Genomic DNA, 72,089 nt, shown 5'->3' with positions numbered 1-72,089 from the left:
AAATGACCAAAAAGGGCGAAGGGTCGAATTTATAGTTTCTGACCCAACAAAACCGCACCTGCGGTTAAATGGTCGCACCTGCATTCCCAGGTGTGCACCTATGAAATTCACTTAAAACTCCAAGGCTGCATCTGCGTAAAGAAATCCGCACCTGCACAAATCACAGGTGCGACCAGGACCTCGCTTCTGCGGTCCTAGCCTGCCCCTCTCCAGGCCGCTTCTGCGGCTCCAAAATCCATTTCTGTTAGTCCGCACCTGCGGTCCCCTAGCCGCAGGTGCGGTTATGACAGCAACAGAAAACTTCAGTTGCTAAACCCAACTCAAAATCACCCGTTAACCACCCGAAATCATCTCGAGGCCCCGAGACCTCAACCAACAGCATGAATAAGTCATATACCACTATCCAAACTTATGTCAATCTTCAAGACACCTCAAAACAACATCGAATCAACCAAATAACATCGGATTTAAGCCTAAGGTTCCAAGAATCTTTCGAATTTCGCTTTTGATCAACAAGTCTACCAAACCTCGTCCGAATGACCTGAAATTTTGCACACACATCACATTTGACACAACGAACCTACTACAACTTCCAGAATTCCATTCCGACCTTTACATCAAAATCTCCCCAATCAACCAGAAAATACCGAAATTCCAATTTCGCTAATTCAAGCTTAAATCTACTTCGGACCTCCAAAACGCATTCCGATCATGCTTCTAAGTTTCATATCACCTAACGGAGCTAACCAAATCATAAAAATTCAAATCCGAGATCATATACTAACAAGTCAAAACTTGGTCCAACCTTACAAATTTTAAGCTTCAAACTGAGAACTGTACTTCCAAATCCATTTCGATTACCCTGAAAACCAAAATCAACGATTTGCATAAGTCATAATACATTACATGGGGCTAGTCATGCCCGAGAACTGGCGAGCGAAGTACAAAAGTTCAAAACGACCAGTCGAGTTGTTACATCCTCCCCCCACTTAAACATACGTTCGTCCTCGAACGTGCCCAGAGTTGTTCCGAAAACCATCAATCCCTGAGTAACCTTACCATGCACATACCCGAGGGTGATCCCACATCACCCTATCTCATATAGGTCTGATACACAATGTAACTGTAATTTCACAATCCAACCTAGTCCATAAACCTTATAACCACATTCCCACTTCTGAAATCATCCACAAGATCAGAATCTCATATCTATACTCTGAATAAACCCGAACAAGCTGTAACAAACCATATCTGCAACCTTAGATGCCATTACATGATATACCACATAACTCAAACACTCGTAGCGATAACTTCTAATTATAGCAGTTGCTCAAAATAACTAAATGTCGATAATAAGTCTCTTATCAAATAAAGCCTCATTCCAACACTTCCGTATACTGCCAATGATAAATGAAACACGTAGAAAGTCATAACCATTTCTCAGACCAACCATTCGTGAAGCCACTCCTCCTTTGGCAAGGACCATAGTAAATTTCTAAGCCTAACATCGATATTATCCTTCCAACACGCAGAAATTGAATTCGTTCGTATTCATTCTAGATCCCAACGATCTCATTTAATCCAACACAGCTACTCTGATGACATGGCACATCAATACCATCTAAAGCCACAACTCGTGCAATCCGCACACCAATAAGCTACAATCTGAACGTACTCAAATCATGAAAAATGACTCAAATGAAAGAGTTGTACCGCAGCTCACTAGTACCACAACAACACAATGTTGAGAACCCATCATACGTCGTAGAAATAGAACACACGAATCCAACCCAAAGGGTCATACCTCCACATAACTTCACTACAATGCGCGACCCTATCCAAATACTGGTCCACATGCGCTATGCTCAAATTGACAACCACGCGCAATTTGATGTCTAGTACCCAAGAAAATCATCATAACTACGATGAAGTAACTGACATAACATTACACAAACCCGAAAGGACACAGCCGATATGTCATCCGCCGAGCAATACCCAATACTCTTCCCGCTCAAATTCCACTAAGAGACCCCAATAGAACCGGACCACATGTTCCTATAACCAACAAATCCCAACGCCTCACAATACGAAATGGTAACTCATAGATCTCCACAGATCACCAATAAGGTCAATAACAATCGAATCAACATATCCCTCAAAAATACGACTCGGAGTCAACCAAGCCAACTCGAGTCAGAGCACACATCCATATTGGCCTACCAATGAACCCCTTATTAAGGAGTTCTTGAAGCTGCACCTTCAATTCCTATAACTCCGCTGGTGCCATACGATACAATGCCCGGCACTAAATCAATACCGAAATCAACAACCCTATACGACGACATGCCCGGCAACAGGAAACACATCCCGAAAATCCCTCACCACCGGAACTGAATCAATGGTAGGAGTCTATGCACTTCCATCCACCACGAAGGCCAAATAAGAAGGACAACCCTTCCCAACCATCTGATGGGTCTTCAAAAATAAAATCACCCTACTGGAAACATAATCCGTCGAACCTCGCCACTCACTCTATGGCATTCCTGGCATAGCCAACGTCGTCGTTCTAGCGCAATAGCCCAGAATAACACAACACTGAGACAACCAGTCTATACCCATTATCACATCCAAAATCTAACATACCAAGCAACAAAGGATCCACTCAGGTCTCCAAACCACCAATAGTTACCACACAAGACAGATATGCGCGGTCCACAACCACGACCTAACCTGTTTATGAGAACTCCCAATCTCCAAATCCATACAGTACACGAATCACCATACCCGACCACCACTCCACCGTCTGAATATACAATGCACCTCTAATACCAAATTATTCCACGAGAGGTACTCCTATAATTCTTTTGTGCCACCAAGCAAACTCGAATATCAGCAGTCGATCCAATAAGAGAGTGCTGCAATACTAATGAAGTATCATCAACTCAAACACATTGCCTTTTTCAGAAATGTATACCATCATCAAGCCACACCAATTAGTAATATTATTTTCCTAATCATCTAAAGCTGCCCATGCTGCTAAAAAATTTCATGGCCTTCCTTTTAGAACTGAATTGTGACCTTACACATGCAAATCTCAATCATACACAACATACCGCATATAACATACCATTCTAGGATAAAAATGAGAACTTCATATCCCTTCCGAGCCACAAGCAACTACGTTCTCACTAGCCAAGAACTTTCCATTGATCCCGTCCAGAAGAAAATCACTATACATCCCATTCTCCCCACGCTCGTACAAAATATACATCTCTAACCGTGGTAGGAACCATCAAGAACTCTACGAATTCCATTTGCACAAAACTAAACCATCAGTACTGAATCCTTCTAACTCAACCAAGCTACGCAGGCTACTAAAACCTAAGAGCATTGCCGCGAGACACCAGTAGAAACTTATTACCTCAGAAGCACCCAAAGAACTAGTCATATCCATACCATGCCGATCCGACCTACTACCAGGCTATCCCATTTATCCCAGTTCCGTCTGATTTACTTTCAACTTGATACTTCTCCTCGCTATAATACCACGATCCTCAACCCAAACACACCACATGAAACCCAAGCATAAAACCATACCGTCTAAGGCTCATAAGTCGCTGGATACTCTCTTAAATATTCCCAAACGCACCACATTCAAAATACCTACCCTGAAGTGACTTCCTGCGAACCTAAAGCCATTACCTCCACCTTCTTGATACTGATATATAGAATCCCATCATGATATAGAAATACTACGAGTCTTGATACCCTTCAATGCAAACCTCGGTTTCTAGCCAATTATACAACTTGAAAATCTCCAAATATTACATGTAAAATCTTGAACCCACTTGAACCATTCTCGAGAGTCGTCCACTCTACTCAAACTGCAATTAGATCGATCAAACGAACCGGACAACCTGTGTTCCATTAGCATTCCGACACCGCAGAATGTAACCTCACCCTAATGCAACCAAGCAACTTCCTGTTCTACGCACCATACACCCTTTACCAATAACAACTCAAGTCATTCCATAATTCTCATACACCCATAAAGCATATCATAACCTTTATTAAAATTTCCTTTGCTCGAGCCATCTTCGATCTCAACCTCCGTAAGCCATAACTGATTCACCACTATGCCTCAAACTGGAACAAACATAGCATATAACCGTGCAATTAACTAATCAATAGCAGACTCCCCCACTTGGATCAAGGTCGTATATCAAACACACAATAACTCATAATGCATATACTCTATTACTGCCATAATACCATAGTACGATTAAACTCAATCCTTCATAAGCTCGTGCAACACAGACCATCTAGTACTTCAAATCCTCTGCAAATCTCGCGTTCACCCACGTAACACTCAAACCCACTCTCTTAAGTGACCCCAAATTTAAATTGCAACACATATATTTCACTGGTAAAGGAGATCTTCCAACAACAACATAAGGATCACACAAACTTCAGAACACTCCGCAGGAGATAACCCACCTGCTTCGCCTCAAACTAATATCTCTTTATACCCTTCTACCATCATAAACATTACGCAATCACTTAATCTTCCTGAGTTTGAACTCATATCACAACGTGAAATCAACTTTACTTCCCAACTAGGAAACATGAAAAGGTCTTTCAACACGCCTACAACTCCGGCCATACATCAAATCACGATGCAAATCAAGCACCGATAGTTCTTACTACCGCCAAGAAGAGCCTTTTTATCTCGTTCAAATCTCACAGTCACATCATACTCATCACATAGCTATCCAGTCATCACTTCCCTTATTCGGAACATTATCAAACATATAAATCCAGAAACACACGATCATGCAATCAATAGATCAGGGCTTAAGCTACAGGCAAAACCAGGCCTCAAGTCCCCCAGACTGGCCCAATATCAACACACAGGGATCACACCTTGCCCCTCGATTAGGGAATCAAAAGACAAGCCATCGATGCATATCTGATACTGAGTGCTCATGCGCGCATACGAATGCGTAGAAGGAATTCAAAGAGTTATATTTCAAGCTGAATCAAGGACGCACGATAAGAATTCAGGAATGTGAAGTTTTTCTTAAAGGCTCTACAGCCTCCCAAGGATAAGTACAGATATCTCCGTACCGATCTGCGAGACTATACTAAACCTGCTCATGACTCGTGAGACATATGTAACCTAGGCTCTGATACCAACTTGTCACGACCTTAAAACCGATCCGGTCGTGATGGCGCTTATCGTGAAACTAGGCAAGCCGACAAAACTCCCGAATTAACCATTTAATCAATAACAATCATTTTAAGCCTTTAATTAATCAGATTTCTCAAAATGTAAGTCTAAATGAAAAGCAGTGTTGCGAATGTCGGGCAGCTACCTTGCTAACTCCGATGACTCTACCACTAAGCAATCAACACCCGCTATCGAGTTCAGAAATACCTAGATCTGCACACAAGGTGCAGGGATTAATGTGAATACGCCAACTCGGTAAGTTATAAAAGTAAATGAAAGCTTAGTAGTAAGAAAACACGTAAGCCATGTCATAACACTACAACAAATGTAGATCATTTCCAAAGCAGTACACAAATCATTTACTTCGTAAATCAAGCTCGGTTTCAGTAAAAATCCTTTAAAACAACTTTCAATAGTTTCAAACGAGTGATAAAACAGTGAGTATAAATGATACAAAACGTAAACAGCCCCTCGGGCAAGACATGTGTCTAGCATGTGCGCCACCTCAAACAGGGAGTATACCATCATCTAGCATGTGTGCCACCTCAAAGTAGCACAACGATGTGAAATTCGGGGTTTTATACCCTCACGACAAGCATTTACAATCATTACTTACATCAATCCGGTCCAAACTCTAGCCCGCGATGCCCTTGCCTCTCGACTCGGTCTCCAAATGCTCCAAATCTAACCAAATATAGATTTATACCATCAAAATATGCTAAGGGAACAAAGCCCACTCGAAAATAACCAATTTACATCAAAAATCCTGAAATTGGCCAAACCCGACCCCCGGGTCCACGTCTCAGAATTTGATAAAAATCACATCAATAAAATCCTTATTCCACCACGAGTTCATTCATACAAAAAGTACCAAAATCGGACCTCAAATGGCCCCTCAAATCACCACTCAAAGCTCTCTAATTACCAAGCCCTAACCCCCAATTCATCACTGATTTTTCCCTTAAAGTTTCATGCTAACAACGATAAAAAATCACCATAATAACGAGCTTATGAACCAAGGACCTTACCTCAATGAATCCCTCTAAAAATCTCTCTTGAAAATGCTCCTAAAAGCTTCTTCCCGAATGAAATATTGAGAAAAATGGCCAAAAATCGCGAAGGGTGGAATTTATAGTTTCTGACCTAGCAAAACCGCACCTGCGGTTAAATGGTCACACCTGTGGACCCGCACTTGTGGTCCCAAGTGCGCACCTGCGAAATTCACTTAAAACTCCAAGGTCGCATCTGCGCAAAGAAATCTGCACCTCCGCAAATCGCAGGTGCGACCAGGACCTCGCTTTTGCGGTCCCAGTCTGCCCCTCTCCTGGTCGCTTCAGCGGCTCAATAATCCGCTCTGCGAGTCCACACCTGCGGTCCCCTAGCCTCAGGTGTGGTTATGATAGCAACAGAAAACTTCAGGTGCCAAACCCAACTCAAAATCACCCATTAACCACCCGAAATTAAACCGAGGCCCCCGGGAACTCAACTAAAAGCACGAACAAGTCATATACCACTATCAAAACTTATGCCAATCTTCAAGACACCTCAAAACAACATCGAATCAACCAAATAACCTCGGATACAAGCTTAAGGTTCCAAGAATCTTTCGAATTTCTCTATTGATCAACAATCTACCAAACCTCGTCCGAATAACCTGAAATTTTGCATACACGTCACATTTGACACAACGAACCTACTGCAACTTCCGGAATTCCATTCTGACCTCTATATAAAAATCTCCCCTATCAACCGGAAAACACCAAAATTCCAATTTCGCTAATTCAAACATAAATCTACTCTGAAGCTCCAAAATGCATTCCGATCACGCTCCTAAGTTTCAAATCACCTAAAGGAGTTAACCAAATCATAAAAATTCAAATCCGAGATCATATACTAACAAGTCAAAACTTGGTCAAACCTTTCAAATTTTAAGCTTCAAACTAAGAACTGTCCTTCCAAATCCATTCTGATTACCTTAAAAACCAAAATCGATGATTTGCATAAGTCATAATACATCACTCGGAGCTAGTCATACCCGAGAACTGGCGAGCGAAGTACAAAATCTCAAAATGACCAGTCGGGTCGTTACATCCTCCCCCACTTAAACATACGTTCGTCCTCGAACGTGCCCAGAGTTGTTCTGAAAACCATCAATCGCTGAGTAACCTTACCATGCACATACCTGGGGGTGATCCCACGTCACCCTATCTCATATAGGTCCGATACACAATGTAACTGTAATTTCACAATCTAACCTAGCCCAAAAACCTTAGAACCACATTCCCACTTCTGAAATCATCCACACGATCAAAATCTCACATCTATACTCTGAATAAACCCGAACAAGCTATAACAAACCATATCTGCAACCTCAGATGCCATTACATGATATACCACATAACTCAAATACTCGTAGCGATAACTTCTAATCTCAGCAATTGCTCAAAACAACCGAATGTCGATAATAAGTCTCTTATCAAATAAAGCCTCATTCCAACACTTCCGTATACTGCCAATGATAAATGAAACACGTAGAAAGTCATAACCATTTCTCAGATCAACCATTCGTGAAGCCACTCCTCCTTTGGTAAGGACCATAGCAAATTTCTAAGCCGAACATCGATATTATCCTTCGAACACACAGAAATCGAATCCATTCGTATTCATTCTAGATCCCAACGGTCTCATCTAATTCAATACAGCTACTCTAGTGACATGACACATCAACACCATCTAAAACCACAATTCGTGCAATCCGCACACCAATAAGCCACAATCCGAATGTACTCAAATCATGAAAAACGACTCAAATGAAAGAGTTGTATCACAGCTCACCAGTACCACCACAACATAATGTTGAGAACCCATAACACGTCATAGAAATAGAACACACGAATCCAACCCGAAGGGTCATACCTCCACATAACTTCGTTGCAATGCGCGACCCTATCCAAATACTGGTCCACATGAAAAACCTCCAATCAATATGCTCAAATCGACAACAACACGCAATTTGATGTCTAGTACGCAAGCAAATCATCATAACCATGGCAAAGCAATTGACATAACATTACACAAACCCGAAAGGACACAACTGTTACGCCATCCGCCGAGCAATACCCAATACTCTTCCCGCTCGAATTCCACTGAGAGACCCCAATAGAACCGCACCATATGTGCCTATAACCAACAAATCCCAATACCTCGCAACACGAAAAGGTAACTCATAGATCTTCCCAGATCACCAATAAGCTTAATAACAATTGAATCAACACATCCCTCAACAATACGACTCGGAGTCAACCAAGCCAACTCGAGTTAGAGCACACATCCATATTGGCCTAACAATGAACCCCTTATCAAGGAGTTCTTGAAGCTGCTCCTTCAATTCCTATAACTCCGCCAGTGCCATACGATACGGTGCCCGGCACCAAATCAATACCGAAATCAATAACCCTATCCGGTGACATGCCCTGTAGAAGGAAATACATCCGAAAAATCCCTCACCACCGGAACTGAATCAATGGTAGGAGTATCTGCACTACCATCCACCACGAAGGCCAAATAAGAAGGACAACCCTTCCCAGCCATCCGCTGGGTCTTCAAAAATAAAACCACCCTACTAGGAACATAATCCGTTGAACCTCGTCACTCACTCTGTCGCATTCCCAGCATAGCCAACGTCGCAATCCTAGCGCAACAGCCCGGGATAACACAACACTAAGACAACTAGTTCATACCCATTATCACATCCAAAATCTAACATACCAAGCACCAAAGGATCCACTCAGGTCTCCAAACCTCCAATACTTACCACACAAGACCGATATGTGCAGTCCACAACCACGACCTAACCTGTTTATGAGAACTTCCAGTCTCCAAATCCATACAGCACGTGAATCACCATACCCGACCCTCACTCCACCGTCCGAATATACAACGCACATCTAATACCCAATCATTCCACTAAAGGTACTCCTATAAATCTTCTGTGCCACCAAGCAAACTTGAATATCAGCAGTCGATCTAATAAGAAAGTGTCGCAATACTAATGAAGTATCATCAACTCCAACATATTGCCTTTTTCTGAAACATATACCCTCATCAAGCCACACCAATTAGTAATATCATTTCCCTAATCATCTGAAGCTGCTCATGCTACCCAAAAATTTTCATGGCCTTCCTTTCACAACTGAACCGTAACCTTACACATGCAAATCTCAATCCTACACAACATACTACATATACCATACCATCCTAGGATAAACATGAGAACTTTATATCCCTTCCGAGCCACAAGCAACTAAGTTCTCACTAGCCAAGATTTTTCGATTGATCCCGTCTAGAAGAAAATCACTATACATCCCATGCTCCTCATGCTCGTAGAAAATATACATCTCTAACTGTGGTAGGAACCATCAAGAACTCTTCGAATTCCATTTGCACAAAACTAAACCGTCAGGACTGAATCCTTATAACTCAACCAAGCTACGCAGGCTACTAAAACCTAAGAGCATTGCCGTGAGACACCTGTAGAAACTCATTACCTCGTAAGAACCCAAAGAACTAGTCATATCCATACCATGCTGATCCGGCTTACTACCAGGCTATCCCATCTATCTCAGTTCGTTCTGATTTACCTTCAACTTGATACTTCTCCTCGCTATAACACCACGATCCTCAACCCAGATTTACCACACGAGACCCAAGCATAAAACTATACCATCTAAGGCTCATAAGCCACTGGATACTCTCTTAAATATTGCCAAACGCACCACATTCAAAATACCTACGCTGAAGTGACTCCCTGCGAACCCAAAGCCATTACCTCCACCTTCGTGATACTGATATATAGAATCCCATTATGATATAGAAATACCATGAGTCTTGATACCTCCCAACTCAAACCTCAGTTTCTAGCCAATTATACAACTTGAAAATCTCCAAATATTACATGTAAAATCTTGAACGCACTTGAACCATTCTCGAGAGTCATCCACTCTACTCAAACCGTAATTAGACCGATCAAACGAACCGGATGACCTGTGTGCCATTAGCATTCCGACATCGCAAAATGTAACCTCACCCTAATGCAACCAAGCAACTTCAAGTTCTTTGCACCGTACATCCTTTACCAATAACAACTCAAGTCATTCCATGATTCTCATACACCCATAAAGTATATCATAACCTTTATTAAAATTTCCTTTGCTCAAGTCATCTTCGGTCTCAACCTCCGTAAGCCATAACTAATTCACCAGTACGCCTCAAACTGGAACCAACATAGCACATAACCGTGCAATCAACTAATCAATAGCAGACTCCCCCACTTGGCTCAAGGCCATATATCAGAACACACAATAACTCATAATGCATATATTCTATTACTGGCATAATACCATAGTGAGATTAAACTCAATCCGTCATAAGCTCGTGCAACACAGACCATCTAGTACTTCAAATCCTCTGCAAATCTCGTGTTCACCCTCGTAACAGTCAAAACCCACTCTCTTAAGCGACACCAAATTTAAATTGCAACACATATATTTCACTGGTAAAGGAGATCTTCCAACAACAATATAAAGATCGTACAAACTTCAGAACACTCCGCAGGAGATAACCCATCTGCTTCGCCTCAAACTAACATCTCTTTATACCCTTCCACCGTCATAAACATTACACAGTCACTTAATCTTTCTGAGTCTGAACTCATATTACAACGTGATTCCCAACTAGGCAACATGAAAAGGTCCTTTAACACGCCCACAACTCGGGTCATACATCAAATCACGATGGAAATCGAGCACCGGATAGTTCTTACTATCCCCAACCAGACCCTTCTTATCTCATTCAAATCATATGTACACATGTCGCAGTCACATCATACTCATCACGTAGCTATCTAGTCATCACTTCCCTTAATCGAAACACTATCGAACATATAAATCTAGAAACACGCGCTCTCGCAATCAACAGCTCAGGGCTCAAGATACAGGCAAAACCCGGCCCCAAGTCCTCCAGACTGGCCCAACATCAACACACAGGGATCACACATTGCCCCTCAATCAGGTAAACACAAGTCATTGATGCATATCTGATACTGAGCGCTCATGCGCGCATACGAATGAGTGGAAGGAATTCAAAGAGTTACGTTTCAAGCTGAATCAAGGACGCACGATAAGAATTCAAGAATGTGAAGTTTTTCCTAAAGGTTTTGCAGCCTCCCTAGGATAAGTACAAACGTCTCCGTACTGATCCACGAGACTCTACTAAACCTGCTCATGACTCGTAAGACCTATGTAACCTAGGCTCTAATACCAACTTGTCACGACCTTAAAACCGACCCGGTCGTGATGACGTCTATCGTGAAACAAGGCCAGCCGACACAACTCCCGAATTAACCATTTAATCAATAACAATCATTTTAAGCATTTAATTAATCAAATTTCTCATAATTTAAGTCTAAATGAAAAGTGTGAAATAAATAGACAATCCCGACATCGGGGTGTCACAAGTGACGAGTATCTACTAAGCTCTGAATACAATGAAGAGTTTAAAAATATACTAAATACAGTCTAAGGAAGACAAGAGGGAGAAAATCAATGTTATGAATGTCGGGCAGCTACTTTGCTAACTCTGATGACTCTGCCACTGAGCAATCAACACCCGCTACCAGGTTCAGAAACACCTAGATCTTCACACTAGGTGCAGGGAGTAATGTGAGTACGCCAACTCAGTAAGTAATAAAAGTAAATGAAAGCTGAGCAGTAAGAGAACACGTAAGCCATGTCATAATATTACAACAAATGTAGATCATTTCCAAAGCTGTACACAAATCATTTACTTCGTAAATCAAGTTCAGTTTCAGTAAAAATCCTTTAAAACAACTTTCAATAGTTTCAAATGAGTAATAAAACAGTGAGTATATGATAGAAAATGTAAACAGCCCCTCGGGCAAGACATGTATCATAAACCGCCCCTCGGGCATAATATTAATAGAACTAGCCCCTCGGGCTACCTCACAATCACTCGTAATCGGCCCCTCGGGCATATCATGAATCAAGAACCGCCCCTCGGGCAAACATGGATCAACATTAGCCCCTTGGGAAACAACGAGAATCAACCGCAGCCCCTCGGGCTACATCACATCACTCACACTGGGTACCCACGCTCCTTGGGGGTATAGACTCTAGGAGGGGCCCGTTACGGCCCAAGAGCAATAACAAGCCATCTCATGGCATAATCAAACAAGCTCTCTGCCTCATATCAAGCCACCTCGTGGCGTAACAAATCAGGCCCCCGGCCTCATAATCATGAATCAGTACAACACTTCTGCAGCGTGTAGCCCGATACTACAGTATCCTCACAATACAGGCCCTCGGCCTCACTCAGTCAGAAATCTCTCAAGCCACTCGGGCAAAAGTAAAACATGATGCTCAGCCCAAAATATCATTTAAAATATCAAAACATAGCAAATATGGCTGGGTTATGAAAATAGTAGAATACAACATGACTGAGTACAAATATGAAGTCAAAATAGTGAGGAATAGTGGTAAAAATCCCTTTAGGGTCCAAAACAGTTGGCACGAAGCCCAAATAAGGCATTCAGCCCAAAACATGGTAATAATTTCTAAAACACAATGATATCAAACAGTTTTCAATCAAATACACGACTTAAAAGTCATACGGAATGGACTAAGTCACAATCCCCAACGGTGCACGACCCCATGCTCGTCATCTAGCGTGTGCACCACCTCAAAGTAGCACAACAATATGAAATCCGAGGTTTCATACCCTCAGGACAAACATTTACAATCATTACTTACCTCAATCCAGTCCAAACTCTAGCCCGCGATGCCCTAGCCTCTTGACTCAATCTCCAAATGCTCCAAATCTAACCAAATACAGATTTATACTATCAAAATATGCTAAGGGAACAAAGACCACTCGAAAATAACCAATTTACATCAAAAATCCTGAAATTGGCCAAACCCGACCCCGGGCCCACGTTTCAGAATTTGATAAAAATCACATCAATAGAATCCTTATTCCGCCACGAGTTCATTCATACAAAAAGTACCAAAATCGGACCTCAAACGGCCCCTCAAATCACCACTCAAAGCTCTACAATTACCAAGCCCTAACCCCCAATTAACCACTGATTTTTCCCTTAAAGTTTCATGCTAACAACGATAAAAATAACCATAATAACGAGCTTAGGAACCAAGGACCTTACCTCAATGAATCCCTCTGAAAATCTCCCTTGAAATTGCTCCTAAAAGCTTCTTCCCGAATAAAATATTGAGAAAAATGGACAAAAATCACGAAGGGTGGAATTTATAGTTTCTGACCCAGCAAAACCGCACTTGCGGTTAAATGGTCACACCTGCGGACCCGCACCTAAGGTCCCAGATGCGCACCTGCGAAATTCACTTAAAACTCCAAGGTCGCATCTGCGCAAAGAAATCTGTACCTGCGCAAATTGCAGGTGCGACCAGGATCTCGCTTTTGCGATCCCAGTTTGCCCATCTCCTAGCCGCTTCTACGGTTCCAAAATCCGCTTCTGCGAGTCTGCACCTGCGGTCCCCTATCCGCAGGTGTGGTTATGATAGCAACAGAAAACTTTAGCTGCCAAACCTAACTCAAAATCACCTGTTAACCACCTGAAATCATCCTGAGGCCCCTGGGACCTCAACCAATAGCACGAACAAGTCATATACCACTATCCAAACTTATTCCAATCTTCAAGACACCTCAAAACAACATCGAATCAACCAAATAACATCGGATTCAAGCCTAAGGTTCCAAGAATTTTCTGAATTCCAGTTTTGATCAACAAGTCTACCAAAACTCGTCTGAATGACCTGAAATTTTGCACACACGTCACATTTGACACAACGAACCTATTGCAACTTCCAGAATTTCATTCCGACCTCTATATCAAAATCTCCCCTATCAATCGGAAAACACCAAAATTCTAATTTCGCTAATGCAAGCCTAAATCTACTCCGGACCTCCAAAATGCATTTCGATCACGCTACTAAGTTTCAAATCACCTAACGGAGTTAACCAAATCATAAAAATTCAAATCCGAGATCATATACTAACAAGTCAAAAATTGGTCAAACCTTTCAAATTTTAAGCTTCAAACTGAGAACTGTCCTTCCAAATCCATTTCGATTACCCTAAAAACCAAAACCGACAATTTGCATAAGTCATAATATATCACACGGGGCTATTCAATGCCCGAGAACTGGCGTGCGAAGTATAAAAGCTCAAAACGACCAGTCGGGTCGTTACATAATATTTTCTTTTTTAATACCGGCCACACACCCAACCAGAACAAACCATTCTCAAGATTTTCTACAATTTTAGAACCAAACTCAAAGGTGAGAAATGTAGAGGTTACATGTTCAGTTTCAGAAGAAACTGGTTCTTCCCCCTCAGTCTTAGATCAGATCATCAGAATTCTATGGTTCTTCTGGCTTGACTGGCTTGTAGCATCTCACTCAATTTCTTAGCTTATTCTCTACTGGTCATTGTGTTCCATGCAATCATTTTGATATGCTTTTTCTTGGGGGTTTGGGTGGTTGAAAGTGTGGGTGAAGGTTCTTTGGGTGGTGAGGAAGGGTTTTCAGAGTTTTTGGAATTCTCATGGGTGTTTACCATGATCAATTCAGAAACTTGAGAGAAATAGAGAGCCTTTTGAGGTTTTGGAGATTCTAATCTTTCGAAAAAATTTGAGATAAGAGGGTAAGGTCAGATCAATTTAAAGATGAAAAGGTTGAGTGTGTAACAATAACTTTTTGGAGGTTAGAAGTCTTTTCATCTTGGGAGTTTTATTTTGAAGAGGCGTCAAACTCTTCTCCAAATATTTCGACAATTATGGTGCATGTGACTCTTGATGAAACTAGTTCATTTGTAGCTAATTGGTTCAAAAGTAGTTTGGGATAAGGTGGGACTTTTTCAGTTCATGATGCATATGCAGTTATTTCAAATTATGCGAAGTGTAGAATACATACGTTATAAGCTCGATGAACCAGGTTCTTCACTGAAAGTTCTCTTATGTAGGACTGGCTTTTTCTAAGAAAATAAGGATAACATCATTAGATATCAGTGAGACATTTTAGCACATGGCACAAGAGTATACTAATAAAAGTATGAGACTGAGCAATATCTAATCTGATTATTTACAAAATTTATAAATTATCTAACCAATCATTGGGATAGAACTGGTTCCCTTAGGTGATCTTAATCATCCCTAATTCTAATCTATTCATTTCAAAGTGATCTCTACTTAGAGCTTTTGTGAAAATGTCAGCTATTTTCTTGTCAGTAGCACAAAATTTCACAGTGATCAAACTCTTTTCATAGTTGTCCCTGAAAAAGTGATGCTTAACATATATGTGTTTAGTTCTCTTGTGATGAACCGGGTTCTTGGTCATACTAATTGCACTAGTGTTATCAAAAAAGATGAGGCTACAACCAACATCAATTCCAAAATCCATTATTTATTATTTGATCCACAACAATTGAGCACAACATGATGTGGCAATAATATACTCCGCTTCAGCAGTAGAGAAAGCTATATAATTTTGTTTTTTGGTAGCCCAAGACACAAGACACGAGCCAAGAAAGTGTGTCATACCTGATATGTTCTTTCTATCCACAAGAAAACCTGCATAATCAGCATCAGCATAATCCACTAAGTTGAAACTACTGCCTTTTTAATACCATAGGCAGAGATCATTGGTGTCTTTTAGGTATCTCAAGATCCTCTTGACAGCAGCCAAGTGAGACTTCTTTGGACTTACCTGAAATTTAGCACAAAGGCCTATACTAAAAACAATATCAGCTCTACTAGCCGTAAGATATAATAAAGACCCAATCATGCCCTTATAGATCTTCTGATCAACAGATGAACCGAGTTCATCCATATCCAAATTTGTGTATGTTGCTATAGGAGTGTCAATTTCTTCGGATGTTCCTTTCCTCGAGGTTTGAGGATCAATTCATCTCTGTTCAATTCCCCCTATCAGGTTGCCCTGGGTGGAAGGACCTGTTCCATCACCTATTCCTTCCTCTGGTGCATCTTCAGTCTAGGCTGTGGTTTCATTTGAGTTTCTTACCAGCCCAATTGCTTCATCATCATGTTCCTGCCTCTCAAAAAAATATTAGTTTCATCAAAAACCACATGTACACTTTCTTCTACACATACAGTTCTTTTGTTATAAATCTTATAAGCTTTACTATGTGAAGAATATTTCAAGAATAATCCCTCATCACTTGTGGGATCAAACTTACCTAGGGAATCCTTTTCATTATTGTACATAAAGCACTGGTAGGATATTTGACTTTCTCCTTTTAAGTAACTCATAGGGAGTCTTCTCAACAAGAGGTCTAGTCATGCACCTATTTATGATATAGCATGCAATGTTCACAACTTCAGCCCAGAAGTTATGGGCAATTTACTAGCAAGTAGCATAGTCCTAGCCATTTCCTCCAATGCCCTATTCTTTGTTTCAACTACTCTATTTTGTTGTGGAGTCATAGAAGCAAAAAAATTATGATATATTTCATGCTCATCATAAAATTCAGCAAATTTAGCATTTTCAAATTCAGTACCATGATCAGACTTAATTGATGCAAGTTAATTACCTAGTTGTTTATGAGTTTTTCTAACAAATGAAGTGAACATGTCAAATGCTTCATCTTTAAATGTTAAAACAGTGTCCAAGTAAATCTAGAGTAATCAACAAGCACCATAACATATCTCTTACCACCTTAGCTTATTGCCCTCATTGATCCACACATATCCTTATGGACCAGTTCCATCGACCTGGTAGTACTCACCATTTTCTTACTTTTGAAAAAAGATCTTACCTGATTTCCCCTTGCACAGGCCTCACAAACTTTATCTTCCTTGAACTTAATGTTAGGCAGCCCTACCACCAAGTCCTTGGAGACTAGTTTGTTGAGTTGATTTAGACTAGTATGTCCAAGTCTCGTATGCCAAAGGAGGGGATCACTGCCCATGACACTCAAGTAAGTGAGTTCATTATCAGAAAGCGTGGACAGATCCACTACATATATATTGTTCACTCTTCTTCCCTGCAAGACTTTTCGACTCCAGTGATTTTACCTTTCTTTACTTTTTCAAAGGAGACATTACCTCCTTTAAAGGCCACAAGTGAAAGGAACATTTTCTTATTTCCTGTCATGTGTTTTTAGCAACCTTTTACCATATATCATTTTTGGCTGCTCTCTCTCACTTGGACCTGCAAAATAAAATCAGAGTTTAACTTGGCAGCCTATTTTTTCCTTGAACAAATTCTTTGTTATTTTGACTTGCCTTTTATTTTGCAGTGCATTCACTTTTATAGTGACTTGTTTTACCACAGTATGTATAAATCTTGTTCTCAGGAAGTGTGAGGTATTTGCTTTTGGAATCCCACTTAGATAGAGGGTTCCCAAAGCCAAGTCCTTTTCTTTTGCTACTATGGTGTTTTTGTAGCCAAGAAAGTGCATTGGAGGACTTGTTCCATTTACATGTTCAATCTAACTCATGCTTAACCTTAGTCAATTCCTCATTCAGGGTCCTTACCAGTTCATCCCTTTTATAAAGTTCATTTTTTACCTTTCCTAGATCATTTTCTAGTGAGAGTTGTGTGTCACTAGCTATTTCTTTACTTGTTCGTAACTTCAGTTTCAGATTTTCAGATCTAAGTTATAAGACAGATGTATCAAGTGCATGAACCTAGTTCTTCAAAGCAGTATTTTCCTTTTCAGTTTTACAAATGTTTATTTCTAGGTTTTTGCATTTTGCTTTTAAAAAGTTACACTCTTTTGACAACTGTTCTTTTTCAGAACTTATATTCTTAGATTCATCTATTAAAGTTAGCAACAACTATGATAGTCTATCTTTAGAAAGGAGTTTAATTTTATCCTTAAGGTCCAAAAACTTATCTCATATTCTTCATCAGGTTCATCTTCAGATTCTCGAATTGCTATGAGACCTCATTCAGCATTATCATCAGTGTCCGCATCTGAACTATCTTTCCAAGTAGCAACCATTTATTTGGATGTCCTTTTGTTGTAGTTCTTCTTGTCATGAACATGTTCCTTCTTTCGGTTCCTTCTTTCATATTTCTACTTTTTCCGCTCGACTTTTCACATAGGACAGTTCTTGATCATGTGATTCTTTTTACCACATTTGAAGAATCCATCAGTCATTTGCAAGTGATCTATTCTCATATTCTTCCACAAAGAATAATAGTGATCATTGAATAGTGGTAACCTAGTGATGGATTGCTTTTTACAGTTTTCAGGTAGTGTACTCATCTTGATATTTTCCTAAGGTGTTAGCCTCTTCAAGGATAACCCGCTCTGATAGAGGGGGGAGGGGTGATTTGTGTGGTGTCCAATTTTTCGCGTGCACAGATTATAGAAGGATCTGGTTCTTCTATGTGTTCCTTATACTACTGTTGCGGAATAATAAATGCAGAAAGTATAGAACACAAGAATTTTTACGTGGAAAACACCCGGCTCAAAAGGTGAAAAAACCAAGACCTATTACCCAGTAAGATTTTCTCCAAACACTTCACTACAACTCTTAGCCAACAACAAAGTTTACAAACTCTTCCAAACCTAAGGATTAACTCTAACCCTTATAGCAACCAGCCACGGGCTGTTGCGACTGCTTCAAGTTAACTCTAACTTGAACAATACAACTTGAGTTTACAACCTCTTGCACACCTAAGGATTAACTTTAACCCTTATAGCAACACGCCACAGGCTATTGCGACTACGTCAAGTTAACTCTAACTTGAATAATACAACTCAGGTACCTAGTGCAATTTGCTTCTAAGAAAGCTGAACGGTACAACTCAAAACGCCTACTACACTTTGAACTAGAAATAAAGAAAGACATATAAAACTCTTTATGGAATTGGTTTCAATCTGGTTCGTGTAGCTTCATAATTGCACTCTTAAATCTCACAGGAATTTCTCTCAAAATGCCTTGCTATTTTGCTCTTAATTCGTGCTTAACTTTAGTATGTGTGCATCACCTGTAAAAGAGAACACAACGTGTATATATAGAGTTAGTAAATAAATATTAACTAGAGTTCTAATGCTTTACTCTTCCTTGGTGGAAGAGTTCGAGTTAACTTCAACTTCTAACTCTTCCCTTATTATCACGACCTAGATTTTCACCCTCGGAGTCGTGATGACGCCTACTAATGAAAGCTAGGCAAGCCAACTGTTTGGACAATTTATCTTTTTCCCATTTTTAAAATCCTTTAACAATTATGAAACTAGCTTATAAACAACGGAGTATTAAACAAGCGGAAGAAACAATAAAACCATTTAAATATATAAACCCAATACAACATCTTAAACAAAGTCTACCTAGGGGTGTGCATTCGAATCGATTTATCGATAAATCGAATCGATTATTTGTTATCGGTTTATCGATCAGTTATCGATTTATTGATTTCAATTCAAAATTATCCTTATCGAGTTATCGATTTCGATTTCGATTTTGTCCTCTTCGGTTATTGATTTATTGATAAACCGATAAGATATACTAAAAAGACAAAAAAAATAATTAATTAATTATTATTATTTTTACCCTTATTCTATAATACCCTTCCCTTTACCCTAAGTCCCTAACCCTATTATTTCTTCTACCAAATTAAGGAATGATCATATTTAAATCTCAAGGGAATGAAGTTCAGTTAATGGAAAACAGAATTAGCTGTGATGATGTATTTTGTTTTTTTATACCGTTGGAGTGTTGGTGGCATATATTTGATCCCTTACTTTAGTTTCATTGCATGTGCTTGTTGACACAATTTTTATGTTATAAACGGTGTTCGTCTTATTTTAGCTTCTTTTTGTCCATATTAGTTAGGCGTGTTTATAGCGATATACTTTCTGTGGAATCCCGCAAATTTTCTTATTGGTGTAATCGATAAGCCTCAAAAATTGATAAATCGAAACCAAAAAAATCGAAACCTTATTGAAATGATAACGATAAGCATATGTACAAATCGATAATCAATAAGTAATTATCGATAAGTGTCAAAATCGAATCGATAAATTGAATGCACACCCCTAAGTCTACCCAGAACTGGTGTCACACTTCACAGACGGTCTAGAATTACTACAAACAAGGTCTGAAAATAAATAATACATTGTTTCTGAAATATGTAAATGAAACAGGATGAAGGGACAGAGGGAGATGCCAGGGCTTGTGGACGCTTGCAGGACTACCTCAGAATCACCGACTGGATTGAAGGCAGCCACCAAAGCTAAGGTTCGAATGTTATTGCTCTGAGATCTACACACAGTGCAGAGTGTAGTATCAGCACAATCGACCCCATGTGTTGGTAAGTGCCTAGCCTAACCTCGGCGAAGTAGTGATGAGGCTAGGACCAGAATACCAAATAAACCTGTGCAGTTATATCATATACACCAAAAAATAAAATAGAAATATACAATTAAGGATGGGAGGGGGCATGCTGCGGGGAAATATCATTTACCAACAGTAACTCAGGAGAAAAGCATAAAGAACAATCTAAAATTTGCGGCAGAAAGAATAAGGAAACTGTAACCAATCAATAACCACTTTTATCATTTATTGTTGCGGCGCGCAACCCAATCCAAATCATAAAAATACTGTTGCGGCGTGCAACCCGATCCATATCATTTATCACTGTTGCAGCATGCAACCCGATCCAATTACAATATTGTTGTGGCGTGCAACCCGATACAAATATAATGTTGTTGTAACGTGCAACCCGATCCCAATATATAATTCAACACCAATCACAAGAAAAGGGTCCCGGCAAGGGAATAATAAGGAAACAACACTATCCCGGCAAGGGAATCGACAATATGAGTAACTACGTCCCGGCAAGGGAGTCAGCTATACCCAAACTTGTTCCAACATTTAACTTCACAAAAGAAACCTCAACTAGCACCAGTACTCAACCATAAGCAACTTCCACGAGAATAATCATAATTCTTGCCCAACATAGAAAATCAACAACTTAGCATTCGTAGTACTTATTAAGAACATAACGATTTCAATTTAAGACTCACAGGCATGCTTGACACCAACGTATAGATACTCATCACCATGCCTATACGTTGTACTCAACAAATAACACATAGCAAATATGACACAACTCCTAATCCCTCAAGCTAAGGTTAGACCAAACACTTACCCTGATGCCACGAATACAATTCAAGTCTCAACTATCGCTTTACTTATTGATTCCACCACCGATTCGCTCGTATCTAGCCACGAATTACTTAATTACATCAATAAATGCTAAATGAATCAATTCTAATGCATGAAAATAAATTTTCTAAAGTTTTTCCCAAAAAGTCAAAAATTGCCACCGGGCTAACATGGTCAAAAATCGAGGTTAGAACCAAACCCCGATTACCTACTCCCCCACGAACACAAATATATAATTTGTTTTGAAATCGGACCTCAAATCGAGGTCCAAATCCCCCAAATTTGAAAAAATCTAGGTTCTACCCAAAACACCTAATTTCCCCCATGAAAACCTTTGATTTTGAGTTGAAATCATGTGAAAAGATGTTAAAGATTGAAGAAAATGAGTTAGAAATGACTTACAATCGATTAGGAAGAGAAGTTGTCTTTGAAAAATCGCCCAAGAGTATTTTGGTTTTGAAAGAGTGTGAAAAATAGTTGAAATGCGTCTAAGTTATGAATTTACAGGTTTCAGGTATCGCAATTGCAACCAGGGTTCGCAAGTCTGCTATTCTCGCATTTGCGACAAAAGTTCACATTTGCAAACTTACTTTTGCGACAAACTCGTCTCATTTGCGACGACTGGGGAGTTCAGGGCATCTTCGCATTTGCGAAGTTGCTTTTTCAATAAAGTTGTCGCATTTGCGACCCAAGGCAGCACAGGTCGTCTTCGCATTTGCGAGCCAGGCTTCGCATGCAAACCTGATCATACCAGCTGAAAAATGTGCAATTTCCTAAGTGCAAATTTCACTCCATGGCCTATCCAAAACTCACCCGCGCCCTCAGGGCTCCAAACCAAACATGCACACCAACCTAAAAACATCATACGGATTTGCTCGTGCATTCAAATCACCATAATAACATCAAAAACTACAAATGTAGCATCAAAATCATGAAATCACTTAAGAACATCATTTTTTTTCAATTTTCTCAAATAAGGTCCGATTCACGTCATTTCAAGTTCGTTTCTTACCAAACTTCACAGACTCAACTTAAATCACATATAAGACTTGTACCGGGATCAGGAACCAGAATACGGGCCCGATACCATCAAATTTCAAACACATTTCATTTCTAAAAACTTATAAATATTCCAGAAAATAATTTTCTTTAAAAATTTATTTCTCAGCCTTGGGACCTTGGAATTCGATTCCGGGCATACGCCCAAGTCCCATATTTTCCTACGGACCCTCCGGGACCGTCAAATTGGGGGTCCATGTCTGTTTACCCAAAATATTGATCGAAGTCAACTTAAATTCATTTTAAAGGCAAAATTCATCATTTTTCACAGATTTTCACATAATAGCTTTTCGGCGACGCGCTCGGACTGCGCACGCAAATCGAGGTAATACAAAAAGAGGTTTTTAAGCCCTTGGAATACAGAATTCATCTCTAAGACAAGTGATGACCTTTTGGGTCATCACATTCTCCACCTCTAAAACAACCGTTCGTCCTCGAACGGACATAAGAAGGAAGTACCTGAGTCGGGAAAAAGATGGGGATAACGGTTCCGCATATTGGACTCGGACTCCCAGGTCGATGCCACAGCAGGTTGACCTCTCCACTGAACACAAACAGAAGGGAAACTCATCGATATCAACTGACGAACCTGCCAGTTTAGAATAGCTACCGGCTCCTCCTCATAGGTCAAGTCCTTGTCCAACTGGACAGTGCTAAAATCTAACATGTGGGATGGATTGCCGTGATACTTCCGAAGCATGGACACATGAAACATTGGATGCACGGCTGATATACTCGGTGGCAACGCAAGTCTGTAAGCCACCTCTCCCACTCGATCAAGAATCTCAAACGGGCCAATGAACCTAGGGCTAATCTTGCCCTTTTTTCCAAACCACGTTACGCCCTTCATGGGCGACACCCGAAGCAATACCCGTTCACCGACCATAAATGCCAAATCTCTAACCTTACGGTCGGCATAACTCTTTTGCCTGGACTGAGTTGTACGAAGCTTATCTTGAATGATCCTGACCTTGTCCAAGGCATCCTGCACTAGATCCGTACCCAACAATCGAGCCTCTCCCGGCTCAAATCATCCAACCGGCGACCGACACCACCTACCATACAAAGCCTCATAAGGAGCCATCTGGATACTCGACTGGTAGCTATTTTTGTAGGCAAACTCTACTAAAGGCAAAAATTGGTCCCACGAGCCTCCAAAGCCAATGAGACAAGCTCGGAGCATATCCTTCAAAATCTAAATAGTCCGCTCGGACTGCCCGTCCGTCTGAAGATGAAATGTTGTGCTCAACTCAACCCATGTGCCCAACTCTCGTTGAACTGCTCTCCAGAAATATGAGGTAAACTGCGCACTTCGATTTGAAATGATAGACACGGGCACACCATGAAGACGAACAATTTCACGGATATAGATCTCAGCTAACCTCTCGGAAGAATTGGAGACTGTCATAGGAATGAAATGTGTTGACTTGGTCAGCCTATCAACAATAACCCACACTACATCGAACTTCCTCTGAGTCCGTGGGAGTCCAACAACGAAGTCCATAGTGATATGCTCCCACTTCCACTCAAGAATCTCAATTTTCTGGAACAAACCATCGGGCCTCTGATGCTCGTACTTAACCTGCTGACAGTTCAAACACTGAGCCACATATGCAACAATGTCCTTTTTCATTCTCCTCCACCAATAATGTTGTCGCAAATCCTGATACATCTTTGCGGCGCCCGGATGAATAGAATACCGGGAACTATGGGCCTTCTCTAAAATCAACTCCCGGAGCCCATCCACATTTGGCACACAAACTCGACCCTGCGGCCTCAAAACTCCATCATCTCCTAAGGTAACCTGCTTGATACCTCTATGTTGCACCGTGTCTCTAAGGATACACAAATGAGGATCATCATACAGTCGATCTCGAATACACTCCAATAATGAAGAACGAGCGATTGTGCAAGCTGTGAGCACGTGATTTTTGCCTCACGAAAACTACTCCAAAATAAATCAAAAATAAAATAAATTTCTTTTACTGTGCAATTTTTTGAATTTGCGTGGTGTTTGTTAAATATTTGTCTTATATCCGTAAATGTTTACGTTGTCATAATAAAATGAAAAATAAAATAAAATACATGTTGCATGCATATAGGATTTAATTATGCATTTAAAAGATAATTTAAATAAAATCACAAAAAAATATGCATTCGTTCTATTTTTAAATATGTCACTGTGTGATTAATGTTTTGACTATGTGTTAAATAGTTGTTATAAAGTAATTAATATTTTGTGTAAGGTTAAAAATTGTTTTATAATTTTTATTAGGATTTTTTATAATTAAAAATAAAATTAGAAAAAATATATAAGTTGTAAAATGAAACTCGGAACTGGATTAAAATCCAGGCCCAAATCAAGTTACCCCCCCCCCCCACAGCCCAATCCAAACGACCCCAGGTCCGGTCCGTCTCAAAGATACCCCAAACGATGCCGTTTTGGGAAACTTTGATGAAGGCCGTTGATTTCAAATTGATCAACGATCCGAAAGCATTACTTTCCACCCGACCCGTTTCCCGTCAGAGACCGATCCGGTCAACCAAGATAATTAAGCCAATAAAAAAAAACAGTTGAGCGACCGTGCTAGAACCACGGAATTCGGAAATGCCTAATACCTTCTTCCGGATTAACAGAATTCCTTACTCAGGATTTCTGGTTCGCTGAATAACAAACAGAGTCATATTCTCCTCGATCCAGGGATTAAAATCGGTGACTTGGGACGCCTTAAAAATCCCAGGTGGCGACTCTGAAATAATTAAATAAATCCCGTTTCGACTGTCCTTTAATTGGAGAAAACTCCCTTGTACCCTCTCGGGTATGTAAAAAGGAGGTGCGACACAAGCTAACACATGGCTGGGCTCAGAAACATCCAACCTCAAGAACTGATTGGCCAAAGCCTGAACATCCAAAACAAGCAGTCTCTCACCGACCGGAATATAAGCAAGACTGCCCATACTGGCTGACTTCCTACTCAAAGCATCGGCCACCACATTGGTCTTTCCCGGATGATACAAGATGGTGATATCATAGTCTTTCAACAGCTCCAACCACCTTCTCTACCTCAAATTTAGCTCCTTCTGCTTGAACAAATACTGCAGACTCTTGTGATCCGTGAACACCTCATATGACACGCCATATAGATAATGCCTCAAAATCTTCAACGTGTGGACAATGGCTGCTAATTCCAAATCGTGAACCGGATAGTTCTTCTCATGAATCTTCAACTAACGCGAAGCATAAGCAATGACCTTGCCATCCTGCATCAACACCGCACCAAGTCCAATACGAGATGCATCACAATAAACTGTATAAGGCCTTGAACCTATGGGCAAAACCAACACCGGCGCCGTAGTCAAAGCTGTCTTGAGCTTCTGAAAGCTCGCCTCACACTCATCCGACCACCTGAACTGGGCACCCTTCTAGGTCAACCTAGTCATCGGGGCTGCAATAGATGAAAACCCCTCCACAAACCAACGACAATAGCCTGCCAAACCCAAGAATCTCCAGATCTCTGTAGCTAATGCGGGTCTAGGCCAGTTCTTGACTGCCTTTATCTTCTTCGAATCTACCTGAATACCCTCTATTGATACAACATGACCCAGGAATGCAACTGAACTCAACCAGAACTCGTACTTCGAAAACTTGGCATACAATTGACTGCCCCTCAAAGTTAGAAGAACCACTCTAAGATGCTGCTCATGTTCCTCTTGGCTGCGGGAATAGATCAAAATATCATCAATGAAGACTATCACGAACGAATTCAAGTAAGGCCTGAATACTTGGTTCATCAAATCCATAAAAGCTGCTGGGGCATTTGTCAACCGAATGACACCACCAAGAACTTATAATGCTTGTACCGAGTGTGGAAGGTTGTCTTAGGGATATCGGATGCCCTAATCCTCAACTGATGGTAGCCAGATCTCAAGTAAATCTTCGAAAATACCTTGTCACCCTGAAGCTGATCAAACAAATCATCAATCCTCGGCAGTGGATACTTATTCTTGATTGTAACCCTGTTCAACTATCGGTAATCTATACACATTCTCATCAATCCGTCCTTCTTCTTAACAAACAACACCGGCACCCCAAGGCGAAACACTAGGTCTAATGAAACCTTTTCAAGCAAGTTTTCCAACTGCTCCTTCAACTCTTTCAACTCAGGCAGGGCCATACGATACGGCGGAATAGAAATGGGTTGAGTGCCCGAAGCCAAATTAATACAGAAGTCAATATCCCTGTCGGGTGGCATGCCCAGTAGGTTTGAAGGAAATACCTCAGGAAACTCACGAACAACGGGCACAGAATCAATAGAAAGAACCTTGGCACAAGAATCACGAACATATGTCGAATAGGCCAAACACCCCTTCTCGACCATATATCGAGCCTTCATATATGAGATGACACTATGGGTAGAATGACCAGGAGTCCCTCTCCACTCTAAACGAGGTAAACTCGGTAAGGCTAAGGTCACAGTCTTGGCATGACAGTCCAAGATAGCATGGTAAGGTGATAACTAGTCCATCCTCAATATGACATCAAAATCAACCATGTCCAGAAATAACAATTCTATACGAGTCTCAAGGCCCCCAATCACAATTACACATGAACGATGGACACGATCTACCACAATAGAATCACCCACCGGTGTAGACACATAAACAGGAGCACTCAAAGAATCACTAGGCATGACCATATACGCTGCAAAATAAGATGACACATAGGAGTATGTAGATCCTGGATCAAATAAAACTGAAGCATCTCTGCTACAAACCAAAACAGTACTTGTGATAACTGCATCGGAAGCCTCAACCTCAGGCTTGGCTGGAAGAGCATAACATCGGGGCTGGGCCCCTCCACCCTGAACTACATCTCTAGGACTACCTGCTGATGGCTGGCCTACACCTCTAGCTGCCTGACCTTCACCTCTAATACCTCTACCTCCCCTTCTAGCACCTCTACCCCTAACCCTTGCTGGCGAAGCAGGCGGTGGAACACCTGGCGCTTGAACCATAGCACTGGAACCCTGCTACTGCGACTGAATACCCATAATCTTGGACAAGCGCTCCGAATATGTCCATACTCACCGCACGCAAAGCATCCACTTGAGTGATGCGGCTGAGGAAACTAAAACTGACCCTGGCGACCTGAATGACCACCCCGAAAACTCTGGAGCGGCAGTGCATTGATAGGAGCTGGTGGTGCACTGTAGGGATGTTGATCAGAATACTGCATATGAGAACCACGGCCACCTGAAGCGACGTGAGAAACCTGAAGTGATGACTGAAAAGGCCTAGGAGGATGGCCTCTACCAAAAGAATCCCTGCCTCCAGACGAGGCACCACTGAATCTGCCTGAATGACGAGGCCTCTTGTGAGACCCCTAACGACCTCCCTGTGATAGAACCATCTCAACCCTCCTGGCCACATTGGCCGCATCCTGAAAGGAAATCTCACTCCCCGTCTCCTTAGCCATCTGAAGTCGAATAGGCTAGATAAGTCCCTCAATGAACCTCCTCACCCTCTCTCTCTCTTAGTGGGAAGTATAATAAGTGCATGACGGACCAAGTCGATGAATCTGGTCTCGTACTGAGTAACAGTCATAGAACCCTGCTAGAGACACTCAAACTGTCTTCGATAGATCTCTCTCTAAGTGATAGGGAGAAACTTCTCCAAAAATAGCTGAGAAAACTGGTCCCAAGTCAAAGCTGGTGACCCAACTGGTCTAGCCAAACAATAATCCCTCCACCAAGTCTTGGCGGATCCAGACAAGTGGGAAGTAGCAAAGTCGACTCCATTGGTCTCCACTATCCCCATGTTCTTGAGAACCTCATGACAGCTGTCTAGAAAATCTTGGGGATCCTCAGAAGATGCACCGCTGAAAGTAGTAGTGAAGAGCTTGGTGAACCTGTTCAATCTCCACAAAGCATTGGCAGACATAGTTGTTCCATCACCGGTCTGTGTTGTTGTTTGGCTGAAGATGCGGTACGTCACCTCGCCATTCGCGAAAGGACAAGAGTAGAGGTTTTAATTTAGCATTGAGAGAACAAAATTGCATGATAGGAAAGAATAGATGTGAAGTTTTTCCTAACTCTGTAGCCTTTGGGGGATAAATACAAACGTCTCTGTACCGATCCCTCATACTCTACTAAGCTTGTCTGTGAATTGTGAGACCCATGTAACCTAGAGGTCTGATACCAACTTGTCACGACCCGAATGTTTCACCCTCGGGAGTCGTGATGGCGCCTACTAATGAAAGCTAGGCAAGCCAACTGTTTGGACAATTTATCTTTTTCCCATTTTTAAAATCCTTAAACAATTATGAAACAATAGTTTATAAACAACGGAGTTTTAAACAAGCGGAAGAAACAATAAAACCATTTAAATATATAAACCCAATACAACATCTTAAACAAAGTCTACCCAGAACTGGTGTCACGCTTCACAGACGGTCTAGAATTACTACAAACAAGATCTGAAACTAAATAATACATTGTTTTTGAAATATGTAAATGAAACAGGATGAAGGGATAGAGGGCGCCAGGGCCTGCGGACGCCTGCAGGACTACCTCGGAATCTCCGAATGGACTGAAGGCAGCCACCCAAGCTAAGGTCTGAATGTTGCTACTCCGGGATCTGCACATAGTGCAGAGTATAGTATCAGCACAACTGAACCCATGTGCTGGTAAGTGCCTAGCCTAACCTCGGCAAAGTAGTGACGAGGCTAAGACCAGACTACCAAATAAACATGTGCAGTTAAGGATGGGAGGGGTCATGTTGCGGGGGAATATCATATACAGTAACTCAGGAGAAAAGCATAAAGAACAATCTAAAATTTGCTGCATAAAGAATAAGGAAACGGTAACCAATCAATAACCACTTTTATCATTTATTGTTACGGCGCGCAACCCGATCTAAATCATAAAAGCACGTTGCGACATGCAACCTGATCCATATCATTTATCACTGTTGCGGCGTGCAACCCGATCCAATTACAATGTTGTTGCGGCGTGCAACCCGATCCAATTACAATGTTGTTGCGACGTGCAACCCGATCCAAATATAATATTATTGCGACGTGCAATCCGATTCAAATATAATGTTGTTGCGGAGTGCAACCTGATCCTAATATACAATTCAACACCAATCACAAGAAAAGAGTCCCAGCACGGGAACAATAAGGAAACAACAATATCCCGGCAAGGGTATCGACAATATAAGTAAACACGTCCCGGCAAGGGAGTCAGCTATACCCAAATGTGTTCCAACATTTCACTTCACAAAAGAAACCTCAACTAGCACCAATACTCAACCATAAGCAACTTCCAAGAGAATAATCATAATTCTTGCCCAACATAGAAAATCAATCACTTAGGCAAACGTAGTACTTATTAAGAACACAACGATTTCAATTTAAGACTCAAGGGCATGCTTGACACCAACGTATAGATACTCGTCACCATGCCTATACATCGTACTCAACAAATAACACATAGCAAATAGGACACAACTCCTAATCTCTCAAGCTAAGGTTAGACCAAACACTTACCTCGACGCTACGAACACAATTCAAGTCTCAACTATCGCTCTACCTCTTGATTCCATCACCAATTCGCTTGTATCTAGCCACAAGTTACTTAATTACATCAATAAATGCTAAATGAATCAATTCTAATGCATGAAAATAAGATTTCTAAAGTTTTTTCCAAAAAGTCAAAAATTGCCCCCGGGCCCACATGGTCAAAACCCAAGGTTCGAACCAAAACCCGATTACCCACTCCCCCACGAACCCAAATATATAATTTGTTTTGAAATCGGACCTCAAATCGAGGTCCAAATCCCCAAAATTTGAAAAACCTAAGTTCTACCCAAAACACCCAATTTCCCCAATGAAAACCTTTGATTTTGAGTTGAAATCATGTGAAAAGATGTTAAAGATCGAAGAAAACGAGTTAGAAATGATTTACAATCGATTAGGAAGAGAAGTTGTCTTTGAAAAATCGCTCAAGAGTGTTTTGGTTTTGAAAGAGTGTGAAAAATGGTTGAAATGCGTCTAAGTTATGAATTTACAGGTTTCAGGTATCGCAATTGCGACCACAGTTCGCAATTGCGAACCCAGAAGTCTGCTATTCTTGCATTTGCGACAAAAGTTCGCATTTGCGACAAACTCGTCTCATTTGCGATGACTGGGGAGTTCAGGGCATCTTCGCATTTGCGAAGTCGTTTTTGCGATAAAGTCGTCGCATTTGCGACCCAAGGCAGCACAAGTCGTCTTCGCATTTGCGATGGAACTTCGCATTTGCGGGCTTGCATTTGCGAAGCCTGCAAACCTGATCATACCAGCTGAAAAACCTGCAATTTCCTAAGTGCAAATTTCACTCTGTTGCCTATCCAAAACTCACCCGAGCTCTCGGGGCTCCAAACCAAACAAGCGCATCAACCTAAAAATATCATACGGACTTGGTCGTGCATTCAAATCACCTAAAAAACATCAAAAACTATGAATTTAGCATCAAAATCATGAAATCACTTAAGAACATCAATTTTTTTTTCCAATTTTCTCAAATAAGGTCCGATTCACGTCATTTCAAGTCCGTTTCTTACCAAACTTTCCAAAAACTTATAAATATTTCAAAAAATAATTTTCTTTAAAAATTCATTTCTCAGGCTTGGGACCTTGGAATTCGATTCCGGGCATACGCCCAAGTCCCATATTTTCCTACGGACCCTTCGGGACCGTCAAATCACGGGTCCGGGTCCGTTTACCCAAAATGTTGACCGAAATCAACTTAAATTCATTTTAAAGGCAAAATTCATCGTTTTTCACAGATTTTCACATAATGGCTTTCCGACTATGCGCCCGGACTGCGCTCGCAAATCGAGATGAGACAGAAAGAGGTTTTTAAGGCCTCGAAACACATAATTCATTTCTTCACACTTATCTTGGATAGATTTCTCTTCAAGTAAGGAATCCTGCTCCTTATCAAATATGCAATCTTTTCGTTCAGGGAATATCAGATATAACCACTTATACTTATCTGTTTCACGTGCATGTCTTTTGTTTGATTCTGTCTGTCACCTAGTGCACTGTCCATCAACCTAGTTTATCCATGTGTTTCTTGTCAATCATCAAAACCAAAACCGCTAATGTCCAACATTTAGTATTTTACTTCTCTTTATTTCCATTACGTCCTATCATACTGCATATATCATTCAAGATCAAATAGCTAGACTTGAATATCGAAATGGGTGACGTCCAAACTAATACATCGTTATCTTTGATGAGTGTTAGCAACGATATTGAAGATCTACCAAATTAGAGATGACAAAAGAGTTGAAGACATGACACGTGTATAAAGTATCTAAGTTAATCAACACATGGCACATTAACTCATCAACTTTCTTCATTACAATTAATTGTTCACAAGACGTTATATATTAGTATTGGACAATTTTATCATACAAATTATTTCATAATACCAGTGCTTTGTTACCAAAAATCCAACTGCCTTGACTTCTGGGTCTAGTCATAAATATCCAATTGTATCAAACAGTATATTCAAGAAAACGTGGCTAACAAGGCTTATCTATGGTCCAAAAATAAAATAAAAGAATAGAAGAAGGCTTATCTATGGTGTGAAGTGTGAACGGACAAACCGGAAAAGAGAAAAGAAAATAGCATTAATCAACTATATATTTTGAGTCATTTTCTATTACGGATTATTATTGTAGTAACGTAAAGACGGGGAAAAGAGAAATTTGACCTGAAATTTCAACTCCAAGTAACCGTCTATCTTTCTTAGAAAAAAGAAGAAGAAGAAGACACACTCGTATATTCTCTGTTTAACTCTTGACATTTACATTTAAGGCGTTGCCTTGTTTCATACGTTCATACTCAACATAGTATCTCTTTTAACATTTTTCTTTTTGGGTTTAACAACACGAAAATAAGATCTTATTTTGCTAAGTGCATTTTCCGTTCGTACAACTTCTTGATAAAGTTTTGAGAAAAGCTTTCTAATATAAAATGTATTTAGTTAGTTATTGCAATATTGAGAATATTTTAAGGACAATAGTAGAGTATTGTAAAAGAAGTAATTTTGTTCCATCTCATGTGACACTATTTCACCATCAATCTGTTGCAAAAAAAAATTGATACATTTTTATATTTAAATATAATTTTATTTTAAATTCGTTTCTTCTCTTTGTAACATGTTTTTAGAACCATAGAAACTGACAAATAATTCTTTGCCCACCCAATTATTTTAGGAAAATTTCTTTCTTTTTTTTGTTTTCTATAGTGTATTCACTTTGACACCCAACTAATTTGAAAATTTACCTTGAGGTAAAGCATATAAATAAAAGGGTAATTACCATTTCACCAAAATCATAGACGGTAATGAAATTGTCACGATCCAAGTTCTTGGTATGTATTGTCCGTTTTGGGCCCGTAAAAATTTGTCTTTTTGAGTTATGCCATCTCGAGCCTAAAAAAAGCACGTAAACTTATGTCATATCTTATAAAGCTCTTCGTTTCTTCTCTCATTTCCATGATAGAATTGGCGTAAGATAACGTATGCATTCCTTTTTGTGAACTTGTCGCCCTAAAAGCCTGTCATACCTACTTGACCCGCTCTCGTTAGCCTGCCATCCGTGATGGGCATCATAGAAATGTTTTGGGAAAGTTGCATAATCAAAATTGCGTTCTTTTATCATTAGTACGCAGAAGACTAATTGAGTATATTTCGTATAAAGTGAAACGCGTGAAGGGGTGGGTGTAGCGTATCTTTAGTCCTGCTTTTCTATGTTTCAACGCGCTACTTTTTCCGATACTTTCTCTCGACTCTAATTCATAGAGGTGGTTATATGCACAATTGTGTGGTTGTAAAATTTTAATCAAACTTGTTTTGCTTTGTGAGACTGTACGAGTAGCGGAGAGAACAGAATTAAGAGTATGATGATGCGATCTTGTTGTCGACCATTAGAGAGGTGTTTTGGGAGAAGAAACGGAGATGGACTTTTATGGCATATGGATTTAAAGCCACATGCTTCTGGTGATTTCTCAATTGCTGTAGTTCAAGCTAATTCTTCACTTGAAGACCAAAGCCAAGTCTTTACTTCTCCTTCTGCTACTTATGTTGGTGTTTATGATGGCCATGGTGGTCCTGAAGCCTCCCGTTTTGTCAATAGACACCTCTTCACTTATTTGCATAGTACGTCTTTTTTCTTTTATTGGCATAATTTTATAGTTTTTGGTGTCATATACTTTTGTGGGTCAGTTCTTGTTTCTGCAATTTCTGCTCAAAAAGCTTAAAGGTTGCTCTTTATATACAAAATTAGGTTATGTCTGTGAATTCTTGGAGTATTCGTTGTTTTCTTGTAGACTTTTTTAGTCCTTATTTTTCAGTATTTTATGCCTTATTCGTTTGTGGGTCAGTTCTTGTTTGTGCAATTTCTGCTAAAAAGGCTTAAAGGTTGCTCCTTTATACAGAATTAAGCTATGTCTATGGATTCTTGGAGTAACGTTGTTTTCTTTTATTTTTCTATTTTGGCCTGAGGTTTAAGTTTTTCAGGTCTTATACTTTTGTGGGTCAGTTCTTGTTTCTACAATTTCTGCTAAAAAGGCTTAAAGGTTTCTCCTTTATACAAGATTAAGCTGTCCGTGGATTCTTGGAGTGTACCTATTTTGCCTGATTTTTAAGCTTTTCATGTCATATACTTTTGTGTGTCACTTTTTGTTTCTGCAAATTATGTTCAAAAAGCTTAAAGGTTGCTCCTTTGTACGAGATTAAGTTTTGTTGCTTTTCTGAGCTGTTTGTTTTGAAATTTGTTTAGAGTTTTCGAAAGAGCAAGGGGGTTTGTCGTCTGATGTGATAAAGAGGGCATTTAATGCTACAGAAGAGGATTTTATTCAATTGGTGAAGAGATCATTGCCTGTAATGCCACAGATTGCTTCAGTTGGATCGTGTTGTTTGGTTGGTGCAATTTCTGAGGGTGAACTGTACGTGGCTAATTTAGGGGATTCGAGGGCAGTTCTTGGACGCAGAGGTTTTGAAAGGGAGAAGAATTCTGTGGTTGCAGAAAGGTTGTCGACTGATCATAATGTTTCATGTGAGAAAGTGAGGAAAGAAGTTGAATCACTTCATCCTGATGATCAGGCTGTTGTGGTTTATATTCGAGGTGTTTGGAGAATTAAAGGCATAATTCAGGTTATCTTACTTGTTCAGATTCTGTACTTTCTTAGCCAACCTATTTGTCTTTTTATGAATGACTTAAGTATTTATATGTGTTCTAACTGTATAAGAGTTTGTTGTATTTGGTGTTTATTATGTATCCTATTCCCATATTGCTTTACCTTTGTATATCATCTTCTGCTTTATTAAAGCATCATGACTTCCGCTGTCAAATTTGTTCTTAAGGCTTTACAATCTTCCCTAATGTTCCAGGAATCACACACTTTGCCTCTTGGTCCACTGTTTCATGCAGTTCAAGCTTAGAGGACGCCGTGTTCCCTAACATGAGACGTGGATGAAGATTTTGTAAAGCAAAGAGTCGTGATTTCATTGAATAGTTATCCTTTTTCATTTACTTCTTGGCCATCATAGAAGGCTCTGGATTCTTGTGAAGGTTCTCTGACTATTAGAACTAGAATTTTGTTTGTTTTCTGCTGATAGAAAGTAACAAGGAACGCCTGCATTCTGTTTGTAGATTTTTTGTCCCCTTTCTCTGATGTTAGGAACATACCGACTTATAAATCATGTAATTTGCAGGTCTCAAGATCTATCGGAGATGCCTATTTGAAGAAACCTGAATTTAACAGGGATCCTATATTCCAACGATATGGAAATCTTGTACCTCTGAAGCGGCCTGTACTAACAGCTGAGCCTTCCATTGTTACAAGAAGTATCAGGCCTCATGACTTATTCCTCATATTTGCTTCCGACGGCCTCTGGGAACACTTAACTGATCAAGTAGTTGTGGAAATAGTCTTTAAAAACTCAAGAGCTGTAAGTTCCCATTCTTTTTTCTCGTTTCCTTAGCGAAGTAAATGGAAAGATGTGCATTTATGCATATTGCAGACCGACTATGCTTTTCCTGAGCCGAGGCTCTATTGGAAACATCCTCTCTACCTCCACAAGGTAGGGATATGGTCTGCATACATACTACCCTACACAGACCCTACTTGTGGGATTAAACTGGGTTTGTTGTTGTTGTTGCTCTATTGCAGATCGACTTGAGGCAAGTTGCTTGCTTAGTAGATTTCGGAGTCAAGATAGTCGTATGACTCATCCTGTTTATTTTTTTTTTTGGTTGGTGTAACTGCAGGGAATAGCTAAGAGATTGGTGCGAGCAGCGATTCAGGAGGCTGCTAAGAAGAGGGAGATGAGGTACAAGGACATACAGAAGATAGAAAAGGGGATAAGGCGCCATTTCCACGATGATATAACAGTTATTGTGATCTATCTTGATCACCAGAGAGAATCTTTCCACTCCAAAGGCACTCTTGGCTCTATCACCGCACCAGTAGACGTTTTCTCATATAATTCAGAAGATGCTGAGGAGAACCAAGTGATTGGAGTTTTTTAAACAGCCAAAAGAGAAACAAGAGGGTCGTATATTCGGTATGTAATGAGCCTCGTATAGAGAAACAGTGATCTAAACAACACATTACATGGAGAGAGTACAGGTTTGATGTAGATAAACCGGAGTTATGGGTGGCTGATTGAGTGAGGCTGAGAGCACAAGTTCAGTTTAGGATCTGACCAAACCCATTGTTTTTATCGTTTCAGAGAGATTGTGCGTAGATATAAATAGTTAAAAAGGATGCCAGTGATTTTGAGCTGACCGCTTTCCCTTAATTCTATCTTTGTTGCTTGCATTACCTATTGTTTCTAGTTATAAGGGGAGTTCCCTCTCAAAATTTCCAGGTTTTGTTATAATATTGCTTGGCAAAAAGTTGAATAATCTGAGATCAGATGGCCTTTCTTTCAAATTGATTGTGCCTTCTTTCTGTTTTGTTTAGTTTGTTGGATTGGCGAAAATGAATCGTCTACATATTCCGCTCTTTTGGGCTCTTCATGCTAATGGAGGTAATAATTTGACTTTTAAAACTAATTAAGGATTCTTTATAACAAGTAATCTAAATCTCACACTTATCCTACGTGGATATAATCAAAATGTAACAATAATAACTAATTGGTTTTGCCTATTTGGATCCTTTGTTTCAATTTGTGTTGCTAATTTTAGAAACTGTAAATTTTTCGAGACAGGAATAAAAGCTATCTTGCCCCTCTTTTAACACCTCAATGACTATAGTGTCAGAGTAGCGGATGATCTACGTAGCAGCCAACATCTCAAACGACTAGTGATCTGTAAAATTCAAAAACCAAATGGAATAATAATTCACAATGACGTAAAAAGTGGGAAACAACCAATGTACTTTGCACAATATAAATAGGTTGAACCCTTAAACCAACAAAAGTAGAGACCGCAGTCGTGCAATTTCATCAATGAAAATTATGCGCAGAATTGACATTAAACTGTTGCCAAAATCTCAATAACAACAACAAACCCAGTATACTCCACAGACTTTACCCCTACCTAGTGAAGGTAGAGAGGTTGTTTCCAACAGACCTCGGCTAAGAAAGGTACGGAGGAGGAGGAGAAGAAAAGGAAGAAGGGAAAAAAAAAAAAAAAAAGGAAAGAAAGGGAGAGAGACTGTTGCCAAAATCTCAATTAAACAAAAGATACATCCTTGGCAATATTGCACTTTGATACAACACATACATACATGTATTCTAGACCTAAAAGCTAAGAGCCAATAATACTTTAGCCACTAAGGTTTACCCCCTTAGTGCGAAACCTACACACTCCATAACATCACAAAGCTCAAAATTTTCATCATTGCATAGCCATGTGCATCTGTTCTAATAAAGGTCTACAAGATTGTAATACGCATTCTATATACAACAATTAGCACACTGCTCAACTATCGCAGTATGCAGGTATAACAAGGAAAATGGAAGAGAATAAATTCAGCAAAACGCTATTGCTACTGAACTGTAATTCCATCAAAAAAGAAAACTCATTTCTTCATCAATCGCTCTGATAATTTAGTCTCTTCCTCTTTAGAAACATGAGGATTAAGCTTACGGAGGTTATTAATAAAAGCTAGAGCTTCATCTCTTCTATTAAGTTTACAATATGAATCTACAATGGAGTTATATGTGCTATCATTTGGTTTACAACCTTGCTTGATCATGTAACGAACCACTTCAATGGCATCAATAAACATTGCATCAGCTGCATACCTTGAAACAAAGGTATTATATGTGATCACATCAGGAACAATTCCAGAATCCTTCATTTCTGTAAAGATTCGTGAGGCGTCTCTCATCCGCCCATTTCTGCAATAAGCATATATCACTGTGTTGTACGAAATAACATCAGGCCTGACTCCTTTTCCTATAATTTCCATTAGTAGTTGTTCCGACTTCTCATAATTGCTGGACCGGCTGTACATGTACATCAAACTATTGTAAGTTGTCAAGCTAGGAGTGAAACCAGTATCCTTCATGAAGTTCATGATCTCAGCTGCCTTTGTAACCATTTGCTTCCGACCATAAATTGAAAGCATGGCATTTAAGGTGGTTATGTCTGGCGAGAAACCTCTACTTCTTAACTCCAAAAACGCTCGTTCAGTCTCCACTAGAAGATCACTTTTGCTATAAACTAGTACAAGGGTCTTCAGAAGCACAGCATGAGGCTGGATTTCAGAAGTGTATATATCTTCTGCAAGAGCATGAATCCTGTCAATCTCTTTCCCATTACCATACGCATGAAGCAAGGAACTGTACGTTAGCTCGTTGGGTTTACAACGACCATCTTTCATTTCTGCAAGTACCTTTTCAGACTGTTCCCACAGCCCGCCCCGAGCCAAAGCTGCTAGAACAGCGTTATAGGTGGAGAGGTCCGGATTGACCCCTGCATCTAACATTCGCCTGTAAACGACCATAGCTTGATCAAAAGCCCCACAACGACTGTAAGCACCAATTAAGGTATTGAAGGTGTCCCGCTCAGCTACAAATCCGGCTCTCTTCATTTCTTTGAACACTCCAGTAACTTCTGAATCCATTCCGTTCTGCCCAAATACAGCTAGGAGCGTATTCCAAGTGACAATATCTGGGGAACAACCACTCGTCTTGATATCATCAAAAACCTTCATCATTTCAGTAAATTTTCCCCTGTTTCCATACATCTTAATAAGCGCATTGAAAGTGCAGATGTTTGGTTTACAACCTGCACTTGTCATCTCCTCAAATATTCTCATTGCCGATTCATCCTTCCCAGCCTTCTCAAATCCAGAAAACAAGGTGGTATACGTGAACACATCGGGCTTAATCCCTTTATCCATCATCTGGGCTTTCAGCTCCATCGCTTCCTCCAACAAACCATCCCTAGCATAAGCAGATACCAACGAATTATACGTCACAATACTAGGCGAAAACCCGTGCACCTCCATCTCTCGCAAAACCTCCATAGCTTCTTTCGGCCTCCTAGACCTCCCATACACATCTAGCAACGCGTTGTACGTAACCTTATCGGGCAGAAAACCTCCTAATTTCATCTCCTCAAAAATCTGCCTAGCTTCCTCATACAAAGATCCCCGACGACAACAAGTAATAATAGTATTATAAGTATAAGCATCAGGAACAACTCCAGAGCTCTTCATACTTTCAAAAACACCCAAAATCTTATTCCAAGGCATACCCATTTTCCCATAAACGTTCAAAATCACATTGTAAGTAATTAAAGTAGGTTTGCAACCTTCCTCCTCCATTTTCTTGTAAATGTTAACCGCGTCCCTATACCTCCCATTACGCGCAAATGCAGTAATTAAAGAAGTATATGCATAAACATCAATACCAAAACCATCTTTATGCAAATTATGAAGCAATGATGATGCCACTGAAATCCTACCCTCTTTCCCAAGCATGCTTATAACCACAGCAATAATAGACCCATTTAACAAAACCCCAGAATCGGGTCGATTTCGAGCCCATTCAAACACATTCAACGCCAAGTCACATTTTTTATAGTAGCCTAAACCTTTAATAATACCCAAAATATCAAAACTCAATGACTCTGTATCTAATTCAGAACTTTCTAAACGATGCTCAGTATATAAACTAAGCAAAATTTGGTTAATATTGTGGAGTTGAAATTCAGGGTCAATTAGGGTTTGAAGAGTTTTCTCACCGTGAGAGGAGAGGCGATGAGGATACCATGGTTTGCCCCTGTTGGTATCATGCTCCTTGCCAATAATACGCCGTCGAGTTCTGGGGATAGGAGAAGGGTAAATTGGGGATTGAGGAATCTGAGTAGAATTAGAAGTGGAAGTTGAAGTAGAAGGGAAATTAGGAAAAGTGTTAGGATTTTGTTGGTGAAAGAGGTCATTAAGGAATGGAGCTAAAGGTTGAGTGGTGGAGTTAGAGAAGTGGGGGTGTGAGTCTTGGAAGATAGATTTTGAGGGGGGAGGGTTTGGTAGTAGAAGAGGGAGAGCTAATTTGTCCGCCATGAAACACTATTCAGAGCTTGTGTTAGGTAATTACTACTGATATCTTATTTGTATTTTGGAGGCTAGACGTGCCATGGTGACCAGTTATTGTGTGTTCCTCAGATATTTTCTTATTTATTTAAATTAAGAGTTATTTATAATCAGTCGTTTTCTGCCCAACTTTTTCCACATATGTATTTATTTCTTATTTTACAGTTTGATTGGTGAAAGGTTGAAAGGAAAAAAAATGTATCCTTACTATACAACCAAAAACTTGCAATAAAATAGTATAAAACGTATCCTTCCTGTGCAATGGAAAATTAACAGTATAGCTTCTTAAATTAATTTGCCTTGTAGGGTGTTAAATTTATAGAAACAAGAAACTCCCAGTAAAATACAGAGCAAAAACACAATAGAATTTTAAAAGGCGGGGCTTTTCTTTTACCTTTTTTCTCTTTTTTTTTTTTTTTTTTGCAGGGCAAGTGGCAGCATAGTGGATAAGTAAGTAATTTGATCAAAGTTTAGATACAAGGTCCAAAGTGATGGCTAATTGCCTATGTTTACTTTCAAAAGGCAGCTGCACTAAAGTCCTGATTTCAGTACTAATTTCAAATAATTTTATAACAGAAAACTCTTACTGACATTTTGTTTCTGTTAAGATATGACAGGAGCAAAATGAGATTAGATATGCAATACACAAATCTTCCATGTTTGGTTAATGAATATTTAACCTTCAACGAACAAAACAAACAAAAGAAATACGGAATCTGAAGAACCTGAACTCTTCTAAATCACTCCTTTAACAATATTCTATCTTTCACAGGCTTGAGCGGTGATAAGTGATGACAAAAATTGAAGCATTATTAGTCCTGCAAGTAAAGTGAATGGGCTGATGATTCCCCGAACTTCAAACATTGAATAATACTGGATATAGTCATACATATGCAAGGTAAAAACCCAAATACTCAGTACATTTGACCATATCAGAATCCAGTAATGCTGCAACCACGCGCAAATTTTACTAAAGGTGCCTCATACATATCGTACAGCATATAAAGCTGCAATAAGTTTAAGATTGACAACCCACTTGCTACTAATCTTGCATTGGAAAATCTTCCTGTGAAGATCGGAAAACCAAAATCACCAATCAATTTTCACAAAAGAGCGATCTTCATAGATTAAAGCGCCTTCAAAGAAGTTTAGATAATTGATAAAGCAGCAATGTTCCTAATAGATACTATTACCCCATCTAGAAGCCTAATTTACAAAAAAGTGCTGCCCTTCTATGCTTTCCTTAGATCACTTAAGAAAGTGCGGACTAATCAAACCAGCAATCTCAAGGAACCCAACACGATCCTTTCCAGCAAAAATATTCTTCAACTTCTCATCACAGATTATGACCTTCTTGTTTTGAGGATCCTACAATGGTAAAAGATCATTAAGTATTGGAGAAACTTTAGAAGCATATATGTTAATCAGATACTAACAAATGAGTAGGATAAACCAAACTACACATTATGCAATTCAAAAGTGTAAGCAACACAGACAGTTGATATAAATAGCAGAAAGCATTGCCTTCTTTTCAGGAGCTTCTCAAGTAAATTATAGAAATCACATCATCAACAAATAGCTAAAAACAGATAGTAATATATAAACCAAGCAAATCTCTAGAGTTCAATTTGCTAACTACACATTAATTTAATAGAGTGAAAGAAGAAACTGGTCCACAAGCACTATGCACTATATGTAGTTACAGGTGCAAAAAAGTTCCAAACCTTCAGTAGAAACTTAAGATGATATCTAGATGGAAACAGGCAGAAAATCGACAGCATGCTGAAGCACTAAATCAGCAATGTTTTATGGCATCTAACCCACATTGTACAGATTAGAAACAATATAGTGAGACACTCTCTCTCAACAAATTTCTGGATAAATATTAAATAGGAAAGTAAACATATTAAATAAGACTAGTACAAATGATAAAGCATCATAAAAGTCCCGCAATAAATTCATTGATTCTTGATGTTCTACAAGTGAATGAAATTTGATAAACGTAAAACAAAGTCCACCAACAAACAAATCAAAGATTGATCAAAACAACTGGCACAAAGAAAAAGCTGCATTGATAGCCAGTTTCCATGACTTCAAAAATCATGGATCTTTCCCAAACTAAAAAATATGTCACTTCCCTCAATCTTCAGCACATTAAACCTGATGGAAATTTGACAACTGAGCATGAAAACCAAATGCCACAAAGATTCAGATAGAGTGGACAGCAAGTCAGCAACTTGCCACTCACCAGGATTGGTTTTAAAAGGGAATATTAACAGCTAGGAAAATGCCTCTGAAGTTGGAACAATAGTAATATCAAAGAAACAATCCATACACTTGGTAGGACTTTTTTGGATAAATGCATACACTTGGTAAGACTTCTCAATGGATTTACGCGAACAGGATGACACTCTAGTTGTCTTTATCTCCACCTTTTTATTTGAGAATGCTTCTGCTGGACCAACAAATAAAGAGAAACTTATATTTATTGCGATTTTTATAGATTATTTTCCCTTTTGAATCAGTAGCCCAGCAAGAATCAGACCACCACTTCTTAACTGAAAGCTAGTAAGTGTGAAAGCCTGCAGCTGATACTCAAAAGCCTTTGAGAGGACATAGGTTGCATGTTGCACATCTATAAGACAATAACATTGCCAAAAAGATACCAATAAAGTAAGAAAAATGGAGATACTCACTCCATTTCAACAAAGAAGTGGGGCAACACATTACAAATTTATGATATAACCAACCAATTAATAACCTTAAAAAGGCATCCTTTCATCAGAACCAAAAAAAGTTTAACAAGTTCCATTTATGCATATCAGTGAATGTTGAAAGCATATACCAGTCATATCACTACAAATCTGATTACTTAGAAAATATCCGTTGAAACTCACATCACAGACAACCAAATCAATCCGAGAACAAACATCAGTACAACAACATAGACAATTACCAATGAACAAACCTTTCAGCAGTTGCAAAGTTAGCAAAATCAAACTAAATCCACAAAATGCTGTCATTCTGAAGTTTCCTTTTTAAGAAATAACCGAGGACGTGCAGCCCTTGATTCGAAACTCGGTAGATAATGGTCTACCCTTCTCCACTTAAATACCATGTTTATATCCGTGGGTTTGAACCCGTGACGTGCTCCCACACATAACGCACTATGTTCTCACTAGACCAAAACCCTGGGGGCTCACTCATTCTACAGTTAACCCACCTAAACAACACAAAACATATAAACACGTATAGCGAAAAACAACCACGAAAAAGAACACTATTAAACAGCAAATCCCCAATATCGTCATAATAACTTATTAGCCGAGCGAAAATAGAGGTATACTTGAAGGTTGTTCTCTTTGATGTGGGCCCAAATCAACTTGAGGGCTTGAGTACGAGGAATCTCAGCAATTCCACCAAGGAATGCCTGCATTTCCGGCGAAACTCGACGCGGCTTCATAATCCCCCTCGGTTCACGCTTCTTCGTCTCTGTAGCCACTGGCTTAGAAGCTGTGGCGAAGGTAACCATGCGCACAGTGCGCAGATTAGCATGATGAGCAGCAAGAGGAGAAGCGAGCTTAACGGAATAAGACGAAGCTGACTTCACAAACGACGCCGTTTCACCGGCGGTAGAGAATATCGAGAATGAGCCCAAGGACACCGCCATTATCTTCTTTCTCGAGTGTAGCTTTTGGTGTTTTTTGAATTTGCAGTGAGATAAGAGTGGGGGAAAGGGTTTCTTTGTGTCCGTGAAAAATCAGGGTGAACCCGCCTTCTGGAATTTCTGCTTTATTGACAATGTTGCCCTTTATCCACATAAGCCGCTCTTGGGCTGATTGTCCACGGCTAGTGTCTAGAGTTACCAAGCCCATATTTAGTGGAAATGACACCAGATGGCCACTTTAATCATGATGTTTAAAATAGGTAGAATGACCTAAATGGCACTTGTATTTGTGTCACTTTATCATGTCGGTCTTCAAACTTAAATATTTATCAATTGAACACTTGCACTTATTTAAACCGTGAATAATAAATGCTTATCCAAGGAGGCTGCCAGTGCGTGTAATACAATCTCCTACACGTAAGAGGTCACGTCAATAAAATGAAACCACGTAGGCTCCAAGTCACTTATTATGGCCACATATGATTAAAAAAAGGGGAAAGGATTTTTTATCCTCCCCTCCCCCCCCAAATCTAAATTTTCTCATTTTACAATTACTCGTGTACTTAGGGCTTAGAAAGTATCGAACAACAGTGAGTCTCTCCTCTCTTCTTCGTCGCTGTTGCCGGGATTTTCAGTTGTAAAGTTGTTATCGAAGTTTGCGGGGTAAGTTTCTTCATCTATTCTTCGTATTTTGTCTTTATTGTTTTTCATTTTCCTCAATATATTGCCCTCACTACATGAAAGTATGAAATTTGCAACAATTTTTTTTGTTGCCATATATTGAATATTGTTGCGAAAAGTACTTTTGGCAACAAGAGGAAAGTTGTTGCATACCGTTGCAATAAATGCGGATAGGAAAAGTTTTTGCAACAACAAAGGATGCAAAAAATTATCTTAACGCAACAAAGAATGTTGTTGCCATAAATTATTTTTGGTCGCACAATTGTGGCTTATGATAATATTTAGCAACAACAATTATTGTTGCGACAAATTATTATTTTTTTCGCAATAATATTACTTGTAGCAAAAAAATTGGCAAGATAGTAGTTAATAATCTTTTATAAAGTCTTTTTAGCAACAAATATTGTTGTGGCCATAAAATCACTTTTTGCCAATAATATTACATTTTTTATTGTACAGATAACAACAAAAAATATGTAGTTTCTACATAAACAATTCATATTTTCTATCTTTTAAAACATCATATATATATATATATATATATATATATATATATATATATATATATATATATATATATATATATATATATATTTGCAAAAGACAATACAACTGAATCACTAAGTATTTACATACGTTCAAAAACTAACTACCACTAAAACATATGTTTTTACTTACAAAAAAAAAACATCTCATGAGTCATAATTTCTAATCTAATAACAATCCCAAAAGCAAATTTTCTTCCGGTAACTTGTACATCGATGAATCATATTGCCAGCTATGTTGGTTTATTCATGCTCATCCTACAAAAGAAGATAAATTATAGTGATATCTTTTACAAATAAAAAAATATAAAGTACACATATCAAAAGAGATAATTTAGACACCAATAAATGATATAATTTTTTTTTTTGTAATATATACATATTATAGTTGCATATGAATTTTATATTCTGCTGCTAGTAAGTAGTAATCAAAACCCAAGTTTATGATAGTTATCTTTTGACTCTAAAGGAAAAGATAACTTGAATTTTAAGATAAAAAGAAGACTTTTGAGATCCGTAAATCTCCTTTTGGTCAAGAGAGTTTCATATACATTACCTTTTATAGTATTGGTGTTGCGGAAAACTATAATAATAGCAATAAACAAGAAGTCATCAAATAAGACAGTCGGGCTGCGTCCGGTTAGTATCCATAGATGCTCTTTGACTTCATGGCCATGGGTGGGAGTGGGATTGCTATCTACTTAAGACAGGTGTTCAGTTTAAATCTAGTAATATACTTCGTCATTAATTAAGCTTGTTCGCATGTTTTGACTACCCACAGGCTAGTAGCCTAATTAACAGTGGTGATATTAGACCTTCGTGATTTACGCTACTTTCCTAGAACCAGAAAACTGACAAGTTTCATCGTGAGACCAGAATATAGAAGAAGAGAGCTAACTACGTACTATAGATTTTGCATATCGCCACAAAATCACATTAGATCTGGCTTCTTTATTTTCTTTTACTTTTTTTCTCCAAAGTATAAGATACTCTCTGTATATGTCTTTAGTCTAGAATCTTTTAAAAGCCCAAGATCAAAAAACTTTTCTTTTTGAGCTGATATGATACAGAACCAAAAAAAATGCAATAGAACACTATAAAGCCTAAGAACAAGCACATCACCTTTCAAAGGTCCAAGATCAAGCAACTTTTCTTTTTGAATTGAGAAGAATGCAAACGTGACAGTGAATGATATTAACAAAGGAATTTACTTTTACAAGAGTTAGGCAAAGTTTACTTACCGTGATGTCATTCATAAGTCTTGAACAACTTGCATCACCTGAACCACTTAAACTAGAAATAATGTTGAGAATTGCAGCAGAAACTCTATTCTATTAAACATAATAAAACTACATAACTTAATTTGTCGTACAAATCAATGGAAAGGAATGACATAAGAACGAGGAAGAACAGAGATAGTGCGACAAAAGTAATTTATGGATTCGACTACTTTAAAATCTTATGTTCCATAAAGTGTTTTCTTTTCTCTGTCTCGTTGTTTAATTCTGTTTAATCAAATGGTGTAGAATTATTCGTTGTTTAATCAGAGGGCATAGAATCATTCGCTGTAACAGTATCATGACACAAGACAATGAAAATGTCAACCCAGAAGGGATCTATTTTCGAATTCTATACCATATTTGAGAGAAGCAATGACCCTATAGTACCAAGGACAAAAACATTAACTCACATGTCAATTGTATCAGCACTGCATAACAACTGCTGCCAGCAGTTATTAAACAAGTATAGTATGGAAATAGGTCATGATACCCATAAGTATCACATTGCTAACAGTTCACAATAATCACTATCATAATCACCTGAAAGAAAACCAACAAAATAACACATAAACCATCTTACAACTTACCTGGATGTTTACTAAATTACTGCTCCTACTACATTAATTTCTAGTGAAGTAATATAAACTTGAGAGAGAGAGAGAGAGAGAAGTCCACGTAGCTTTTTGGATTTAAACTTACTTTTTCAAATTCATATTCTTAGATAATATGATCCATCAAAAAGAGAGTTTTTATCTCTAATGAATTCTATATTTGTGTGACGAGACTAACACATAAAGTGATGCTACCACTTTTACTGTTGTGTAGTTAGAACGAAATATTCTTATGATCAAAAGCAAGTAATTGAAATACCTCATTACTTAGTATATGTGATGCTAGTGCCATCATGGTCTCTTTCAATAGTTTTTGGTCATGCATCATGGCTTCTTTATTTTTTCACTCCCCTTCAAGCTGAACCTTTACTTCCTTTAGCTGGCATTCTACACTTTCTTGTTTATGACGCTCTTCTTCTGCCTCTTTTTGTTGTGCTTGTAGTTTCTCTTGAATTTCATTCATGGATCTCCTATCCGGCTCTTATCCATCATGTACTTAGCTTACCTACAACAAAATATAAAAATAAAACTTATGATTAACTTTCTCTCTATTTTTTATTATCTGTTATATTGGAAAAAATAGATTAGACAAATACTTAAAAACATAATGCTTTGAGTTGAACTGGAAAGCCAAATAATTAGAATAGATAAGATATGGATATTAGTGGATGATATTAGGCAAACAAAAGCTTCACCTTGAACTGTATATATTAGTTAAACAAAATTTCTACTTTGAGACTCCTGTTTATTATGGAAATTACAGAAGTATTTATATCTAGACGGAGTATGTGCTCTTCCTTAAAAAAATCGCATAGGTGCGCCAACATGATTCGATTCAACTATGGATGGATAATTTTTTTCTTTCGCACTTTCTCATATATAAACAGAGTGCAAGGGAATGAAATACTAATTTTCTAAGATTTTTCAAATAATGTAAATACTTGGTAAAACAATGCATTTTTTTAAAGTCGAAAGCATCTACAGTTGCAAATCACTCGTATTACAACCAGTTACTAGTAATATTCAACGCAATGCTTCTGATGATTAATCCAAAAATTTAATTTTGGATTCAATGAATACCAATACACATGAATAAAATATTCAAGAACCCAAAATTGGATAGGGGACATAAAGAAAAATTTTCATGAACCAAATATATCCAACACCAGAAATAGCAGTAAGTAATTAATATACTTCTCACAAAATTGGTATTAAAACTTGAAGTGTAAAACTATTGACCTTCGATATAATATCGTAGAATCCTACGAGAAAATATTATTTCACATTCATATTATGATAGAAGTAACAATAGAAAAGACCCATTAACAAAAAGAATAAGAAATTGGACAACAATAAAAGAAAAACTTTATCCAAAGTTTCTTTCTGAAGCATAAGGAATTAGAGGAGAAGAAATTATATATCCTATTCTGGAAAATCAGAATTTCAGATACCAATAACCAACAAAGTACTTTAACCATAAAAGGCAATAGAAAATGATATTACATAATTCGGTGAAGCAGTAATCGGATAAAGCAATCTGAATAGAGTTCTTACCGGTTCTTCTCTGATTAGTAGTTATACAATGCAACAAGGAGGATGAAGCAGAGACGGAGCTCGTTCAAGAATATCTTATAAGAAAAACCCTAGCCAGATCGGTTACTAGAGAGTGCGCTAAAAATTGAGAAACTTAAAAAGCAAAAGGTTTGATGCGTTTGATTTTGGCGGAAAACATAAAAGTTTTAGGCCACAAACCCATGCACCTTATTGGTAAAATAATATGTACTTCCAACAAAAAGAATTTATTGTTGCCAATCTTATTTATATTTTAAATTTATTATGTTAAAAGTTCTATTTTTTACAACAACTAAAATTAGTTGTTGCTATTTATTAAAATTCGGCAACAATACCATAGTTGTTGCTAGAATATTTTTAAATTTTATTATCTAAACCATAGAATATGGCAATAACTTTAACACGTTTTCCAACAGTAAAATTTTGTTGCCAAAAAATCTATTCTATAGCAATAAATTTATCGAATTGTTCCCATTTATCCATTTTTGCCAATAATATTTCAAGTGTTGCTAAAATATTGTTGCAAATTCCATACTTTCTTGCGGTGTATGTTTAAGGTTTTTAGGGGAAGGCTGGGTTAGGTCGTAATTGTTGTTTAATCTTCCTTAATATATAGGGCTTTTGCTGTGTTTCGTTACATGCTGGAGTGAAAACCCTTTTTAATGTAGTGTCAGGCATGTAATGGCATATTTGGTTATTCCGTTTAGTTTTTGGATTTTATTTGTCAAAGTAGAATTCCATCTTAGGTTTATGCTTCTTCTTTTTTTTTTATGAAGTTTGTTGGGTCTCCTTCTTGTTAGTGGTCCACTAGAGTATTCCTAAATATTTTAAGGTATTGTGAGAACGAAAAGGAATCTTGAAAGCTTTTTTACTTAAAAAATCTGTCCTTTTTATCAGTTTGTTTATGGAGTTGTATAAAGGTGCAACTTTTGATAACAAATAGTCATTGATAACACCATTTTTTTTTGTTATTTTGCATGTATTAGAAGAAAATGGCTTCAAGCCTCGTTAACCTACAAATCCATCGCAGTGGTAATTTTGTATCGGACCCTAACCTAAAGTATGCAAATGGACTAACTTGACGAGCTGCATATTATATTGTTTCACAAGTTTGCTAGGGACTTAAAATTTTTAGAAGTTGATTTGTTTGGATACAAAGTTAACAAAAGGGGTAGCTATTACATTTTAAAAACAGATGCTGATGCGTTAAAGTTTCTTAATACATTGAAAGGTGGTGACTTTGTTACTGTTTGTATTGTCAATAAAATTAGTGATCCTATTCTTGTTGAGGACATAACTGAACTAGACCCCACTATACAAACACATGGACATGACAGTGGGTTAAATGTCAGGGTTGATGTGTCACCTCCCGACTATGATATAAATAGGACTGAAAATGACAGAGATAAGGGTAAGGGGAGTATATAAATGAATAGATAGAAGGATCAGATGAAGGTGAAGGTAATAAATTATCATCCTATCACCTTCAAACCTCAGAATCTGATTTTGATGAGGACTTTGATGATTCTTAAGGGTCTGATTCATTATTTGATATAGATGAGAACATTGAAGAGTGTAGTGATTTGGAAGATGACTTAGCTGAAATTAGACAATCTAAAATCAACTAAAGAAGGATGTCTAAGTAAATGTAAATGAGATACTATCTGGTCCAATTAGTATAGATTCTGGTTTTGAAGATATGCATAAGAACAAAAGGGGATTATATGAAGGGAAACTAGGAGGGGACGACCAGTATTTTGATAGCTTAGATTCTGGTAGTGAGTGTAGTGATGATGAAAGAGAACTTGTTGGCCAAGGGATGCACCAACTAGGAATCCAAGTAAGAAGGTCTACTTTGACGCAAGTTGCAAAAAAATATTATTTGAACTGTATATGATATTCGAGAATGTTGTACAGTTTAGGCAGGCATTTCATACCTATCTTATTAAAAAGGTGTGAACCTTAAGTTGAAACCTAATGAGAGGGAAAGGGTTAGGGCAAACTGCACAAAGAAAGGTTGTCCATGGCATATCCTTGGCAGCATAAAAGGTAGCAGCATGAATTTTAGGATGAATACATACTACCCTGTCCATAAATACTACAAGAAGATAAGGAACAAGATATGTAACCCACCATGGATTACAAAGAACTACAAAGACAGAATAATTAGTGAGCCTCAAATTAAGCTTAATCAGATTCAAGCCTTAATTATGAAAGCATTGATCTGTATGTGAGTAAAACTTCCTGCAGAAGAGCAAAAATGATAGTTGTGAATGAGAATATGGGTGATCACAAGAAAGAATTTGATAGGCTTCATGATTATGCAGAAATGCTAAAGTCTACTAATCATGGCACTACTGTAGTCATAAGGACATGTAGGAATGTAGAACCTGGCAAGGAGGTGTTTATGAGCATTTATGTATGTCTTGAAGCATTAAAAACTAGATGGTTAGAAAGGTGCAAAAAACATAATTGGCTTTGATGGTGCATTCCTAATTGGAATATGTAAATGTGAACTGCTTTTCTGTATTTCCAATGATGCAAATAATCAAATGTACCCTGTGACTTGGGCAGTAGTTGAAAAGGAATCAAATGATACATGGTCTTGGTTTATCAGATGTCTCAAGCATGATCTGAACTTGACAGAAACTAAAGGAGAAGGGCTGACAGTCATGTCTGATATGCAGGAGGTATGGTTTCTAACACTCTGTCTTTAAAGTGTAATTATTTTCATTTATGTTTAAGTTATAACAATATAATATTATTGATTATAAGGTCTTCATCTAGCAGTAACTCAGTTATTGCTAAATGCTAGGATGAGATGGTGTGCTAGACATATCTAGGCTAATTGGAAGCAAACTTGACCTGGTGAGGAAAGAAGGAAAAAATTCTGGCAGTGTGCAAGAAAAATATTTGAAGTTTACATTAGCAAGAAGTTGGATGAAATGGACCAGTTGGGGGGAGATATTGTTCAAGAATTACTAAAATACAGCAAGGAGATATGGTGTAGGGCATAATTTAAAGAACATAGTAAGTGTGATGCAGTGGAGAACAATATGTGTGATACATCAAATAGTTGGATATTGGCAGCTAGGCACAAATCTATCATTACTATGTTAGATGAAACTAAAATCAAGTGTATGAAGAGAATGAATAGCATGAGAAAGTTTTCTGGAAAATGGGTAGGCGATATATCACCCATGGCTATGAAAATACTTGGAGAGAATGCTCAAAGGGCAGCCAAATGTGAAGTCAAATTTAATGGTGAAACAGGGTATGAGATCCAGGATGGGCCATATAAACATATTGTTGGCTTTAGGGGGTGTTCCTGTACTTGTAGATCATAGCAACTCAAAGAAATTCCATGTGCACATGCAATTAAAGCACTGCATTATAAGAACTATGAGGTTGAGCCATATGTTGACCACTGGTATAGGAAGGACATCTACCTTAAGGCATACATCAGATTCATTCAACCTTTAACTAGTATGAATTTGTGGCCAAAAAACACACTGCCAGCTATTAAACCACATGTTATAACTGCAATGGCAGGAAGGCCAAAGAAAAAAAAAGGAGAAAAGCTGTTGATGAACCAAAGAAGAAGTTTGGGAAGGATACAAGGATAGGGAGACAAATGAGATATTCTTTGTGCAAGACTCTTGGACATAACAAGAAAGGATGTTCATCAGCAGTAAGTATTAATATTCTTTGTGCTCATTATCATATGAATTCAATTACTAGTGTTTGTTTTATTATGTGTATGCAGAGAAACCAAGGGGTAAGGGTTGGAACTAGTTCAGTTGGAGGTGAAACTGCTGAAAATGCTTTATCAACAACAGCAACAGGTTGGAGGGCTGGAACTAGTGAACGCGCATCAGTAGCAACAGCACCTTCAACTATGAAAAGTGGCACCTTCACTGCACCAATCACTGATCCAAGCACACAACAATCAACTAATGTTGCTAGATGTCCAAAAAGAAAGACCAGTGAGCCTAGAAGATGTGGTGCAAATGCAGGGTATAACAGACCAAACGCAGCAGGATATGGTGTGCTATTTGATTCAAGTGGCACTATGATACATAGGGTAAATACTTCTACTTAATTACATAATCAACATATATGGTTTACTAGATAATTCCTCACTCACAACCTTTTATCCTTGTGCAGTCTGGAACTACTGACAGAGTGGTACACAATCTTTCACACTCATAAGTTATGCCCCTACCAACATTGAACTTAGGTTCCAATCCCCTGGATTAAAGTGGAATGGCCGATCTGCAGTTACACAAAGACAGCTGCAAGAACAGAGTTACAAAAGGGCAAACTCTGCTACAACCACTCAAGCCACACCATTTACATAATCCACACCAAGCAATCAAGCTACAACAAACATTAATTGAAGTGCTCAACTGATATTTAGATATTAGAAGACTTAATCATGGATGTTTTGGTTGACTGTCTGTGGTAGACAATATTTTGTAAAGCTACTTCATTATGTGTGTTTTTGTTGAATGTCTATCGCATACAATATTTTGTAAATCAACTTCCTTACTTTGGATGTTTTATTAACTGCCTATAACATGCCATGATATGTGTAGTTCCTGTACTTGTTGCTGTAATGGAACCTTTGTCAATATATTCCATGAATAAAATTTTACATCGATACAAAATATGGAGCCTAAACCCAGTAAATAAGAAAGTATACTATCAATCCTAAACACATAACATAAGAGCTAACATTAGAACAATTACAACCACAACTATAATAGCAGCAACTCTGAACTTCGACCTTCTGTGTCTTCTCTGACAATGGCATCAATCACTCTTCTTAATAAGAGCCAAAAGAAGAGTCTTGTAGTGTTCTTCCTCAATCGTAGGATCAACCCATCTGAAAAAGCCACAACCTTCACCAATCTCATATCTTCGGCAGCCTAGGAACCTTCTTCTAGGATTGGTGGGTGTTCGTGACATTTTAAGATTTACAGCAAGTCCATAATAACACAAAGGTTTCTTCTTCATTACTAAAGGAGAAGAGACGGCAGTAGCTTATTTCTTGCCGGAGAAGAAGAAAAAAATCGACTTTCAAAAGAAAAGGAGATGGCAAAAATTGATGGGCAATGAAGAATCCTAGGAAAAAAAATTGATTTTTCACTGTTGAAGATAACAAAGAAAGAAGAAGGCATAAAATTTGGATAGAAATCAACTTCTATAATGTTCAACGACGGAGAATAAGGTTGAAAGAAGAAGATGACTATTAAATAGGCCACATTATTACCGTTAGGGTTTTTTTAAATACCTTCACGCCCCTTACAAGCATGTGAATCACGCACTGAAGCCACATATGACACATAAGATCAGCCACGTTGGATAAACATTTATTATTCAAGGTTTGAATGAGTGTAAGTGTTCAATTGATAAATATCTAAGTTTGGGGACCGGTATGACAAAATGGCTAAAGTATAAGTTTCATTTAAGCTATTCTGCCTTTAAAATATATTCAAAGTTTACAATGTATTTAAAGATTAGCCAATTTCTCTCAAACTTCGTGACACGTTGTGAGCACGTGATTTTTGTTCTACGCGACAATCACTCCAAAAGAAACAAAAATAATAGCAATCAGTCTTGCTGTACAATTTTTGGATTTTTCACGTGGCATTTTGATTAATCATCTACGATTTTTTCCATTTTTAAAATAAAATACAAAAAAAAATGTGTGTGTCATGTGCAGTTGAACCGTAATCCGGTTATTAAATGAAAAATCACGAAATATGCATTTTTGTCCTGATTGTTGCCTTGTTTGATTTTAAACACTTTTATATGTGTGTGATAATTACATTAAGTTTCAATTATTGGTGTTTAATTTTATTAATTAGGTTTTTGTGTTTTTTTTTTAAAAAAAAATAAAATTAATTAGGATAAAAAATAAAAGAAGAAGGATTTTTTTTTCGGATTGGTCCAGGCCCAAAGCAAAACAACGAGCCCAAACCCAAATCGTCCGGTCCAGATCAGTCCAGCCCCAGGAGTATCTCAAACGACGTCGTTTGGATCATGCTTGATCTGGGCCGTTGATCTCAGAATAATCAACGACCAAGATTACTTCCCCATAACTCACTAACTAACCCGACCCATCTTACCCAAACAAACCCAAACCCTGGCATGGGAAACGACACCGTTTCCCCATCAGATGAAAGATCTGGGCCTTCCATCTCGTCTCATCCAACGGCTGAGATCAACCCACCCATCCCATATATAACCTTCCGACCATACCCTGCCCCCTATCCAATACCCCAGCTTTCGTCTCATCTCCTTCCCCACGAAACCCTAGCCGCCCCATTATCCCTCGCCGTTAATCCCGGCGGCATGAACGCCGATGACCTTCACCTCAACACCCTAGTGTCACACCTCCTTTTTCCGGCACCGCGAGGTGCGAAGGGAGTTTTTTCCAATTAAAGGACAGTCGAAACGGGATTGGTTTAATTATTTCAGAGTCGCCACTTGGGAGATTTAGGGTGTCCCAAGTCACCAATTTTAATCCCGAATCGAGGAAAAGAATGACTCTATATTACAGTCTGCGTACCAGAAATCTGGATAAGGAATTCTGTTAACCCGGGAGAAGGTGTTAGGCATTCCCGAGTTCCGTGGTTCTAGCACGGTCGCTCAACTGTTATATTCGGCTTATTTATCTGATTTTTAATACAATTATGAACCATGTGCAAATTTTATCTTTTACCGCTTTATTATTATAATTATTATTTTTTAGGAATGTGAACATCGCTTAAAACATATCTTTGGATTGTGTCACATGAAATGCACCCACAATACGAAACATATTTTATTTGATGTTTTAGGATTTAGATTTGGGTCGCATGAAATGCGCATCCGAGTTTAAGAAGGTAAAATTAATTAAATCGCGCCTAAAGAGTCTAACGCGTCATTATCTTTGGGGAAGGAAGTGAAATTCACTAAACAATCCATCCCAAATTCTAAGTAATTTTTTTTTAATAATTAAATAAATAAATGAGATTGGAGAATCCTATACATTCGTATTATTTACATCTATTTATTTTTAGCGAAATCCTTTAATAATATCCTTTAATGACTACCTTTTTATTATTACTAAGTTTTTTATAAATATAAAATCAATATCTACATTCTTGAAAATGACATATTAAATAGAAGAGAAAAACAAATATTAGCAGAAAGTAATAAAATTATAATCATAGATACAACATGGAATTATCGAAAAGTAAAAAATAAAAATAAAAAAAAACTAATTATCCCATAGTTGGATTAAAATTCAAATTATTAGTAAGACTTAAGCTTATTGAAACTAATTATTTACAAATACTGAAAATTGAAAGAAATAAAAATAAAAACTTGAGTACTAAATCATATTTCTAAAAATTTAAACAATTTAACATTAACTAACTTTGTTTTAATTCATCATGTCCTAATACTTGTTTGCAAATTAATTCATGTTATAACTGAAATTGACTACATGATTCGGATTAACTTATCGTTGACGAAAAACCTTCTGAATAAGGAACTTAGTTAATTTTTGCCAAACTGATTCAATAACGCCATTTTTACGTTATTTCTTCTATTTTTTTTTATTAAACAGTTTTAATTAATAATCAGGCTTAAATATATTTCCTAATAATCTGGTAAAGGCGTTATTTAATATGTCGCTATAATATGCCTAGTTATGCCGATGACAGTGATTTACAGAATAATAATACATGAATAACCTAAATACAATACAAAAATTAAATTAAACTAAATTAAAAATTTAACACTCCATTCTTCATTTCAGCTTACAAAATGCCAAAATTACAGTTGTGTACCTGATATTGTCAATATAAGAAGAAGAAAGTCAGCAACGTAATACGTAACACAGCAACAGCAACAATAACCAGCAATAACCAGTCAACGAAAATCCCAGTGACAGCTTTGAAAAATTCAAAATAAAATCCAGGAATGCCGAAAATAATGGACAGAAACCAAAGGAAATTTTCAGATTTTTGAAAGGCTAGTTAATCTTCAACCCTTAATTTCTACACCTGTATACCAGAATATTTCTCAGGTGTGTACTACTTTCTCTTCTAATTTTCAAATTTTTTTTTTCTTTGTATGTTTTTTCTTTTCTTGAGAGTTTCAATGTTTTTTTTTTCGGAATAAATGTTCAGTATCTGTCTCTGTGTGTTTTTCTCTATCTGTATTCTTGTTCTTTTTTCTTCAAGACTTCACATATATAACACATCTCATAAACCTTTTAATCAATTAAATCAATACTTTTTCTCTACCCAACCCATTATCTTTCCACTCATCCCCATTACATTAAATAAACATATCACACCACCCCATTATATTTTGTCCCCCATGCTTTATTTAAAATAATGCAAGATTCCCCTTTAATTTAAATCTTGTCCCCCCTTTATATTAAATAATCATATCACAACCCACCCCATTTCATTTTGTCCCCCATGCTTCAAATAAACAATTTCAAAATGTACAATTCCTAAACTACCCCTTCCGACCTTACTGAAATTACCAAACTACCCCTAAACGTACTACAAATTTACCAAACTACCCATCAGCTATAACACATCAATTAATCAAACTTAACCAAAATATAGACAATATGATCAATTTCTAACAATGTTCAAACAACAATATGAACATGGATGAACATCATAACAACAATATCACATGAACACGATTTTAACAACATTTCAACAACAAATCACATGAACACGAATTGAACAACAAAGAACAACTAAAATTTGATTGAACAATATTTTAGCAACAAACAATCCTATTTTCGGATTCAACAACAACAACAATCAAAGTATGAAGATTTCTAAATTCAATCATATTGAACTTAAAATCAACTCTAACAACATTACAACAAACAATTCTTATATTAAACTTAAAACAAGATTATGAGAACAATTCAAGCAATAATCATAAATGGTAAACAAGAAATCAAACTATACAAAATTCGGATTCAAGATCATCCAAACAAAGTATGAACATGAATGAATCTATTTTAAGACAACAAACATGACGGATTAAACGATTAAAACAATATATTCCTTTAATACAACTAAATTCTTTAAACAAATAACAAGATCGACGAAGAAACAATTATGAACTTAAACTTGAACTTAACAATATTAACAATTTCTAACAATACATAAACACATGAAACAAATTGAAGAAATATTTAATTAACTTTCAATTTGTATCTAACAAACATCAAACTAACAAATATTCACTTAAACAATAATACAAACATGAAATGAATATGAAAACAATTAATTAAACTTCTATTTTGAAATCTGAAAATTAATTTTAACAAACAACACATGAACATGAACTAAAATTAATTCAAACGATAAACAAAACAAACATTTGCCGATTTTAGATTCGAAAAATATCAAAACGAAATACGGACAAAACTCAAAATCTACTAACCGGATCGAAATGAAATATGTATGGACTGTTTTGACGACCTCTAGCTTCTCACCTTCAACGTCCACCATGGTTTGGAATTGAACTAGCAGTGAAGCAAGCACCTACGGAAGTGACTGCAGCTAGGGTTTTGAGGGTGTTCGCGAAAACGATGATCGAGTTGGGCTGCTGAAGAAGATGAAATGAAGCAGCAGCACTGCATCAATGAAGAGAGAAACGCAGCAGCAGTGACGCGGGACAGTGGTGAGGCAGCCATGTGAGCTCGAGTTCGAGCTCGACGAAGATGAAGAAGATGAAGCAAACTGCTTGGCTTTTGGTTTGGAGCTACCGTTCGACGCAGAGGCAGCAGGAAGCAGTTGGGGACGAAGCTGGTCGTGTGGAAGGAAAATCGTCATGGGAGCTCAAGCTTGAGCTTGGCGACGAAGATGACGAAGCAATGGCCGCGGGGTGTTATGGTGGAACTGGGGGCAACATGGTCGCAGTTGGGGACGATGCTAGGAGGAGGCTGGTACGGGTATCCATGGATGGGGTCCTGCTTAAGGAAGAAGAAGAAGAAAGAAGAAGAAGAATGATAGGGGGCGGATGACTTAGGTCATTTTTAGGGTTTTTGTTTTTTTTTTTTGTTTTGTTTTGTGTCTTTGAAATGCAAGATAGGGGTATTGGGTCTTTTGGGTTATGGACTGGGTCGACCCAGTTCGAAATGGACTGGGTCGTAGGGAAGATTGGGCCATTTTTTGGGCCTATGTCTTGAAATTGAAGAAGAGGCCTAATTCCGACTTTCTTTATATTTTCGCTCTCTTTTCTTCTTTTATTTTTTCTAAAACTAAATTATAAAAATACTTAAACTATTATTAAGAACTAAATTAAGTTATAAAAGCGCAAATTAACTCCCAATAACAATTAACGCACAATTAAGTATTAATTAAGCATAAAATTGTATATTTGGACATTAAATGCTAAAAATGCAAACGATGCCTATTTTTGTAATTTTTAATTTTTGTAAAACAATTTTAATTACTAACAATTGTAGAATTAAATACTACATGCAAAATGCGACATATTTTTGTATTTTTTATTAATTTAGCGAATAAACACGCACAGACAAATACAAATAATTCTTCAAAATATCACAAAATATCACAAAATTGCACACCAAAGAAAAATCATTTTATTTTTGAATTTTTTGGGAGTAATTCTCATATAGGGCAAAAATCACGTGCTTACAGCTGCCCCTCTTTGCCCGAAGACACGAAGGGTTTTCGTGCAAAGATAAAGCGAGCGATTTTTTGCCCATTCGAGTACTCCGTTGAAGCATTTTTTGAAAAAGATTTGACCGAACCTTTGCTTCAAAGGTTTCCTACATATCCTGGGCTAAATAGGAATCAGGTCAATGTAGTTCGGAAAACTTTGGTAGCTGGGACTACCGTTGGACTGCACTGTTACTGTTGTTGCATGCTATTACTACTGCTTACCGATCTCCTTGTTACACCGTGCTTAAAAGAAAACAAGAAGCTAGGCTAGACTAAAATTTGTTCTTGTTGCCTTGCTTTCTCGTCGGCTTGTGTTTCCTCCGGTGCTTTTCTTCCGATGCTTTTCTTCCTTTTGACACATGGACTTGAGTTTATGCTGAGACCTCTTGTTGCAACCTTCTGCTTCCCGGTGCTGGGGATTTTATTGTTTACTGCTGGGGATTCCTGTTGTAACCTTCCGCCTTCTGGTGGGGTTACTGATTCCAAACTCTGTAATACAAGACTAAAAAGTTGCTTCAATGCAAAATTATGAAATGTATGCCCGCATTATACTGGTGGACGACCTAGAACTGAAATGTATTCCCGCATTTTACTGGTGGGCGACCTAGAACAGAAAGTATTCCCGCATTTTACTGGTGGGCGACCTAGAACTGAAATGTATTCCCGCATTTTACTGGTGGGCGACCTAGAACAGAAAGTATTCCCGCATTTTACTGGTGGGCGACCTAGAACTGAAATGTATTCCCGCATTATACTGGTGGGCGACCTAGAACTTAAAAGTATTCCCGCATTCTACTGGTGGGCGACCTAGAACTGAAATGTATTCCCGCATTTTACTGGTGGGCGACCTAGAACTGAAATGTATTCCCGCATTTTACTGGTGGGCGACCTAGAACTGAAATGTATTCCCGCATTTTACTGGTGGGCGACCTAGAACAGAAAAATATTCCCGCATTCTACTGGTGGGCGACCTAGAACTGAAATGTATTCCCGCATTTTACTGGTGGGCGACCTAGAACAGAAAGTATTCCCGCATTTTACTGGTGGGCGACCTAGAACTGAAAAGTATTCCCGCATTCTACTGGTGGGCGACCTAGAACTGAAATGTATTCCCGCATTTTACTGGTGGGCGACCTAGAACAGAAAGTATTCCCGCATTTTACTGGTGGGCGACCTAGAACTGAAATGTATTCCCGCATTTTACTGGTGGGCGACCTAGAACTGAAATGTATTCCCGCATTCTACTGGTGGGCGACCTAGAACTGAAATGTATTCCCGCATTTTACTGGTGGGCGACCTAGAACTGAAATGTATTCCCGCATTTTACTGGTGGGCGACCTAGAACTGAAAGTAAAATCCCGCATTCTACTGGTGGGCGACCTAGAACTGAAATGTATTCCCGCATTCTACTGGTGGGCGACCTAGAACTGAAATGTATTCCCGCATTTTACTGGTGGGCGACCTAGAACTGAAATGTATTCCCGCATTTTACTGGTGGGCGACCTAGAACAGAAAGTATTCCCGCATTTTACTGGTGGGCGACCTAGAACTGAAATGTATTCCCGCATTCTACTGGTGGGCGACCTAGAACTGAAATGTATTCCCGCATTTTACTGGTGGGCGACCTAGAACTGAAATGTATTCCCGCATTTTACTGGTGGGCGACCTAGAACTGAAATGTATTCCCGCATTCTACTGGTGGGCGACCTAGAACTGAAATGTATTCCCGCATTTTACTGGTGGGCGACCTAGAACTGAAATGTATTCCCGCATTTTACTGGTGGGCGACCTAGAACAGAAAGTATTCCCGCATTTTACTGGTGGGCGACCTAGAACTGAAATGTATTCCCGCATTATACTGGTGGGCGACCTAGAACTGAAATGTATTCCCGCATTTTACTGGTGGGCGACCTAGAACTGAAATGTATTCCCGCATTTTACTGGTGGGCGACCTAGAACAGAAAGTATTCCCGCATTTTACTGGTGGGCGACCTAGAACTGAAATGTATTCCCGCATTTTACTGGTGGGCGACCTAGAACTGAAAGTAAAAGGACAGAAATGTATGCCTCTATTATATGGGCGGGCTCCCAACTTCAATGCTAACTTAGGAGGAAATGCGTCTCCTATGGGTAAACTAAACTTAGGAGGAAATGCGTCTCCTATGGGTAAAAGTAAATTTAGGAGGAAATACGTCTCCTATGGGAAAACTAAACTTAGGAGGAAATGCGTCTCCTATGGGTAAACTAAACTTAGGAGGAAATGCGTCTCCTATGGGTAAAACTAAACTTAGGAGGAAATGCGTCTCCTATGGGTAAAACTAAACTTAGGAGGAAATGCGTCTCTTATGGGTAAAACTAAACTTAGGAGGAAATGTGTCTCCTGTGGGTAAAACTAAACTTAGGAGGAAATGCGTCTCCTGTGGGTAAAACTAAACTTAGGAGGAAATGCGTCTCCTGTGGGTAAAAGTAAATTTAGGAGGAAATGCGTCTCCTATGGGTAAACTAAACTTAGGAGGAAATGCGTCTCCTATGGGTAAACTAAACTTAGGAGGAAATGCGTCTCCTATGGGTAAACTAAACTTAGGAGGAAATGCGTCTCCTATGGGTAAACTAAACTTAGGAGGAAATGCGTCTCCTATGGGTAAACTAAACTTAGGAGGAAATGCGTCTCCTATGGGTAAACTAAACTTAGGAGGAAATGCGTCTCCTATGGGTAAAGGCGTGGAATGTATTCCCTTGTTATACAGGTGGGCGCCTAAAATATGCAATGGACAGACAAGAAAAGTATTCCTTTCGTTATTCAGGTGGGCGCCTGGCTTCAACAACAACTTTGAAAATAAAATCCTATTCGAGGGCGGATGAACCCAAAATATCCTATTCGAGGGCGGATGAACCCAAAATATCCTATTTGAGGGCGGATGAACCCAAAATATCCTATTCGAGGGCGGATGAACCCAAAATATCCTGTTCGAGGGCGGATGAACCCAAAATATCCTGTTCGAGGGCGGATGAACCCAAAATATCCTGTTCGAGGGCGGATGAACCCAAAATATCCTATTCGAGGGCGGATGAACCCAAAATATCCTGTTCGAGGGCGGATGAACCCAAAATATCCTTATGACTTGAAAATGTCTTACCTCGAATACTTGCTGGGGATAACACTGTTGGGGAATTATTTACTTACCTGTTGGGGGGTAAAATGTTATCAGTTGGGGATAACGCTGTCGAGGATAACACTGTTGGGGGATTCTGATTCTTTCAGAACTAGTGCTTCACTGAGCTCAAGTTTCATCCCTTTGCTGGGGAACAACTTCCTCCATAGAACTTATTATGTTGGGGGCAACACTGGTTCTAAGACCACTTCCCTTGAGACTGGCGTTATCTTTATTCTTTCCCGCATGGGTACCTGACTTCCAGAAAATTTTCTAAGCAGAAGGAAAATTTTCTGCCCCAGTTTGATAATATCCCTTGCGGCATGCATTTCTGGCATCAATGCCATTTCCTTTACCTGTTTCAAATTAAACAAAATTTGTTAGTTTAAAACATAGTGGTTGGTTGTGATACCCCTACTGGGATGGCTTTTCCCTTTCTCCTTTCCTTGCTCTGCGTTCCACAGCTTGTTGGGGATGATATTATGTGCTGGGGATAGTCCCTTCCTACTGGGGATATCCGTCTTCTTTTGTGACATAGCTCGGAAGCTGGCATTTCCCCGACCTTTTAGTCCTAGTATGAATTTCCCAAATCATGCTCATTGCTCTCCTTGATTTGCCCACGGGCTTTGGCCTTGAGGTTTATAACTTTGGTTTTGGCAAGGATATCCCTTTTGACACTCGTCAATCCTTTTGTCTATTCCCTTTTGCTGGGGATATTTTCTTGACACTGGCCTCGCGCTTGTTCCTCGCTGACTACACCATTTGGATGCACTAGTCAGATCTCATTTTGTATAATTGGGAAGCTGATGACATATTTTGAAGTCAATTCACACTTATTATGACCAGACAGACTCTATTGGGGAGTTTTTCTATGAAAGGAGAAAGACAAAAGAAACAAAATAAAAGACAAAGGAAACGATGACTCTTTTACAAAAGAAACTATAAATAAAAACCTATCAAACGAAAACACCGACTCTAATGGTCATGACATGCACATGTGGCCTATCCTTTGTTGTCAATCATCTTTCAAGACCTTCAATTGGCAATTCCCCATATGGTTCCTAATCTTATTCGACTTGTAGTGCCCGAAGGGTTTTCACTATCAAGCCTCTCTCATTTTGGTTTTTCTCTCAGCTTTCATCGCCTTATGGTGTCCGTGAAGATTTTCACCGATAAGACTCTCTCATTTGTATCACTTTTCCGCTGGGGATTTGGAGTGTTGCCGGTATGACTCTCTCTGCTGGAGATTAGAGTCCTTTCTGTTGTGGAACAGAGTGTTATGTTCGCCGGTAAGACTCTCATTTGTCTGACTTGGCATCTTTTGCAGACTGATCAGAAGGTCTTTCTTTGGACCGTAATGTGGTTTTTTTTGGATAAGCTTAGAAAGAAAGGGTATTAAAGGCTCAAACAAAATAAATTGGAGGTTTAAAATTACAACATTCGGAACCAATTTTGCTTACCACAAGCGCAACCCTTGCCCCAGTTTCTTGCTTGGGGATTATTTATTAATTTTTTTTTAATTTATTACACCATGCATACCATGCACATTATGCACACTATGCACCATATGACCGAGCTGTGAAGCGCCTACGTATCCTCTTTGAGGAATCAGGTCAAACGTAGTTCCCAATTCCTCTTTTTTCATTTGACTTTCTTTTTTTTTTTTTTTTTGGTTACCATTTTTCTTTTCTTTTCTTTTTCGTTTTGTTGTTTTCTTTTTTTTTTTCATGTTTTCATGACATGCTCGCGTTTTCTAGTCGTTTTTACTGATTCCGAACGAGGGGTATGAAAGAAAAATAAGTAAGGCTCAAAAAGGGGTAACGAAGGATAAAGTGTTTAGGTAGCAGAACAAAATGCCTTCGTCATTCCAGTCTTCAAAACATGCCAAATGCAAACAACACAACAAACAATAGATTTATAGTCTCTTCCGACGGTGCTGGGCTTGACAATTATGTTAAACATATGTTTGTTCATTTGTCACTTCTAAAGCACCGTTGGGCGACACTCTCATTCTCTTTTATTATGAACGACCCTCATGCCAATTTAGGCGAATCTTTATTTAACGGTTTTCTTTGTGTTTGCCCCAGTTCCACATGACTCGGGCTCCAAATAATCTCAAACCGTTCTTATTTCCTTTAAATGCTTTGATCACCTTCTCAGGGTTTTATGATTAACTTTTAAGACTAGGCCCAAACTGGGTGCGCATGTCATGTCCCTAGAATCGGCATTGAACAAAAATGATAAAAGGACTAAACAAAAAGATGACTGGAAATAATAAAAGACCGGATTTTGTATTAGACTACCGGTGAAATGGTTTAAATAACAAAATAAACAAAACAATTCAGAACAAAATCCTAAAACAAACTGGACAAGACAACATCCGACTTATAACCCTAATAATCCGAACAACAGAAATGACAACAAAATGAGCCACCACAAGCTTCTCTCTTGCTGACCAAGGAACGAAACGTCCTCCCACTTTATCAAAATTGGCATTTTAGCCACTGAGCTTTGCATCAATACTGCCGAGACCATTACCAGCTTCAATCTCATCAACCTCCGTCGGCAAGTTCTCGAGGGGGTTCGAGTGCTCCATGTCACTGTTATTAATCACAACCCGCCCTTCTCGGATCATTTTCTCTACTTCCCTTCTCCAACTATGACAGCTCTCAATGTTGTGCCCTATGACATTGGAGTGGTAGGCGCATCGCGCTGCCGGATCAAAGCTCCTTGCAAGTGGATTTGGAGTACATGCGGGGAGTGGTTCAATCGAGCCAGCATGCCTTAGCCTTTCAAACAGACTGGCATAAGATACCCCGATAGGGGTGAGAGCCTTTTCTCGTTTCAGCAACCTCTTCATTCTTGCATGTTGACAGGGCCGGAAACTTGATCCAGATGGCTTTTGGTAGGCTTGTATGGGTGGGTAAGCATTTCGTGGAGTCGGGTACCTGGGAAGTGAGGTATGGCTTTTGAGGTCACGGGGAAAGAAGTGGTGTTGGGGAGCGGAGAAACATTGAAGAGTGATGGAGCTACTCGGATAGCTGGGAAAGCTGCCATAAATGGGTTGGGATGGAGAGTATGGAGAATCTTCCATTATGGTGTTGGGTGCTTGGGAAATGACCGAGTTCAAGAGGCTTGGCGGTGGAGGGGGTGGTGCTTTTCCCGTTATCCATGCCTGATACATGTCTGCCACATGCTGTCTCAGCATTTTCACTTCTTCTACCAACCTGTTGTTCTGTTCGACCAATTGTTGTCGGTCATCAGTACCGATCCACTCGGTTCTGCGGTTCTGAGCCATTGTCCTTTGATTTTGCTTTGCAGGGAGGAGTTACCACAACCAACCACTTTCTATATATGGACACATCAAAGGGAAGCCATCACGTTAGTGTTAGGGCATTGGACAGACAATCATGTATCAGAGATACAATGTACCTAAGCAGTTAGACAATTGTGCCCCCCTGAAAATCTTCCACACTCTCTTTTATTTATTTATTATTATATTTTTTTTATATTTTTTTTATTTTGGTGGTGGTCGAATCTTATGGAGATTGCCTACGTATCATGACCCCGCATGAATCAGACCGAGCGTAGTTCGGACCCAATAAAAGATAAACAATGCTAAACATTTTTTTTTCAATTTTCATGTTAAAACAAACTGAGTTTCAAAGGTTTGAAGATGACCTACAAGCTGGAAAATCAAACAACCCACATATTCTAATTAAAAGATTTACAAATGGCCAATTTCTTTCCCCGTTTGACAAATGCAACCAAACGGTTATTTTTGCAAATGTGGCCCCTTCCAACTTTCACATGAATTTGAGGCCGGGGAGGATTATTTTATGACACTTTACACACTTGTCCATTCTTTTACGAAAATAACCTTTCGACAACTGACAGATACTCTAAGGTTATTTCGGCAAGAACGGTTCAAGACGCGGCCGAAGTTGGCTCGGGTTATTTTGACTAAAAAAAATCCAAACGGTATTCACCTGACCGCTGACTCTTTTTTTTTTCTTTTCAAATTATACTAAAAACCTGATGTTGCAAACACGGCCCTTCAGCGCCTCGGGGACGAAGATTTATAGGGCTGTGTGGGTCAACTTAGACCAAAATCCTAAACAGGACCCAAAAAAAGTGGCTGTTTATGCAAAGTCAGCCTTCCGGCGTCCCTCTCGGGAACATTCGGCTATTTTTGACAAAACAGCATCACCCGACTTATTTATGACTCTTTTTATCATTTTTCGAATTAGAAAAGTCAATATTGCAAACACGGCCTTTCAACGCCTCGGGGACGAAGATTTTTAAGGCTGTGTGGGTCAACTGGTCAAAATCTTAAAAATGACCCAAAGGTGGCTGTTTATGCAAAGTCAGCCTCCCGGCGTCCCTTTCGGGAACATTCGGCTATGTCTTCATAAAACAGCGTCACCTGACTTCTCTATGACAAAATTAAAATTTTGACATGTTTTTTTTTTTGGCTATTTTAGCAAAAGGGAAGGTTGGACACCACTAGACTTATTTATGACAAAATAAAAAATTTTGACACGTTTTTTATTTATTTTTTTGGTTTTTGACTATTTTAGCAAAAAAGGGGGTTGGACCCGATGAGGGTTGCCTACGTATCTCACATCCGGTGAGAATCAAACCCGCGTAGTTCGGGCCTCGCGAATAAGTAAATGAACTAATATATTTTTTTTTTAATTGGAACTGTGAAAGAACTGCTTCAAAAGAAGAAAGGAAGTATATATATATATTTTTGATTGATTTCTTTTTGAAAGAAAGACTTGTAAAAATTCCTTTTCTTTTGATTTGAACTTTGAGAATTTCAAAAGTAAAAGGAAGTTTTTTTTTTTTGAATTTCCATTTGTTTTTTTTTCTTATTCTAAAGAAAAAAAAAGAAAATATTTTTGGAATTTTACTTTTGATAAAAGAAATGCTTCTAAAAAATATTTTTTGAATTTTGAATTTTCTTTTCAATTTTGAAAGAAGTATCAAAATATTTTCGGATTTTTTTTTTATAAAAAAAACATTTTTATTATTTTTGTTTTATCAACAATGGAAAATAAAGATATTTATATTATTTTTTGCAAGACATATCTTTTTTGGAATTTTACTTTGAATTTTCTTGGCAAGACAAATACTCTTTGCAACAAATAAAGATATATATATTTTTTGGAAATAAAAAAAAACTTTTCAGATTTATATATATATATTTGCGACAAATAATGAAAGTTTTTTTTTATTTTTTTATTTTTTTGCATTTTCATAAGCAAATAAATAATAAAAAAACCATTTTAAAAATAAGACTCTTTTTCATTTTCATTTTCATTTTCATGGCAAGACAAACTATATATTTTTTTCTATTTTTATTTTTTGAAAAACAAAACAGAACAACGACTCTTTTTTTTTCTTTTCTTAGCTTTTAATAAAACAAACTAATAAGACATTTTTTTTTCATTTTCTCAAAATTTCGGCAGAGTTTTGACAGTATTTGGGCATTTGTTTTCTTTTCAAAATAAACAATCAATTCCCTAACCGCTATTTCTTTTTTTTCAATTTCAAAATATTATTCCTGATATTCACAAGTCAGTCAACACACAAGTCCGAATCAAATTAATGCGCAAGTAGTAACAAGTAAGATGCATCAGGATGGTCATTTTCATTTTTGGTGCACCTGTCCTAGACAGACTCAACCCCTGTGTTGAGCCTCCAAAGTCAGATGCACGTGATGCAAACAAACGTTCCTACTAGGGATCCGGCATGTGGCTTTGTTATACTAGGTTCAGAACCTGGGTGTTTGTTCTAGACCTGGCTTACCCGAGCGGACAGCTCGAGCCGAGGGGGGGTAGCGTACCGGGAATACAGAAGCTTCACCGGCTTAGCAACTTGTCCGAACCTCGTTCTAAATTGGGATTTTACACTATACAGAAAAGAAGTCGTACGAAGTACACCCTTCTTCATGATTTAGAAGACTCAGAGAGGAGATGGGTTTCGGCACAGTTTATACACAGTTCACGTAATATCAAAGCGGTAAAAGCAGCATTTAGCACATTAGGCTCAAACATGTAAAAATCAGATAAAACCAAATATAACAATTTATATGAGCTCGAATTTCTAACCCTGAACCACTGGTTCTGGGTTAAGTCCCCAGCAGAGTCGCCAGAGCTGTCACACCTCCTTTTTCCGGCACCGCGAGGTGCGTAGGGAGTTTTTTCCAATTAAAGGACAGTCGAAACGGGATTGGTTTAATTATTTCAGAGTCGCCACTTGGGAGATTTAGGGTGTCCCAAGTCACCAATTTTAATCCCGAATCGAGGAAAAGAATGACTCTATATTACAGTCTGCGTACCAGAAATCTGGATAAGGAATTCTGTTAACCCGGGAGAAGGTGTTAGGCATTCCCGAGTTCCGTGGTTCTAGCACGGTCGCTCAACTGTTATATTCGGCTTATTTATCTGATTTTTAATACAATTATGAACCATGTGCAAATTTTATCTTTTACCGCTTTATTATTATAATTATTATTTTTTAGGAATGTGAACATCGCTTAAAACATATCTTTGGATTGTGTCACATGAAATGCACCCACAATACGAAACATATTTTATTTGATGTTTTAGGATTTAGATTTGGGTCGCATGAAATGCGCATCCGAGTTTAAGAAGGTAAAATTAATTAAATCGCGCCTAAAGAGTCTAACGCGTCATTATCTTTGGGGAAGGAAGTGAAATTCACTAAACAATCCATCCCAAATTCTAAGTAATTTTTTTTAATAATTAAATAAATAAATGAGATTGGAGAATCCTATACATTCGTATTATTTACATCTATTTATTTTTAGCGAAATCCTTTAATAATATCCTTTAATGACTACCTTTTTATTATTACTAAGTTTTTTATAAATATAAAATCAATATCTACATTCTTGAAAATGACATATTAAATAGAAGAGAAAAACAAATATTAGCAGAAAGTAATAAAATTATAATCATAGATACAACATGGAATTATCGAAAAGTAAAAAATAAAAATAAAAAAAACTAATTATCCCATAGTTGGATTAAAATTCAAATTATTAGTAAGACTTAAGCTTATTGAAACTAATTATTTACAAATACTGAAAATTGAAAGAAATAAAAATAAAAACTTGAGTACTAAATCATATTTCTAAAAATTTAAACAATTTAACATTAACTAACTTTGTTTTAATTCATCATGTCCTAATACTTGTTTGCAAATTAATTCATGTTATAACTGAAATTGACTACATGATTCGGATTAACTTATCGTTGACGAAAAACCTTCTGAATAAGGAACTTAGTTAATTTTTGCCAAACTGATTCAATAACGCCATTTTTACGTTATTTCTTCTATTTTTTTTATTAAACAGTTTTAATTAATAATCAGGCTTAAATATATTTCCTAATAATCTGGTAAAGGCGTTATTTAATATGTCGCTATAATATGCCTAGTTATGCCGATGACAGTGATTTACAGAATAATAATACATGAATAACCTAAATACAATACAAAAATTAAATTAAACTAAATTAAAAATTTAACACTCCATTCTTCATTTCAGCTTACAAAATGCCAAAATTACAGTTGTGTACCTGATATTGTCAATATAAGAAGAAGAAAGTCAGCAACGTAATACGTAACACAGCAATAGCAACAATAACCAGCAATAACCAGTCAACGAAAATCCCAGTGACAGCTTTGAAAAATTCAAAATAAAATCCAGGAATGCCGAAAATAATGGACAGAAACCAAAGGAAATTTTCAGATTTTTGAAAGGCTAGTTAATCTTCAACCCTTAATTTCTACACCTGTATACCAGAATATTTCTCAGGTGTGTACTACTTTCTCTTCTAATTTTCAAATTTTTTTTTCTTTGTATGTTTTTTTTTCTTTTCTTGAGAGTTTCAATGTTTTTTTTTTCGGAATAAATGTTCAGCTTTTTTTTTCAATCTCTTTTTTCTCTATCTGTATTCTTCTTCTTTCTTCTTCAAGACTTCACATATATAACACATCTCATAAACCTTTTAATCAATTAAATCAATACTTTTTCTCTACCCAACCCATTATCTTTCCACTCATCCCCATTACATTAAATAAACATATCACACCACCCCATTATATTTTGTCCCCCATGCTTTATTTAAAATAATGCAAGATTCCCCTTTAATTTAAATCTTGTCCCCCCTTTATATTAAATAATCATATCACAACCCACCCCATTTCATTTTGTCCCCCATGCTTCAAATAAACAATTTCAAAATGTACAATTCCTAAACTACCCCTTCCGACCTTACTGAAATTACCAAACTACCCCTAAACGTACTACAAATTTACCAAACTACCCATCAGCTATAACACATCAATTAATCAAACTTAACCAAAATATAGACAATATGATCAATTTCTAACAATGTTCAAACAACAATATGAACATGGATGAACATCATAACAACAATATCACATGAACACGATTTTAACAACATTTCAACAACAAATCACATGAACACGAATTGAACAACAAAGAACAACTAAAATTTGATTGAACAATATTTTAGCAACAAACAATCCTATTTTCGGATTCAACAACAACAACAATCAAAGTATGAAGATTTCTAAATTCAATCATATTGAACTTAAAATCAACTCTAACAACATTACAACAAACAATTCTTATATTAAACTTAAAACAAGATTATGAGAACAATTCAAGCAATAATCATAAATGGTAAACAAGAAATCAAACTATACAAAATTCGGATTCAAGATCATCCAAACAAAGTATGAACATGAATGAATCTATTTTAAGACAACAAACATGACGGATTAAACGATTAAAACAATATATTCCTTTAATACAACTAAATTCTTTAAACAAATAACAAGATCGACGAAGAAACAATTATGAACTTAAACTTGAACTTAACAATATTAACAATTTCTAACAATACATAAACACATGAAACAAATTGAAGAAATATTTAATTAACTTTCAATTTGTATCTAACAAACATCAAACTAACAAATATTCACTTAAACAATAATACAAACATGAAATGAATATGAAAACAATTAATTAAACTTCTATTTTGAAATCTGAAAATTAATTTTAACAAACAACACATGAACATGAACTAAAATTAATTCAAACGATAAACAAAACAAACATTTGCCGATTTTAGATTCGAAAAATATCAAAACGAAATACGGACAAAACTCAAAATCTACTAACCGGATCGAAATGAAATATGTATGGACTGTTTTGACGACCTCTAGCTTCTCACCTTCAACGTCCACCATGGTTTGGAATTGAACTAGCAGTGAAGCAAGCACCTACGGAAGTGACTGCAGCTAGGGTTTTGAGGGTGTTCGCGAAAACGATGATCGAGTTGGGCTGCTGAAGAAGATGAAATGAAGCAGCAGCACTGCATCAATGAAGAGAGAAACGCAGCAGCAGTGACGCGGGACAGTGGTGAGGCAGCCATGTGAGCTCGAGTTCGAGCTCGACGAAGATGAAGAAGATGAAGCAAACTGCTTGGCTTTTGGTTTGGAGCTACCGTTCGACGCAGAGGCAGCAGGAAGCAGTTGGGGACGAAGCTGGTCGTGTGGAAGGAAAATCGTCATGGGAGCTCAAGCTTGAGCTTGGCGACGAAGATGACGAAGCAATGGCCGCGGGGTGTTATGGTGGAACTGGGG

The 72,089-nt window shown here is 38.1% G+C and overlaps 3 protein-coding genes and 1 long non-coding RNA gene across 5 annotated transcripts; 1 reads left to right on the top strand and 3 right to left on the bottom strand.

The window, feature by feature from the left end:
- Positions 1–33,326: 33,326 nt before the first annotated feature.
- Positions 33,327–36,503, top strand: LOC104249687 (probable protein phosphatase 2C 63). The gene is made up of 4 exons (XM_009806163.2): positions 33,327–33,751; positions 34,374–34,747; positions 35,309–35,545; positions 35,865–36,503. Exons 1-4 carry the CDS (start codon positions 33,493–33,495, stop codon positions 36,123–36,125), a joined length of 1,131 nt encoding a protein of 376 aa, XP_009804465.1. The 5' UTR covers positions 33,327–33,492; the 3' UTR covers positions 36,126–36,503.
- Positions 36,504–37,572: 1,069 nt separating this feature from the next.
- LOC104249686 (pentatricopeptide repeat-containing protein At5g02860) lies at positions 37,573–40,200 on the bottom strand. The gene has a single exon (XM_009806162.2). The coding sequence runs from the start codon at positions 40,114–40,116 to the stop codon at positions 37,624–37,626; it is 2,493 nt and encodes an 830-aa protein (XP_009804464.1). The 5' UTR covers positions 40,117–40,200; the 3' UTR covers positions 37,573–37,623.
- Positions 40,201–40,971: 771 nt separating this feature from the next.
- Positions 40,972–43,931, bottom strand: LOC104249685 (protein TRI1-like). Its single transcript, XM_009806161.2, has 2 exons — positions 43,493–43,931; positions 40,972–41,514 (listed from the first exon to the last, which is right to left on the bottom strand). The coding sequence occupies exons 1-2, from the start codon at positions 43,814–43,816 to the stop codon at positions 41,395–41,397; spliced, it is 444 nt and encodes a 147-aa protein (XP_009804463.1). The 5' UTR covers positions 43,817–43,931; the 3' UTR covers positions 40,972–41,394.
- A 1,219-nt stretch (positions 43,932–45,150) lies between these two features.
- Positions 45,151–48,616, bottom strand: LOC104249684 (uncharacterized). 2 transcript variants are annotated; one of them, XR_011403369.1, is made up of 4 exons: positions 48,485–48,616; positions 47,190–47,435; positions 46,281–46,332; positions 45,151–45,297 (listed from the first exon to the last, which is right to left on the bottom strand). It is a non-coding gene; the product is annotated as an uncharacterized lncRNA (long non-coding RNA). The 2 variants fall into 2 exon arrangements; XR_011403368.1 differs by having other exon boundaries at positions 46,281–46,318.
- Positions 48,617–72,089: the final 23,473 nt, after the last annotated feature.

The sequence above is a fragment of the Nicotiana sylvestris genome, chromosome 1 (assembly GCF_000393655.2).
Source record: "Nicotiana sylvestris chromosome 1, ASM39365v2, whole genome shotgun sequence".
NCBI lineage: Eukaryota > Viridiplantae > Streptophyta > Magnoliopsida > Solanales > Solanaceae > Nicotiana > Nicotiana sylvestris.
Note: the sequence above shows the minus strand (reverse complement) of the source record. Positions and strands in the feature narration are given on the sequence as shown.

Coding starts and splice junctions, on each gene's coding strand:
- LOC104249687 (XM_009806163.2), top strand. CDS start 33,493: ATGATGATGCGATCTTGTTGTCGACCATTAGAGAGGTGTTTTGGGAGA. Junction 33,752..34,373: donor CCTCTTCACTTATTTGCATA/GTACGTCTTTTT, acceptor AAATTTGTTTAG/AGTTTTCGAAAGAGCAAGGG. Junction 35,546..35,864: donor TCTTTAAAAACTCAAGAGCT/GTAAGTTCCCAT, acceptor GTGTAACTGCAG/GGAATAGCTAAGAGATTGGT.
- LOC104249686 (XM_009806162.2), bottom strand. CDS start 40,116: ATGGCGGACAAATTAGCTCTCCCTCTTCTACTACCAAACCCTCCCCCC.
- LOC104249685 (XM_009806161.2), bottom strand. CDS start 43,816: ATGGCGGTGTCCTTGGGCTCATTCTCGATATTCTCTACCGCCGGTGAA. Junction 41,515..43,492: donor TCAAAGAGAACAACCTTCAA/GTATACCTCTAT, acceptor TTACCATTGTAG/GATCCTCAAAACAAGAAGGT.